Here is a 72,089-nt window from a genome sequence, read left to right as displayed (position 1 = left end):
AACACTGCTCCAGCTCCGAGACCAGGTCGCTGATGCCGCTGCTGCTGCCCCAGCTCCGAGGTCGGGTCGAGCCGAGGCTGCTGTCGAAACACCACAGCTCCGGAGTCGGACCGCTGCCGCAGGAATGGTGCCCCAGCTCCGAGGCCGCCAGCTCCGCTATTAGGCCTTGGCGCAGGCGGAGACGGAGACGGGGGATACAACAAGAGAAGTCGCATCCCCCCCGAAGGAAGAGACCAAAAACATGTTTCTCCCCCCCACCCACACACATACACAGCCTAATAAACCAAAAATTAACTAAAACAGGACAAAAGAACAACAAAAAAAAGAAAAAAACAGACGGACTGTAGGCGAGCCGCAGCTGCTAAGGCAGCGCCGCCATCTTGAAGAGATTAGTATACAAACTTAAAACACACGGTATTGGGGGTTCAGTATTGATGTGGATAGAGAACTGGCTGGCAAACAGGAAGCAAAGAGTAGGAGTAAACGGGTCCGTTTCACAATGGCAGGCAGTGACTAGTGGGGTACCGCAAGGCTCAGTGCTGGGACCCCAGCTATTTACAATATATATTAATGATTTCGATGAGGGAATTGAATGCAACATCTCCAAGTTTGCGGATGACACGAAGCTGGGGGGCAGTGTTGGCTGTGAGGAGGATGCCAGGAGGCTGCAAGATGACTTGGATAGGCTGGGTGAGTGGGCAAATGCATGGCAGATGCAGTGTAATGTGGATAAATGTGAGGTTATCCACTTTGGTGGCAAAAACAGGAAAGTAGTCTATTATCTGAATGGTGGCCGATTAGGAAAAGGGGAGATGCAACGAGACCTGGGTGTCATGGTACACCAGTCATTGAAAGTAGGCATGCAGGTGCAGCAGGCAGTGAAGAAAGCGAATGGTATGTTAGCATTCATAGCAAAAGGATTTGAGTATAGGAACAGGGAGGTTCTACTGCAGTTATACAGGGTCTTGGTAAGTTCACACCTGGAGTATTGCGTACAGTTTTGGTCTCCAAATCTGAGGAAAGACATTCTTGTGATAGAGGGAGTACAGAGAAGGTTCACCATACTGATTCCTGGGATGTCAGGACTTTCATATGAAGAAAGACTGGATAGACTCGGCTTGTACTCGCTAGAATTTAGAAGATTGAGGGGGGATCTTATAGAAACTTACAAAATTCTTAAGGGGTTGGACAGGCTAGATACAGGAAGATTGTTCCCGATGTTGGGGAAGTCCAGAACAAGGGGTCACAGTTTAAGGATAAGGGGGAAATCTTTTAGGACCAAGATGAGAAAAACCTCAGTCTTAAATGGCCTCCCTTTATTCTAAGACTGTGACCCCTGGTTATGGACTCGCCCAACATTGGGAACATTTTTCCTGCTTGTCCAGTCATTTCATAATTTTATATGTTTCTATAAGATGCCCCCTCATCCTTCTAAACTCCAGTGAATACAAGCCTAGTCTTTTCAATCTTTCCTCATATGACAGTCCCGCCATCCCAGGGATCAATCTCGTGAACCTACGCTGCACTGCCTCAATCACAAGGATGTCGTACCTCAAATTAGGAGACCAAAACTGTACACAATACTCCAGATGTGGTCTCACCAGAGCCCTATACAACTGCAGAAGGACCTCTTTACTCCTATACTGAAATCCTCTTGTTATGAAGGCCAGCATTCCATTTTACTTCGGAGTCACATGAGTGACTATGTGAAGAGCCCGTCAGCCCGCATGCGGATCATTACGTCTAACGCATGGCGCGCGACTGGCTGGCAGGTGCGCTGCTCCTCCAGCGGTAACTTTAACCCTGCAGGTACGTTTTTCAACTTATTTCCAGGTTCTGTTTTTTCCTTGCAGGAAAGCTCTTTTACAGAGTTTCCTGCTGTATATAATATACGCCGCGGGGAATCCCGGTCGGACCGCGGAGAACCGGTTATAGACCGCGGGGAATCCCGGTCGGACCGCGGAGAACTGGTTATAGACTGCGGGGAATCCCGGTCACGGAGACCGCGGAAGTGCGGGTAGCCGGCAGCCGTCGGGTTCACTACCCGAGTCGCTGACAGTGCGGTCAGCGACTTCCGAGTGCCTCTTTAATCCACGGTGGTTCCCCAGAAAGGGGGTAAAGCCAAGAGTAAGACGGATAGGCCTGTCGACTCAGATATGGGTGTGTCCTCGGACGTTTAACCCAGATGGAGCCTGGATAGCACCCTCGGGCGTTTATCCCACAAATGTGATGCTCCATCCTGATATGGTCCATGGAACGAGGCCATCTCAGCGCAGGTATTCTCGGGGGTCTGTGGCAGCACCTGTTGCAAGAGTGGTTACATATCTCCCTCTCTGTGGAGGGGAGTGCGAGGGGTCAGTGTGTAACTGACTCCAAACTGGGAAGGATGTCCGTTGAACATACTGGTGTACATGCGTGAGCTTCAAGAAATGTCTGTCATGAGTTGGCTTCCAGCCATTGGCAGAAAACCCGGAGCGGGCCAGAGTTCCCCTCACGTTACAAGCTTTGCAAGCATCAGCTACCCCACGTCACATCATTACAGGAACAGGTGACGGCTGTAATATACCACGCACCTGTAAATTGTTCCTGAAAGTGCCGGCAGTGAACAGCGCTATCTGGGGTGACGATGGAGGAGGCATGAAAATCCAGGAGATGAAACTCCAACAAATTTTTAAAATTACTGCCCTGGTGTTGATGTGCAATGCACACGTCGTAATGAACTGCTTTCAGAAGAACGCCATCAGGCTTGCCTAAAAAACAAATTTACAGGCTCATGTAAGGCCAGCAATGTCCAGTCGCCGAATCTTCTCTTCGGGGAAGACCTATCCAACAGATAAGACCTGGGTGAGGAAGCAAAGCTGTCGGACTAATCAAGGTACCAACGACGAGCAAAGCTTCATCGTTTCGGCGACATCACACCCCACGCCTCCATCGGCAGTAAGCGATTCACTGAAGCTGGTGGCAGCTTCAAAGCTGGGCAAAGGTCTTTCAGGCCAAGGCCCAAGCCGGTCCTCAGTAAATATATGGAATCCACGCACCCCAGCAGCCCTACTCTCCAAATTAAGGACGGAAATAGAACCCGCATCAGGGGCCCTTGGGTTTACCATAAGACCACCGGTGACCATGGAGGTAGGTGGGTCTGGTTCTTTCCGAAACATGGGATATGTGGACCATTTACAAGTTGGTAATATTTACACTTGTTTTTTGTACAAATAACAATGATAATATGAAATTAGTTTATACTGCACAGTACAAGGTTTCCAAGCAGGCTTCCGGGCCAGGATTGCCTTTCGAGACAGCCTCGGAAATATGGCCAGAGTTGTCTTTCGAGACAGGCTCGGAATTATAGCAGGCATGGCCTGAGCTTTGTGAAAGATGGTGGAGGTCGGTTCATCCTTCGTTTACCTCGCATGTGCAGTATAGACATTTCAGCTTAGGAAACTTTGTTACTGTCTAACAACTGATTTCCATAGGATCTTTATGGCATGCACCGTTCTCAAAGATACATACTATTCAGTTCCCATTCACAGGGATCATCGGAGATAATTGAAATTTAGCTGGATGGGGCAATAATACCAGTTAAAGCATTCAGACCCCAAAGACACTTGTTATGGCCTATCTGGATGATATTCTAAATGCTGTATTTTGCTAAAATTAACTGTTTCAGCCGCATACTATATTTGAGAAATTGGGGTTTCTCATCCATCCGGTTAAATTTAAGTTGATACCAACTAGAGTTATTGATTATTGGGATTTACCTTTAACTCTATTTATTTGTCTGTGACTCCGCCCTGGGGCAAGAGATTAGAATTAGCTGAAGCTACCAAAGTCACAATGGTGGACGAGCAGTATTCAGCATTGCTCTAATAACTTTTGGTCAGTAAATCTTCAGTTATATTACAAACTAATGCTAGTGCTCTAAGATGGAATTACTAATACCATCTCTATTTACGGAGGCGGATGCGATTTGCATGAGTTACCAATTCTTCAGTTATATGGTACCAACTACCTACCGGACGTGAGCACACAGTTAGCTGCAGACTCCGCCCAGGACAGGAAGGCTCTGCAGGAACGGAAGGGACGTCACGACCGCGGTGCCACAGGTGCTGTCGCCGAGGGAGGACAGACGGAGCCGCGGCTCGAGAGACTAACAGAGATTAACAGAGGCAAAGAGGTTTGCCACGCACTGTAGATATAAAACAGAGGCAAAGAGGTTGGCAAAGAGGTTTGCCACGCACTGCAAGGGAGCAGTGGACCAGACAGGAAGAGCGGACGGAATTACCACTAGACAGCCAAACCAGTAGGTAATTTACGGCTGGGGTGAGTACTTTCCCATTTATAGGAGGTAGGATTATATAAATAAGGGGTGTATCAATACAGTAGGGGATTCTTAAATAGGACCAGTTAATTACTTATATAAGATGGGCGGTCAGGAGATGTGCCAATACTGCGAGATGTGGGAATTTGTCGACACCATTGATGTAGAAGATCCCTACAGCTGCAGTAAGTGTTTGAGGCTAGAGGAACTCCAGCTCCGCATTGATGAGCTGGAGACCCAACTTCATACGCTGCGGTACATCAGGGAGGGGGAGTATTACCTGGATGTTTTGTGCCAGGGGATGGTCACACCGACCAGTTTAACTAATTCAGTAGGCAGTGAGCAAGGAAAGGAAGGAGTGGCCATAAGCGAGGCAGGTAGGGGGAACCAGGAGGAGATGCGGCAGGAGCCACAGCCCTTGTCCCTGACGAGCATGACCGAGGCTCTTACTCAATGTAAGGACGGGATCAGGGGCTGTGGGAGGGATGAGCAACCTGGCTGCAGCACCGTGGATCAGGAGGCCATTCAAGAGGGGGGAGTTAGAAGAAATGCCGTAGTGATAGGGGATAGTATTATTCGGGGGGTAGATAAGGTTCTCTGCGGCCAGCAGAACATGTCCCGAAGGCTGTGTTGCCTACCCGGTGCTAGGGTTAAGGATATCTCTGCGATGCTGGAGAGAAATTTGCAGAGGGAGGGGGAGGATCCAGTGGTCGTGGTCCATGTGGGGACCAATGACATAGGAAGGACGAGGAAGGAGGATCTGCTGAAGGAGTTTGAGCAGTTAGGGAATAAATTAAAAAGCAGAACCTCGAGGGTACTGATCTCCGGATTGCTACCTGAGCCACGGGCCAAATCGGCGAGGGTACGTAAAATTAAAAAGCTAAATGCGTGGCTCAAAGACTGGTGTGGGAATAATGGGTTTGGTTTCTTGGGCCACTGGCACCAGTACTGGGACAGAGGGGATCTGTTCTGTAAGGACGGACTTCACCTGAACGGTGCTGGGACTGGGGTCCTGGCAAATCATATAACTAGGGCAGTAGAGAGGTCTTTAAACTAAGTAGCGGGGGGGAGGTATCAAGGGGGGTAATAACGGCAGGGGTAGAGGAAATAGAGCAGGGTATCAGTGGGGAAGCGGAAAGTCAAAATGTGACAGGAGACAGAATGTGTGAAGATAAAGCTCTAGATGTAAACGGGGCAAAAACGGAAAGGAAGGGTAGTAAAAATCATCTGAAAATGCTTTATCTAAATGCACGGAGTATTCGTAATAAGATAAATGAATTAACGGTGCAATTAAGTATATATAGTTATGATATCGTGGCCATTACGGAGACATGGCTGCAAGGGGATCAGGACTGGGAGTTAAATATAGAGGGGTACTCGACAATTAGGAAAGATAGACAGGAAAGAAAGGGAGGAGGGGTGGCCCTTTTAATAAGGGAGGGAATAACGGCAATAGAGAGGAAGGATATTGCGTTGAAGGATCAGGATAGTGAAACAGCTTGGGTACAGATAGAGAATAATAAGGGGAAAAAAACACTAGTGGGTGTAATTTATAGACCTCCAAATAGCTGTGACGCTGTTAGTCAGAACATAAATCTGCAAATAGTTGACGCATGTAAAAAGGGAACTGCTGTAATCATGGGGGACTTCAATTTTCATATTAATTGGGCAAACCAAACTGGGCAGGGTAGACTAGAGGAAGAGTTTATAGAATGTATTAGAGACGGGTTCCTAGAACAGTATGTCACAGAACCGACAAGGGGGGAGGCAATCTTGGATCTGGTCCTGTGTAATGAAGCAGGATTAATTAAAAATGTCATAGTTAGGGACTCGTTGGGAACAAGTGACCACAATATGGTCGAATTCCATATTCAAATAGAAGGGGAGCAGGTTGAAACTCAGGCTAGGGTGCTTAGTCTAAATAAGGGGGATTATGAAGGTATGAGGACTGAGCTGATCAAAGTTGACTGGGATAGCAGACTCAAGAATAAGACGGTACATGAGCAGTGGTGTACGTTTAAGGGTATACTGTATAACCTTCAAGAAAAATTTATTCCTATGAAGAAAAAAAGGGGTAAGGGTAAGAACAGTCAGCCATGGCTCAGTAAAACTATAAAGGATAGTATTCGGCTGAAGGCAAGGGCATATAAGGTAGCCAGAGATAGTGGGAGGGTAGAGGATTGGGAAGCATTTAAAGGTCAGCAAAAAATAACTAAGAGATTAATTAAGACGGGGAAAATAGACTATGAAAGGAATTTAGCGAACAACATAAAAACTAATAGTAAGAGTTTTTATAGCTATATAAAAAGAAAAAGGGTGGCTAAGGTGAACGTTGGTCCATTGGAGGGTGAGACTGGAGAGTTGTTGGTGGGGAACATGGAAATGGCAAAGGCATTAAACGAGTATTTTGTATCAGTCTTCACCATAGAAGACACAAAAAATATTCCAACGCTGGATAAACAGGGGGCGGTAGGAATGGAGGAGCTAAATACTATTAAGATCACCAAGGAGGTGGTATTAGGGAAATTAATGAGACTGAAGGAGGATAAATCCCCTGGGCCTGATGGATTACATCCAAGGGTCTTGAGGGAGATAGCGGTGGGGATTGTGGATGCATTGGTGATAATTTTCCAAAACTCCCTGGAGGCAGGAACGGTCCCAGTGGATTGGAAAATGGCCAATGTAACACCTATATTTAAAAAAGGAAGTAAACAGAAGGCGGGTAACTATAGACCGGTTAGTCTAACATCGGTGGTGGGTAAAATGTTAGAGACAATTATTAAAGAAACACTAACGGGGCACTTGGATAAACATGACTTCATCGGACAGAACCAGCATGGTTTTGTGAAGGGGAAGTCCTGTTTAACGAATCTGCTCGAATTCTTTGAGGAAGTAACAACCCGGGTGGATAAAGGGGAACCGGTGGATGTGGTATACTTGGACTTCCAAAAGGCTTTTGACAAGGTGCCACATAAGAGACTATTGCTAAAAATAAAAAATTATGGGATTGGGGGTAATATATTAGCATGGGTAGAGGATTGGCTAACAAATAGGAAGCAGAGAGTGGGGATAAATGGTTCATACTCGGGATGGCAACCGGTAACTAGCGGGGTTCCGCAAGGGTCGGTGCTGGGACCCCAGTTGTTCACAATTTATATAAATGATTTGGAGGAGGGAACCAAGTGTAATATATCAAAATTTGCGGACGATACAAAAATGGGAGGAAAAGTAGGGGATGAGGAGGATAGGAAGAGTCTGCAAAAGGATATAGATAAGCTAGGTGAGTGGGCAACAACTTGGCAGATGAAATTTAATACTAATAAATGTGAAGTCATTCACTTTGGGAAAAAAATGATAGGGCAAGTTATTTTCTAAATGAGGAGGAGCTGCGTTGTAATGCAACGCAAAGGGATCTAGGGGTATTAGTACATGAATCACTAAAAGTTAGTATGCAGGTGCAGCAAGCAATCAGGAAGGCCAATGGAGTTTTGGCCTTTATTGCTAGGGGGATTGAGTATAAAAACACGGAGGTCTTGCTGCAGCTGTACACAGTATTAGTGAGACCACATTTGGAATACTGTGTACAGTTCTGGGGCCATACTTAAGAAAGGATGTACTAGCCCTGGAGGCAGTGCAGCGAAGGTTTACAAGATTAATTCCTGCAATGAGGGGATTGACATATGAGGAAAGGTTAAGTAGGCTGGAACTCTACTCTTTGGAGTTTAGAAGAATGAGAGGCGATCTCATTGAAACATATAAGATCGTGAGGGGCCTTGATCGGGTGGATGCACCGAGGATGTTCCCAATGATCGGGGAAACTAGAACTAGGGGACATAGTTGCAGAATAAGGGGGGGCTCTTTTAAAACTGAGATGAGGAAGAACTTCTTCACCCAGAGGGTGGTTAATTTATGGAATTCACTGCCCCAGGGAGCAGTGGAAGCAGAAACTTTAAATATATTTAAGACTAAAATAGATGGTTTTTTAGCTGCCAAGGGGATAAGGGGCTACGGGGAGAGGGCAGGGATATGGACCTAGGTATGGTTAGTATAGTAAGACCTGAGTGATCTCCTGGACAAGTGTCGATCGCCTGGATTGGGGTCGGAGAGGAATTTCCCGGATTTTTTTCCCGAATTGGACCTGGGTTTTTATCCGTTTTTTTGCCTCCCCCAGGAGATCACGAGGTTCTTGGGGTGGAGAGGGGTGATAGCGGTATAAAGGGGAGGGTAGTGTCTTGTGTTCTGTGTCTTGTGTCTACTGTTTGTGGGTAAGTGTGTCTGTTTAGTGTTCAGCCATGAGCGAATGGCGGTGCGGGCTCGACGGACCTGGTGGTCTACTCTCGCACCTACTTTCTATGTTTCTATGTTTCTATAGACACTAGGTACATTCTATGGGTTAAAGGTTATTGTGCGAATATGCAAAATCTGCATGCTCAACTCCAAGTTGATACACTATGGTGGTGGCATATGTTAATCACATGGGTGCAATCAAGTCAGTATCCTGTGATAATTTACATAACCTCATTTGGCGCTGGTGTATCATCACGTAAAATCAATGATAACACAGAAAGGATGTTGGATCACAAAGTATTTAATGACATTATGGCTCGATGGAACACCGAAGACCGAGATGTTTGCAACCAGGCTCAATCACCAGTTGCAAAAAATATGTGGCATGGCAGTGGCGATAGATGCATTCTCGCTACATTGGGGAGGAATGTTCTTGTATGTCTTTCCTCCATTTTGCCTCATCAGTCGTGTCTTGCAAAAAAATTCAGCAAGTTCCCGCTTCAGGCATTTTTCGTAGTGCCTGACTGGCCTATGCAGCCATGTTTCCCGCTGATGTTGGGAATGATAATAGAACCTTATATGGTTATTTCTAAACACAAAAACAGCCCATGACTCAGGAAACCATCCTCTGCATGATAAAATCAATTCATTGACTTGCAGACTCTGAGAAGACCGTTCCTGCGGCTCGGGTTGTCAGACAGAACCATGGTCGTGCTCACTGCAGATTGCAGGGATAGCACCAAAAAAGCAGTACATTTCCTCATCAGGAGATGAGAAGTATTTTGTTTAAATGCTAATATTACATATAATATACAGAGGAGCGCCCCCTACATTCAGTAGGGGGCGCTCCTCTGTGTGCAGCCATGTCAGCAGCGCGTCAGTTTTTCCAGCTTTTAAAAAAAAAAAATTAGTATATTTTAAAGTGTGTATTTTGTGTTTCTCGGTGTGTTTTGTGTGGGGGGTGGTGTGGGGGGGGTAAGGGGGAAACCGCTTCGGTCGCCTCCTCCATGGAGAGGCGACTTTTTCCAGGTCGCCTCCCCCGTGGCCTAACATCAAGGATCGACGCGGCCTTTCCTGGAGACACGCCCGGGGCTTCAGCGGCGGGCGCAGCGTGGACTCTCGGCGTGGAGCGGGCGACCCTCGCTGGGGCTCGCTGGAGGGGAGCGCTCCGTTTCGCTGGCCCGGGGCGGCCGGCAGCCTGAAGTCGCAGCCTGAAGCCGCGGTCTGCAGAGCTCCAGCTGGTGCGGCGTCAACAGCCCGGGATCTCACGTTGGGGACCCGGGGGAAGAAGAAGCCATCACTGCCGGCCCGCGGCCAACTTCTACCGCGGGTGCGGCATGGACTTACCATCACCCCTGGAGGGGAGCTTCGACCGCCGGCCCTGCAGTCTACGGTGCTTCTGGCTGCGGCGGGGACTTTAAATCTCGACCGCCGGCCTGCGGCCTACAACAATCTAAAGCCGCGGTCTCCGGTGAGGAAGAGCCGATCCTGGACTGACTGGACTCCGGTCCTGTACACGGGGGGGAAATGGAGGAGGACTGGCCAAATTTTTGTGCCTTCCACCACAGTGATGAATGCTGTGGTGGATGTTTGTGTTACAGTTTTATTGTGTGTTCTTTATTATTGTACTGCTGCTGACAACCCAAATTTCCACCAACCCTGGTTGTGTGGCAATAAATTATATCTATCTATCTATCTATCTAATACGGCACGGATGACTGACGTCTTGAAGTTCATTTTCGAATGGCTCTTTGACAAAAATTAAGTTATAGTGCCATTAACTGTGCCAAACGTGCCTTCTCATCATATGGGCTGTGAGGAGTGGGACCCACTCTGTTGGATCTCACGCTCTGATATCCAGATTTATGAAGGGTATTTTCAACTCAAAACCTCCCAGGCCCAGGTACGCAGAGATATGGAATGTTAACATTGTGCTAACGCCGCTTCACCGGTGGGCTCCAGCTACATCCCTGTCCTTGGTCAAACTCAGTGGTTATGCTCATGGCATTGGTTTCAGCGCAATGGGTCCAGTCATTGCATAAGCCGTGACTGGACAGGATGATTACATCTGCAGGCAAAATAACATTTATGTTTATGACTTAGTCAAGCAGAGTAGACCAGGGGCATCAGGTCTCAAACTAGATCTGTTAGCATATCCCATGGACCTTCGGTTGTGTGTGGTCACACATCTACAACAGTATGTTAAGGTCACTAAGAGCCTTAGAGGCTCTAAACTAGCAATGTTTGTTAGTTACATAAAACCTCATAAGAAGGTATCAGTACAGACCATCTCCAGGTGGTTAAAACGGGTTCTGGCTTGTGCAGGAGTGAACACTGACATTTTCAAATCTCACTCCACCAGGACTGCAACAACATCAGCAGCAGGGTTATGGACATTCCGCTGGACCACATCCTAGCTGCTGCAGGATGGTCAAATGAACGATCTTCCAAACATTTTATAACAAACCCATTGCCAGACCAGGGGTATTTGCCAACTCTATTTTAGGTTCTGTTTTATAGTTCCTCCCGGATGAGAGGAATTACTATTATTATTATTTGTTCATTAAAAATCATCAATATGTCTATATCTATGTCATGTCTGAATGCATTATTAATGTTCACTCATCCTTGGTCAACTGATGCAGTGTGTGACGCATGAACTCGTGTCCACGGCATGAAGTCACAGAGCTTTGAAAACTTCACGTAGTCACTCACCTGACTCCGAAGTAAAATAGTAAGATTAAACGAGAATTTACCAGTTTGAAGTTTGATCTTTATTTTATGAGGAGTTACGATGAGGGATTACGTGCCCTCCACTCCCAACCCTCTCTCATAAAGGTCAGCTGGTATTTCTAGTTTCTCGAATCTTACTATGTTCAGTTCAACAACTGTTATCCGTGATTTCACATCGCTGCTTTGAAGATTGACGCGCATGCGGGTTGGCGGGCTCTTCAAGTAATCCCTCATCGTAACTCCTCATAAAATATAGATCAAACTTCAAACTGGTAAGTTCTCATTTAATCTTACTATTAGCTTTCTTCACTGCCTGCTGTACCTGCACGCCAACTTTCAGTGACCGGTGTACAAGGACGTCCAGGTCTCGCTGTACCTCCCCCTTACCTACCCTAACCCCATTGAGATAATAATCTGCCCCCTTGTTTATGCCGCCAAAGTGGATAACCTCACATTTATCTATATTATACTGCATCTGCCACGCATGTGCCCACTCACTCAACCTGTCCAGGTCACCCTGCAACCTCCTAACATCCTCTTCACAGTTCACACTGCCACCCAGCTTTGTGTCATCCGCAAACTTGCTAGTGTTGCTCCTAATTCCCTCTGCCAAATCATTAATATATATGGTAAACAGTTGCGGCCCCAACACCGAGCCTTGCGGCACTCCACTCGCCACTGCCAGCCATTCTGAAAAGGACCCGTTCACTTCTACTCCTTGCTTCCGGTCTGCCAACCAATTTTCTATCCATGTCAACACCCTACCCCCAATACCATGTGCTCTAATTTTAGTCACCAGTCTCCCGTGCGGGACCTTATCAAAGGCAGAGTGGGAGCAACACGTGGGGAATGTGGGGGTACATTTCCATCGAGTTCTCTGCCAGCCTGGGGTCAGGTTGTGTCTCTGGCGGTGAGTGGGAAGTGACCAACACCTCCTCTTTACAGAAGCAATGTCTGTGGAACCGCTCTGACTCTGGGCTACTCGGTGGCAGAGATTGAAACTCTGCAGGAAATGTAACCGGAGACAGAGCTCCCGCCAGTCACACAGTCACGGAGCGGTTCCCAGCACCAGCTCTGTCCCAGCCATGGGCCGCACTCTTCACGTATCCTTCCCCCGCCTCAACTGTTCATCCCCTATAACAGACACAGAGTGATGGAGTAACTCAGCGGGTCAGGCAGCATCTGTGGAGAAAAGGAATAGGTGATGTTTCGGGTCGAGACTCTTCTTCGGACACTTTCCCTTCCGTCTGAAGAAGGGTCTCGACCCTAAACCTATTCAATTTCTCCAGAGATGCTCAGAAGGTCATAAGTGATAGGAGTGGAATTAGGCCATTCAGCCCCACAAGTCTACTCTGCCATTCAAGCATGGCTGGTCCATCTCTCCCTCCTAACCCCATTCCACCGCCTTCTCTCCATATCCCCTGACACCTGTACTGTGTCGGATGCTGCCTGTCCCGCTGAGTTACTCCAGCTTTTTGTGTCTATCTTCGGTTTAAACCAGCATCTGTAGTTTCTTCCCCTATCTTTACTTGTCTGTGTGATTTTGTTTGATAGGTTGGTGTGTTATTCGGAGGAGGTCAGACGTGGATTGGTTAAGTCCAAGTTGTGAGGCTGAATTATCACCAATCATGTGTCCTGGTTCTACAATGTCCAAACGACAGCGGCAAAAGCATCAAAGGTCTACTTGACAGAAGACAAATGAAAGGACCAGTTGCTGCGGAAGTGCCAAAGAGGGAGGCGATGGTTCGCAACTTGCCATGGCAACCACTCTCTGCTCAAGCCTACAAGAAACCACAGCCCATCCATGAGGCAAACCAGCCACCCCCCCATCGAGTCCATCCACACTTGATGCTGCCTCGGGAAAGCAGCCAACTCACACACCAGTCATTCTCTCCCCTCTCCCACCAAGCAGGATCTGAAAGATCACATCACTAGATTCAAGGCGAGAGTCGAGGACAGTTTCTCCTCTGCTGTCATCACAATCTTGAACACACCTTAATTTACTAAGAATGAATTCCTGATATCCCAATGGACCATGTTGCGGCTCTTGGTTCAAGGTGAAGGGGAAAATATTTAATAGAAATCTGAGGGGTAACTTTCTCACACAGTGGGTGGTGGGTGTATGGAACAAGCTGCCAGAGGAGGTAGTTGAGGCTGGGACTATCCCAACATTTAAGAAACAGTTAGACAGGTACATGGATAGGACAGGTTTAGAGGGATATGGGCCAAACACAGGCAGGTGGGACTAGTATAGCTGGGATATGTTGGCCAGTGTGGGCAAGTTGGGCTGAAGGGTCTGTTTCCAGGCTGTATCACTCTATGAATCCATAACTGCAGTTTTTCGAGGGTCAGCCTGGCACAATGGGCTGAAGGGTCTCCTGCCCAGCTCTGTGCTCCATGGGCTGTGTTGGTGTGTTAGCTCTGCTACCTGGATCACATCACTCACGGGTGAACTGACATCCCTCTGCAAGGCACTGATATCAGGGCAGATAAAGGCATTCATTGTGGGCCAGTGAGTCTGTCTGTCTGTGCTGGAGTGCCAGGGCCTGAACAAACGGAACAACATCAACAGCAGATGAATTACATTTCGTATTAAAAAAACATTGGTTTGCATTAATCAGCAGCGCAGATGCAGAGGCCTCTCATATACCAGGCCATCACACAATCTATAGCTCACAACCAGGCCCTCTCGGTACCACTGGGATCGGGCCCTATTCACCACATGTTTGACTCCCACTTCCCTGTTATTGCCATCCTATATCCCACTAATCCCACCTTGTCTTGTATCCCACTATCTCCCACTATTCTTGCTCTAACCCATATTCCACTAGCTCTGTATCCTACTCTTCCCCACTACCCTGCAGATGTAACAAGGGCGTCCCGTGGTCAGAAGGGTCTCGACCCGAAAAATCACCCATTCCTTCTCTCCAGAGATGCTGCCTGTCCCGTTGAGTTACTCCAGCATTTTGTGTCCATCTTCCTTGTCTTTTAGATTGAGACCATCCTGCTGGCTACTGCTGCTCCCCTCACCTTCCCCAGACCATGTCCTCCCTCTCCCCACCACCCACCTCCAGCTCCCCTCACCCTGTCTCCAAACTAATACCATCCCTTCATGCTGGCCATAAACTCAAGCTGGAGCGGGTGCAGAGAAGATTTACGAGGATGTTGCCAGGACTAGAGGGTGTGAGCTACAGGGAGAGGTTGAGTAGGCTGGGCCTCTATTCCATGGAGCGCAGGAGGATGAGAGGTGATCATATGGAGGTGTACAAAATCATGAGAGAAATAGTTCAGGTTGACGCACAGAGTCTCTTGCCCAGAGTAAGGGAATCGAGGACCAGAGGACATAGGTTCACGGTGAAGGGGGAAAGATTTAATAGAAATCTGACGGGTATCTTTTCACACAAAGGGTGGTGGGTGTATGGAACAAGCTGCCAGAGGAGGTAGGTGAGGCTGGGACATTTAAAATACATGGATACATGGATAGGACAGGTTTAGAAGGATATGGACCAAACATGGGCAGTTGGGACTAGTGTAGATGGTGCATGTTGGCCAGTGGGGGCAAGTTGGGCCTGTGATTGTATCTGACTGCACCATCTCCTCTGGCCGCGGGTTCCAGATATTAACCCATTAATAACTGTTTAAAACTCCTTCTCCTCACTTTAAACCAGTGCCTGTTGTGTTTAATTCCCCAACAATGAAATAAAACATTTTGACGATCCATGTGGTCGGCACGGAGCCGGTGGGCCGAAGGGCCTGTTTCCGCACTGTATCTATAAACTACACGAAACTAATAATCACGAGGGAATAGAAAGGGTGAACGACAGAGTATTTTAGCCAGGGCCGGGAAATCAAAAACAAGAGGACATGGGTTTAAAGTGGAGGAACCTGAGAGGCGATGATTGACAGAGAGAGTGGTGGGTGTATGGAACGAGCTGCCAGAGGTAGGCAGGTGGGACTAGTATAGACGGGGCATCTTGGTTAGTATGGCGAGTTGGGCCGAAGGGCCTGTTTCTGTGCTGTGTGACAGGACAGTTCTGTGTGTGGGGACAATCTGGAGAGGCGTGAGAGCCACCGTGTGGCGATAGAGGGGATTACAATAATGTTGAAGATAAGCACAAAAAGCTGAGTAGCTCAGGGGGTGAGGCAGCATCTGTGGAGGGAAGGAAATAGGCAACATTTCGGGTCGAAACCCTTGATGCTGCCTCACCCGCTGAGTTTCTCCAGCATTTTTGTCTACCTTCGATTTTCCAGCATCTGCAGTTCCTTCTTGAACAAGCTGAGTAGCTCAGCGGGACAGGCAGACTGATGAAGGGTCTCGACCCGAAACGTCACCCATTCCTTCTCTCCTGAGATGCTGCCTGTCCCGCTGAGTTACTCCAGCTGGTTTAAAGGAATAGCATCTGCAGCTCCTCCCTGCTGCTCGCAATAATGCTGAATAATGGAGTCCAGGAGCCCTGATCATGTCTGGAAATGTTCAGAAGGTTCTTGGTTTATTGTCCCTGCCCCTTTGAAGCCCACCCTTCACAGCCTTCTTAATTCCTGGCTGTTTGAGTTACCATACCCGGCATTGATGTAACCACTCAACAGGCTCTCTACTAAAGGGGGGTTGCACGTAAGGTCACTGGGTCATAGGGCTTGACGCACGGAGCATCTCAATCCATCTGGAGGACATCCGTAACTTCCGGTATATGTTATTAATGCAAGAAACGCGTACTTTCCTACCTGTTAAAAAACGCCAAAATGTTGAATTTTTGCGCTGAAAAAAATTGTGGAAGTCGGGGTAAGTGTGAGAGACATGTACCCAACTTCAGAATTCCAAAAGTGAAGCGAAATGAAGGTAAAGAGAAGCGAGAGCTGAAGGGACAACAACAGCTAAAGTGCTTGGCGAACATTGGCCGTGCAGATATCAGAATTGAAAATATTGGGAATTATCGCGTTTGCTCACTGCATTTCATCAACAGTAAGGCATTATTTGTGGTTTTTCTTGATTCCTTTGGTATCTAAAAAGTCTCAGAAGTGATAAATCTGGCTGTAAATTTTTCTTCAGATGCGTTTTCATTTTGTATGTAAAAACCCACTTGAGAACCATGGGCGATTTAAAAAATTTACAGCCAGATTTATCACTTCTGAAACTTTTAGATGCCAAAGGAATCAAGAAAAAACACAAATAATGCCTTAGTTGATGAAATGCAGTGAGCAAACGGCCAATGTTCGCCAAGCACTCTGGCTGTTGTTGTCCCTTCAGCTCTCGCTTCTATCTACCGTCATTTCTCCTCACTTTTGGAATTCTGAAGTAGGCTAAATGTCTCTCACGCTTATCCCGATTTCCATAATTATGTACAGCTCAAAAATTGACAATTTCAGCGGGTTTTAATGGGCCCGCTACGCTGGAAACAATGGTAAGTGCTTACCTACAGTTCATCGCGTGTACTCCACTTGGCGTAGCGTAGCAACAGTACGGGTCATGGGTCGTGACCCGACTGCCGTGAAACCTCCCTATAGAAGTTCAATTGAGTAATCAGCGGCAAACCATACTCTTCAAACTTCTTAGAAAAAATCATCGATGATCAAAAAGAAGCAAAGCTTTGTAACAATGAAGGACAACCACGTGCAACCTCATGTTTATTTCCTCACCAGATAGAGAGGGGTCATTCAGCAGACCAGCATCGTGAAGCATTCCACCAGGATTACTCCGCACATTTCCATCAGCCTATTCCCTTCACAGGTCCATCAATTCCCTCCTAATTCTTCCTTCTTCCACCTACACGAGGGGCAAATCACAGTGGACACTTAAAGTCAAAGTCAATTTTTTTGGAAAAGAGAAGAGGCAGAGGGTGAAAGCCTGGCAAGTGATAGGTGGATGTAGGTGAGGGAGTGATTAGCAAATAGGAGGAGTAAATATGGCTCGTGCAATTGACAGAAGAATTGCAGGGATCTGAGGAAACCGTTCTTGCAGAAACTTGGCACTGTCACGTTGTATGGCTCCCTCCTGTCGTTTCACCAGTCTGTGATGGAGGTGGGTCATTTAACCCACTTGGCTTATGTCAGCCACAACAGAGTTACTCCAAATGTTACACCGATGATCTTGGTCTAATGGCCAGTGGTTTTGGTCTTGTGCTCTTAAACATGCTGAAGAATCTGCAGAACAACAGACCCCGTCCCTTCCTCAACACACCTCGAATCCTATTACATATTAGCTTGCACCGTCATTCCAGGGAAACGGATCCTTCCTCTTCAATCTGTCTGCACTTCACCCTTTAGCCCCCTGTCAACGCACCGCCAGCATGCTTGGCCTCTCCTCAGCTGTTATCAGGCAACTGAGCCATCCTACCAACAACCAGAGAGCAGTTCTGAGATACTATTTACCACACTGGAGACCCTTGGACTATCTTTAATCAGACTTTATCTTGCACTAAACGTTATTCCCTTTATTCTGTATCTGTACACCGTGGACGGCTCCATTGGAATCGTGTCTTGTTTATCTGCTGACTGGATAGCAGCAACAAAAGCTTTTCACTGTACCTCAAAACCATAACCGCGTGGGGGATATGTTTCAATATCTTATGGAAACATATAAAATTGTTAAGGGCTTGGACACGCTAGAGGCAGGAAACATGTTCCCGACGTTGGGGGAGTCCAGAACCAGGGGCCACAGTTTAAGAATAAGGAGTAAGCCATTTAGAACGGAGATGAGGAAACACTTTTTCTCACAGAGAGTGGTGAGTCTGTGGAATTCTTTGCCTCAGAGGGCGGTGGAGGCCGGTTCTCCGGATGCTTTTAAGAGAGAGCTAGATAGGGCTCTTAATGATAGTGGAGTCAGGGGATATGGGGAGAAGGCAGGAACGGGGAACTGATTAGGGATGATCAGCCATGATCACAGTGAATGGCGGTGCTGGCTCGAAGGGCCGAATGGCCTACTCCTGCACCTATTGTCTATTGGTCCAGCAACTGGTGATAAACCTTCTCCGCCACTCTTTGGTCTGCTCGCCCTCTTGTGGCTGTCACCTAACTAGTGCAGTAAACAGTTCTCGAATGACCCTCCTCCTAGTCAATGCCTCACCCGTCAAAGACAAGCAGCCCGGGGGTATTTTTGCAACCTTTTACTGTTCTGCTTCCAGGAGGTTTATACTTCAACGTCGACCCGTTGCTTATTGTCCACTTTATATTGTGGATGTCCTCGACTGTGCATTCAGCTTGAAGCAACGTTGCTCTGCAGCTCTCCACATTATTGACGGGGCAGTATACGAGCACTTTTACTCTGTATCTATCCCTACTAAAGCCAACCACCTTTCGCCTAGTTTTCAGTCATCCAGGAAATGGTGAGGCGGGATTGCGTCCCTCCCATTGTGAGTCGTGTCGCAGAGAAGCGAATGTGGCCGCAGGTGGCAGCGGCGAGCAGCAGGTGGCAGCAGCGAGCAGCAGGTGGCAGCAGCGAGCAGCAGGTGGCAGCAGCGAGCAGCAGGTGGCAGCAGCGAGCAGCAGGTGAAGTTGGACACAAAGTGCTGGAGTAACTCAGCGGGACGGGCATGAGCAATGAGTTGTGTAAACCAGCATCTGCGGTTCCTTCCTCCACAACCCATTCATTCTCTCCAGAGATGCTGTCTGTCCCGCTGAGTTATCCCAGCAATTTGTGTTTACCAAAGTCTACAACAGATAGAACAAAGCTGAACACACACACACACACAGGGAATAGTTCCATGGAGATCTGGTTCTACTGCCAGAATATCATGGTGAACATTCATTCTCTATTATTAACATTTAGAACTGTTAGCTGAACTGTTTTGCCGAAAAATCCAAACAGTTTGCCGAGTATGATCTAGAGCATGCAGAGGTGAGGGGTCACGGTGATGGGGTTGAGGTGAGGGGTCACGGTGATGGGGTTGAGGTGAGGGGTCACGGTGATGGGGTTGAGGTGAGGGGTCACGGTGATGGGGTTGAGGTGAGGGGTCACGGTGATGGGGTTGAGGTGAGGGGTCACGGTGATGGGGTTGAGGTGAGGGGTCACGGTGATGGGGTTGAGGTGAGGGGTCACGGTGATGGGGTTGAGGTGAGGGGTCACGGTGATGGGGTTGAGGTGAGGGGTCACGGTGATGGGGTTGAGGTGAGGGGTCACGGTGATGGGGTTGAGGTGAGGGGTCACGGTGATGAGGTTGAGGTGAGGCAGGGCCGGATTTACGTATAAGCTAGACAAGCTTAAGCTTAGGGCCTCGAGATCTAGGGGAGCCTCTACTCGCTGCACCAAGGTCTATAAAACTTTTGAGATAGTGGCGATGTTACCAACCCTACCAGTGGTGGCGCTGTGCTTGCGATTCCGGAGGCTTTGGTGGTGTGGGGGTGGGGGGGGGGAGGGGTTAAAATGCAGGTGAGGTTTATATTCGTTGTGGAGAGGAATTTGCTCCACAGATCCTTGGATCATTGGAAGTGCAGGACAACGGAAAATGTATGTAGTTTATTTAACCCTTTCCCCCGCTGAACCTTGCCGCCGCACTGGGCCCACCCAACATTGCCGCCAGACACGGCCCATCTAACATCGCCGCCAGAACGGGGCTCTTCCAACATGGCCACCGCACCGCGCCCTACTCACCTCATCGCCTTACCGGGCTGGCCAAACCGCGCCGCCCCACCGACCATCCGCCCACCAGAACCTCCCCCGCATCACTCGCCGACCCCGACTCTACTGCCCGCGAACTCCAACCATCGGGTCCGCCGACTCTCGTCACTCCACTGCCCTCCAGCAGCCCACAGCCGTCGCCTTACCTGCTGCCTGGACTCAGCATCGGGCCTGAAGCCTCCACGCTGCTAACTCCCACTCCCCTGGGTTTTACTGCACTAGGTCCTAGTGTCAGTCTCCCCAACCCTGGTAACCTCAGTGGCTGTTCCACTGGGTCTTCCCCATCCCCCTCAAACCATGTGACCTCAGCTCTTCCCCATCCACACTAGTCCTCATACACCCATACCCCCTGACCACCCACCACCCCCCCACCACACACCGCCTCGGTCTCAGTCCACCCACCTGCCTTCCTCCGGCCCCAACCCCCATCCCTGCCGTGTGTTCACCATCACCCCCGCCCTCCCCCTCTCCGACACCGAACGGTCGGTCCTCAGCAGAGGTCTTACCTTTGTCCCCCTCCGTCCCCACCTCAATGAGTTCCGCGCCCACCACGACTTGGAGCTCTTCTACCGTCGCCTCTGCCTCACAGCGTTCTTCCACGGGAAGGAGTCCTCGCCCCCCATTGATGACCCCTTTTCCTGTCTCCAACGCACCCCCTCCTCGTGGAACCCGCCTCGTGGCCATCCGGCTTTAGACCTTTTTGTCCAAAACTGCCGGTGGGGCATCAACCACCTCAACTTCTCCACTCCTCTGTCTCACTCCAATCTCTCCCTCCCTGAACGTACAGCTATCAACTCACTCCGCAACAACCCAGACTGGGTGATCAAACCCGCCGACAAGGGAGGTGCCGTGGTAGTCTGGCGCGTCGATCTTTACAAAGCTGAGGCCACGCGCCAACTCTCGGACACCTCCTCCTACTTACCCCTGGACCATGACCCCACTGACGAGCACCAGGCCACCATCTCCAACTTCATCAACTCACACGCCCTGCCCGACCGAGCCTCCAACCTCATCGTTCCCCAGCCCCGCACGGCCCGATTTTACCTTCTCCCCAAAATCCACAAACCCGGCTCTCCCGGCAGACCCATTGTCTCTGCCTGTTCGTGCCCCACCGAACTCATCTCCACATACCTTGACTCCATCCTATCCCCCCTGGTTAAATCCCTCCCTACCTATGTTCAAGACACCTCAGACACTCTCCGTCGTCTCCGCGCATTCCATTCTCTAGGCCCCCACCCCCTCATCTTCACCATGGACGTCCAGTCACTCTACACCTCCATCCCCCACCAGGATGGTCACAAAGCCCTCCGGTTCTTCCTCGACCAGAGAAGCAACCTATACCCAGCCACCGACACTCTCCTCCGCATAGCGGAGCTGGTCCTTAACCTCAATAACTTCACGTTTGACTCCTCCCATTTCCTCCAAACACAAGGCGTAGCTATGGGCACACGCATGGGCCCCAGCTACGCCTGCCTCTTTGTCGGTAGTTGCCCTTGTTCGATGCGTACCAGGGCCCCATCCCCGACCTCTACCTCCGCTACATCAACGATTGCTTTCGATTCCTTGAACTCACTATCTCCGTCGCAGGTGATAGACTTCTGACCGACATCCACTATAAATCCACTGACTCCCATGGCTATCTGGACTACACTTCTACCCACCATGCTTCCTGTAAGGACTCCATCCCCTACTCCCAATTCCTCCGTCTACGCCGCATCTGCTCCCAGGATGAGGCGTTCCATACCAGGGCATCTGAAATGTCCTCCTTCTTAAGGGAACGGGGGTTCCCCTCCCCTACTATAGATGAGGCTCGCACCAGGGTCTCTTCCATACCCCGTAACACTGCTCTCTCCCCCATCCCCCCACTCGTAACAAGGGCAGAGTCCCCCTGGTCCTCACCTTTCACCCCACTAGCCGTCACATACAACAAATAGTCCTCCATCAGTTTCGCCACCTCCAACGTGACCCCACCACTCGCCACATCTTCCCATCTCCCCCCGTCTGCTTTCCGCAAAGACCGCTCCCTCCGCAACTCCCTTGTCAATTCTTCCCTTCCCTCCAGCACCACCTGAAGTCCACAGGCTGAGCAGGGCGGAGATTCACGCTGGCGGCCGTCGGCAAAGGGATCCCAGGGCTCCACGATATTTAAATCAGCGCGGCCCGAGGCTGGGATCTCCGCAAACCACAGTTCCATGATGTTGAAGCAGCAGGCCCAACACTCCAGAGCTTCAAACGGCGATCCAGGTAAGGCATCGCCCGCTCCGCGGTGAATCCAATATGTATTTTAAAACCAATGTTTAATGACAACATACAGTAGGATCTAAAAGTGTCACATTGTTACTGTCGGGTAGTCATGGTCCTCTAGTCGTGGGGGTGGGGGATTGGGACGAGGGGGCCTCACAAGTGAAATAGCTTAGGGCCTCTCTTCATCTAAATCCGGGCCTGAGGTGAGGGGTCAGTGATGGGGTTGAGGTGAGTGTCACGGTGATGGGGTTGAGGTGAGGGGTCACGGTGATGGGGTTGAGGTGAGGGGTCACGGTGATGGGGTTGAGGTGAGGGGTCAGTGATGGGGCTGGGCTGGAAGTTCGGAGCGGCCCAGCTCGAGGAGGAACGGCACTCACGTGAGGGCGATCCGGCTCGGGGCTGGAATGGTGCTCCGGTGGCTGGGACGGCGTTCTGGCGGTTATGACCTGAGTCTTGGGTTTAACCGCGGGCCAGCGGCTGCGTGTGCTGGACTGGAGGGCGGCAGCTTCGACCACCCCCGGGCCGCGGTGTTTGAACCGGCCCGTTTGCGGGGTTCGGTGAGCCGCGGGACTGTTTGTGCCATCGCCCGGTGGGGAATCGCCTCAGCGCAGAGGGAGAAGAGGAGGGAAGAGACAGTAACCCTAAGATTTTTGCCTCCAGCACAGTGAGGAGGTGCTTGGAGGATACACTGTGGTGGATGTTAATTTGTGTTTATTGTTGTTTTTTATTGTATGTATGACTGCAGGCACGAAATTTCGTTCAGACCGTAAGGTCTGGATGACAATAAAGGTATTCAATCAATTCAAGTTACAGACCATTACAAGCCAACATAGTTTGAGGGGTCACGGGACCCCGTGCTTGCAGCGAGCCACGATGAAGCTCGCTCGATGTGAAGTGTAAGTTCCTTCCTACACATGGAGGCGACTGAACCCCGCTAACCTGCCCTTCCCTCCCAGCCCCTCCCTCTCCACCCGGGCCGGGGGCTCCGGCCTCGCACAAGTGCGGGGCGAGTGGGGCAGGTTTGGCAGCAACAAGCTGCTGCTGGAAACACACAGCGGGTCGGGCAGCGGCGCTAGTGGAGGGAGACAGACAGACAGACAGACAGACAGACAGACAGACAGACAGACAGACAGACAGACAGACAGACAGACAGACAGACGGGGTTGACCCAACACTCGGCCATGCCAGATACAGATGTTGCACAAACCGCTGGTCAGCGGTGGGAGTGAGGAAACAAAGCAATCTCCCCATTCAGGAAACATCTGCTCGATTACAGTAGGTATGTTACAAAACTTACCTTCAGCGGCGCTGCAGTTCTGTCGCTGCCCGTGTGGCGCGACTTTGGCGCCAGTGAGAGGGGGGCAGGTTTAAAATGCGATTTTTCTGCAGCCTATTCACATCGATCTCCGTCAGGCTGTTTAGTTGCCAAAGAAAAATCGCTTCGACTGCCGTTTTATTAAGTTTATTAAAATTAGCGCTGGGTCATTTAATTGTTAGAGTAAAATTTAAATTATCTTCAAAAGCCGTCAACGCCGACAACTGGACGGATCTCACGTAGGGGACAAGGCAAGGGTTGCCATTTATTTTTTCATTTAAACTTGCTTCTTAAGATGCCTTTAATCAAAATTTCAAGTTGTGAAAATGTTATTATGTAACTATACGAACCGGCAGTATTTTTCCTGCCGATATGGGGTTTAAATTCACTGCAACCGCAACGTTCCAAACCAGCGCGTTCCACAAAATCCCACTCGCAAGATGATTTAAATAGCCATTAATTTACGGGAATTAAACACTAAATTCCTTCCATTTGGCCTATAAATTCATGACAATGAGATTTAAAAATCATGTTATATTGTGACTTCTTGTGTGAATGTTATTTGGACACTTAGGCTTTTAAAAAATCTAGTAATTGAATTTTGTAATTAGCTACAATTGGGTAACTAACTAATTATATGCTTTAATTTCAGGTCATCCAAGTAAGATTGTTTCATATTTGTTTCAGAATGCTGCAATCTATAATAACTGAAAATTTCATTCAGTTCTCTTAATTTTTAAGAACGTTATGGGCTTTTGAATGTCCTTGATCACAGCTTTTGTGTTAAGTCAATGGAAAAGCAATAGGGAACAAGATGCTAATTTCCGAGTATGAAAATGGCCGTAACTGTTTTAATACTGAAGATATGAAAGTGAATTAGGTGTCAAATTAAACTTATTTTTATGCTTTATTTGATGGGATAAATTGCAGACTTGGTTTTAAAAATCTCAAAATTTTGTGACATTGCTAATTACAGGCGGGTCATTAGGTTGATGAAGCCACTCGGTGGCGGGGAGAAGGTGAGGGGAATATTGGGGAGCGGCTCCGTGTCACCTGCCGGCCGGCCTGGGACGGTCACACTTCCCCGGCCTCGGCGCGTTGTCAACCCGCAGCGAGGCGGCAGACTAACCCTGGCCGAAGTGGGGGGGGGGGGGGGGGGGGGATGGAGGAGAGATAGAGGGGGATGGGAGAGTGGATGGGAAGGTGGAGGGGAGGGGAGAGGGGGAGAGGGTGCAGACTTCTGAATGCCCCAGAAACAGCTTAGAGCCACTGGCAGCTTTCAATGAATATTCTGCAGTTTAGCAACACAGAGAGTGGTGAGTCTGTGGAATTCTCTGCCTCAGAGGGCGGTGGAGACAGGTTCTCTGGATACTTTCAAGAGAGAGCTAGATAGGGCTCTTAAAAATAGCGGAGTCAGGGGATATGGGGAGAAGGCAGGAACGGGGTACTGATTGGGGATGATCAGCCATGATCACATTGAATGGCGGTGCTGGCTTGAAGGACCGAATGGCCTACTCCTGCACCTATGGTCTATTGTCTATAGGGAGGCTGCACGTAAGGTCATTGGGTCATAGGGCTTGATGCACAGAGCCGCTCAATCCATCTGGAGAACATCGCAGCTTCCGGTATAGGTTGTTAATACAAGAAACGCATACTTTCCTACCTGTTAAAAACCCCCAAAATAGTGATTTTTTGCGCTGTACAAAATTGTGGAAGTCGGGGTAAGTGTGAGAGACATGTACCCAACTTCAGAATTCCAAACGTGAAGCGAAATGAAGGTAAAGAGAAGCGAGAGCTGAAGGGACAACAGCAGCTAAAGTGCTTGGCGAACATTGGCCGTGCAGATATCAGAATTGAAAATATTGGGAATTATGGCGTTTGCTCACTGCAATTCATCAACAGTGAGGCATTATTTGTGGTTTTTCTTGATTCCTTTGGTATCTAAAAAGTCTCAGAAGTGATAAATCTGGCCGTAAATTTTGCTTCAGAGGCATTTTCATTTTGTATGTAAAAACGCACTTGAGAACCATGGCAATTTTAAAATTTCACAGCCAGATTTATCAATTCTTTTTAGATGCCAAAGAAATCAAGAAAAAACACAAATAATGCCTTAGTTGATGAAATGCAGTGAGCAAACGGCCAATGTTCGCCAAGCACTCTGGCTGTTGTTGTCCCTTCAGCTCTCGCTTCTATCTACCGTCATTTCTCCTCACTTTTGGAATTCTGAAGTAGGCTAAATGTCTCTCACGCTTATCCCGATTTCCATAATTATGTACAGCTCAAAAATGGACAATTTCGGCGGGTTTTAATGGGCCCGCTACGCTGGAAACAATGGTAAGTGCCTACCTACAGTTCATCGCGTGTACTCCACTTGGCGTAGCGTAGCAACAGTACGGGTCATGGGTCGTGACCCGACTGCCGTGAAACCTCCCTATTGTCTATTGTGATAGGAAATGGAAAAATGTGAAAGGAATTTATAAAGACTGAAAATATCAGAAGGGCAGAAATAATGAGGCTGGAGCGGATACAGAGATTGACGAGGATGTTGCCAGGTCTCGAGGGCCTGATCGATAGGGAGAGACTGGGACTCGAGTCATAGAGTGATACAGCGTGGAAACAGGCCCCTCGGCCCAACTTGCCCACACCGGCCAACATGTCCCAGCTACACTAGTCCTACCTGCCTGCGTTTGGTCCATATCCCTTCAAACCTGTCCTATCCATGTACCTGTCCAACTGTTTCTTAAACGTTGGGATAGTCCCAGCCTCAACTACCTCCTCTGGCAGCTTGATCCATACACCCACCACCCTTTGTGTGAAAAAGTTACCCTTCAGATTCTTATTAAATCTTTTCCCCTTCACCTTAAACCTATGTCCTCTGGTCCTCGATTCCCCTACTCTGGGCAAGAGACTCTGTGCATCTACCCGATCTATTCCTCGCATGATTTTGTACACCTCTATAAGATCTCCCCTAATGCTCCTGAGCTACAAGGAATAGAGTCCCAGCCTACTCCACCACTCCCTATAGCTCACACCCTCTAGTCCTGGCAACATCCTCGTGAATCTTTTCTGAACCCTTTCCAGCTGGACAACATCTTTCCTATAACATGGTGCCCAGAACTGAACACAAAACTCTAAATGCGGTCTCACCAACGTCTTATACAACTGCAACATGACCTCCCAACTTCTATACTCAATACTCTGACTGATGAAGGCCAATGTGCCAAAAGCCTTTTTGACCACCTTATCCACCTGTGACTCCAGCTTCAAGGAACCATGCACATGTACTCCTAGATCCCTCTGCTCTACAACATTACCCAGAGGCCTACCATTCACTGTGTAGGTCCTGCCCTTGTTAGACCTCCCAAAATGCAACACTAGCATAGCTGGGACATGCTGGCCAGTGTGGTCAAATCGGGCCGAAGGGCCTGTGTCCACACTGTATCATTCTAATCAGTGGGGCAAGAAATGTAAGAGGACTTATAACCGGTCCCTGCCGTGGGCAGGATGGGGAGTGATGAGGTGACCGAAGGGGCAGACATAGATGGACATGTAGGACCAGCCAGGAGTACCAATGGCTGAGCATGTCAAATTAGTATTGGAGGTCTCAACAGTCTGAAGAAGGGTCTCGACCCGAAACGTCACCCATTCCTTCTCTCCATAGATGCTGCCTGGCCCGCTGAGTTTCTCCAGCTTTTTGTCTACCTTCGATTTTTACCAGTTGGAGTTCTCCAGATCATCTAGAGAAACTGCTGACCAATTTAGCAGAACCATGCAACATTTAGAAAGTACTTTTGAAGCTAGTGTGAGTATGAAAATACGAGTGAGTGGCGATCTAAAACCCAAGCCATAGACAATCAGAGATAACGACTGGGTCAGGACCCACAGCCTGTGTCCCCAGCAGATTGTTTATTGATCAATATTGCAGCAACACAGTCTCGCGTCCCGCCACAAGTATTTAACCAATCAGGACATTGAGATTGACGGCTGAAAACATTAATAACTGTGACGGTGGCAAGTACACGAGTCCACCAAGCCTCCTGTGAAAGGCCAGAGGTCAGCCAGGGATCCTCGTTCAGACACAGCCAATGATCACCTGTCGAGGTGAGCGAATTAAGGGAAGCCAAATAAATAAGTTACTGCACTGAACATTCATGATGGTAAATTTAAACATTCTCAACAGGTCTGCAGTCAGAGGGTGGTGAATCTGTGGGATTATTTACACAGACGGCTGTGGAGGTTATATGTGGATATATTTAAGGCAGAGATAGATAGATTTTTGATTAGTGCGGGTGCCGGAGGTTATGGGGGAGAAGGCAGGAGAATGGGGTTAGGAGAGAGGGATAGATCAGCCATGATTTGATGGGCCGAATGGCCTAATTCAGCTCCTATCACTTATGAACATGTTCCGGGACGTCAGCACTGTGACTTGCACCAAAATGGATGCAATCCCTGCAGCTGGCGAGAGATGCTCGCTTAGAGAAGGTATCCATACCCCATAATAATATAATAACTTTATTTATAGAGCACTTTAAAAACAACCACTGTTGCAACAAAGTGCTGTACATGACTAGTCATGGACAAGAAATTATTACACAACAATAAACACATTAAAAGAAAGAATAAAAACAATAAAATTAAAAACATTAAAAGCACTAAAACAGGAGCAAAGTCTCATGCAGGGTCAAAAGCCAAGGAATAGAAAAGGGTTTTAATACTGGTTTTGAAGATGGACAGTGAGGGGGCCTGTCTGATGTGCAACGGCAAGGTGTTCCAGAGTGCCGGAGCAGCAACAGAGAAGGCTCTATCCCCTCTGAGCTTCCGCTTAGACCTCGGTACCTCCAGGAGCAGCTGATCAGCTGACCTGAGGCACCGGGCAGGAGCGTAGGGATGAAGTAGCTCAGAGAGGTAAGGCGGGGCGAGCCCATTTAAAGATTTAAAAACAAATAAAAGAGTCTTAAAATGAACTCGAAAATACACCGGGAGCCAGTGGAGGGAGGGAGGCCAGAATTGGCGTTATGTGCTCCCTCTTTCCAGTTCCAGTTAAAAGGCGAGCAGCAGCATTTTGAACCAACTGGAGACGAGCCAGGGAAGATGGAGTAACTCCAAAATAGAGTGCGTTACAGTAATCCAGCCTAGATGTAATAAAGGCATGGATTACTGTTTCAAAATGCTGCCGCTCAAGAATGGGCTTCACCTTTGCCAGCTGCCTTAAGTGAAAGAAGCTGGACTTTACCACCGCGCCTATTTGATGATCTAATTTAAAATCACTGTCCATCTTAAAACCCAAGTTTAAAACTGTTGGCTTCACATACCGTGCCAGGGGACCCAAGTCAACAAGGGGAGGTTCACGGCAGCCATTGGGACCAAACACTATCACCTCTGTCTTCTTTTCATTAAATGTTAGAAAGTTTAGGGCCATCCAGGACTTAATGTCCTCAAGACATGACAGAAGTGATTTGACAGAAAAAGCATCTTCCTTCCTCAGCGGCATATATAGTTGGCTATCATCAGCATAACAGTGAAAAGAGATGCCATGCTTTCTAAGAATGGAACCCAGAGGAAGCAAGTACAGTGAGAAAAGCAGGGGCCCTAAAGCCCAGTGGAACCCCATATGACAGAGGAGCGTGACATGATGCATCTGTCCAGCCCACACCCCGGCAAGAACAGTTGAAAGTTGTCCAACCAGAATAGCCACTGGAGTTCCAAGCGCAGAACCCAACCCTGTGTGAAACAGTGTGGAGGGAGGTGAAAGGCAACTGCTGAAAGAAAAGGGGAACAGTCTGAAAATCCAGGGAAGGATTTACTTCACACAAGGCCTGCCTACAGTGCACAGCCCAACTTGGGACAATGGGAAAGATTCACACTACTGCCAGGGAAAGAAACCAAGTCCAAGTAAAAGCTAAGGTTCATGCCAGTTCCTCCCTCCCTGCCGCCCGCACAGCAGAGTGGAATCTCTAGCCAATCTCCCTTGGAAAGTGTATGGAGCAACGTTCAATAACCTACTCATTGACGGGACTGCCTGGTGTGATGTTCAACGCAGGCCAGAGCATGTTATGTAATGGCAATAATTCTCCACTTCTTCATCAATCAGCAGAACGCTGACTTCTTTCCAGATTTCTTGCAGTATTCAGGGTAGCCCGCACAAGCTTTCTGCATGTCTTTCAGAAAGGAAGGCACACCGCTCTGTGGACAAACACATCGGTGTTAATGAAGAAGGGTCTCAATCCAAAACGTCACCCATTCCTTCACTCCAGAGGTGCTGCCTGGCCCGCTGAGTTACTCCGGCATTTTGTGGGTAGATAAAAATGCTGGAGAAACTCAGCGGGTGAGGCAGCATCTATGAAGCGAAGGAATAGGTGACGTTTCGGGTGGAGACCCTTCCGGGTCTCCACCCGAAACGTCACCTATTCCTTCAGGGTCTCAACCCAAAACGTCACCTATTCCTTTGCTCCATAGATGCTGCCTCACCCGCTGAGTTTCTCCAGCATTTTGTGTTAATGACCTGAGAGGTTTGTAACAGATTCTGAACCATGATCCTATCAATGAAGAAGCTGCATACTGTACACAGGACTGGAGCTTAACGCTGCCCTCACCAGCATCAACATTGTTCCCATCGGTCAAATGAAGCGCGGTTTTAGATGCAAGTACTCGGAAGCTGCATCTGAAGACAATAGCGAGGAATTAATCTGTACGCGATGAATCAACTCAGGATCAGAACTAGAGTCGGGTTGTGTACAGCCACACACTGTCGCATGTACACATTACACACAGAATAGAGAAAGATGGGAATTTGAGCACAACCTAATGACAAATCTAGAGGCTACAGAATCATAGATCCTGGAATCACGCAACACCTAAAATGGGACCTGTCAGCTCACCGCATCCATGCTAAACATGACACCAGTCTACACTAATCACATTTACCTTCAATAGACCCATAAATCTTTACACATTTCCAATTCAAGTACGTTTCCAAATGCCTATTAAAACAGAGTTGTTCCCTTCCACAGATGCAGCCTGACCTACTGAGTTTCTCCGGCTATTTGGATTTTGCCCTTGAACCATGGATATGTGGCTCCGATCTCTGGGCATCACGGGACAGCAATCAGGAGGCTGACTACTCAGTTTCTCTGACCTATGCATTTCTTGAGTTCAGCCAGATCAGCCAAGGAAGGGCTCTCTTCTCTTCCCCATTCATATGCGCCATGACTTCCCAAAAATACTTGTCCATCTTTCCACCACTGGCTTAAAGTTTTATCACCAAACCCACTGGAAACACTCAACTTGTGAAAGACAGAACATCAAATGCTTCCTTTGACAAACAAAGCCGTTGCAATGTTAATACTCACTCACCTTTGCTGCCCAGTTAATGAGGAATGTTGGGATCATTCCTCCGGGATTATCAAAGTAATGCAGAAACACTGATGAAGAAAAAAAACATCAGGTGTAACGAGGAATAAATGACATTACCATTTATCAAGTCACGTTGAGCTATCAAATTACTGGCCAAATACACAAACGACTTTGCACGTTTCACTAATGGGCCTGTCCCACTTAGGTGATTTTTTGGGCAACTACAGGCGACTACCACAAAATTTTCAACATGTTGACAAGTATTCGGCAACAGTGTGGACAATTTTTGTTGTCGTAGGTTGTCGCCAGGTGTTGTCGCCAGGTGTTGTCGCCAGGTGTTGTCGCCAGGTGTTGTCGCCAGGTGTTGTCGCCAGGTGTTGTCGTCAGGTGTTGTCGCCAGGTGTTGTCGCCAGGTGTTGTCGCCAGGTGTTGTCGCCAGGTGTTGTCGCCAGGTGTTGTCGCCAGGTGTTGTAGGTGAATTCCATTAAAACTAGTCCCTGGCAGTCGCCTAAAGAGTCCCATTTAGAATTTTGAGACAAGACAAGGAAAGGATGAACAACTGGGACTCTGGCTTCAGTTCCCCAACGTTCCTTACAGTGCCACCTAAAACATTGTCTCTTGGGAGGATATCCATCGTTCCATTAGATTTACCTGCCAATTGTGATATCATCTCACGTAACTCACCTAACTCAGAATGATATTTATTGACTGCATACTAGCAAATGCGATCTGCTTTATCTCTACGATCTTTGTTCTGGGACCTCTATCTGCAAATGGCTTCTCGACCGGCAGTTACAATAACATTCTTAATCCACTTTATCAGTTATTCCTTTATTGCATGTTGGTATTTTTTCGTCTGCACTGTGACCTTTGCACCATTCTGCTGTTGAACCTTTTATTATATTTATCTATATGTTTACCGTTTACTCTCTGAGGTAGATACGAACAAGGAATTTCAATGCTCCCTGGTGCTTTAGAGATACAGCATGGAAGCAGGCCCCTCAGCCCACTGGATCCAGGTGTAAGAGGAATAGTTGATGGAAGTTAATAGAGAAATATGACGTGTTGCATTTTGGGAAGTCGAACATGGGCAGGATCTACACAGTGAATGGTAGGCCTCTGGGGAGTGTTGTAGAGCAGAGGGGTGTGAAATGGGTATAGATTGGGTGGTCAAAAAGGCTTTTGGTACATTGGCCTTCATCAGTCAGAGTATTGAGTATAGAAGTTGGGAGGTCATGTTGCAGTTGTATAAGACGTTGGTGAGACCGCATTTAGACCACATTTATTGTGTTCAGTTTTGGGCGCCATGTTATAGGAAAGATATTGTCGAGCTGGAAAGGGTACAGAGAAGATTTACAAGGATATTGCCAGGACTAGAGGGTCTGAGTTTTTAGGGAGAGGTTGAGTAGGCCGGGACTCTATTCCTTGGAGCGCAGGAGGATGAGGGGTGATCTTATAGAGGTGTATAAAATCATGAAACGAATAGATCGGGTAGACGCACAGAGTCTCTTGCCCAGAGTAGGGGAATCGAGGACCAGAGGACATAGGTTTAAGGTGAACAGGAAAAGATTTAATAGGAATCTGAGGGGTACCTTTCTCACACAGGTGGGTGTGTGGAACAAGCTGCCAGAGGAGGTAGTTGAGGCTGGGACTATCCCAACACTTAAGAAACAGTTAGACAGGTACATGTATAGGACAGGTTTGGAGGGATATGGACCAAGCGCATGCAGGTGGGACTTGTGTAGCTGGGACATGTTGGCCGGTGTGGGCAAGTTGGGCCGAAGGGCCTGTTTCCACACTATATCACTCTATGACATTAGCACTATCCTACACACTAGGACGGCACGGTGGCGCAGCGGTAGAGTTGCTGCCTTACAGCACCAAAGACCTGGGTTTGATCCCGACTCCGGCTGCTGTCTGTCCGTTCTCCCCATCACCGTGTGGGTTTTCTCCGAGATCTTTGGTTTCCTCCCACACACCAAAGAATGCAGGTTTGTTGGTTCATTGGCTTGCTATAAATGTAAATGGCCCCTAGTAAATGTTGGTAGTGTTAATGTGCTGGTTGGTGCGGACTCAGTGGGTCGAAGGGCCTGTTTCTGCGCTGTATCTCTAAACTAAACTAAATTAGGGACAATTTACAGGAACCAATTAACAAACCTACGAACCTTTGAAGTGTGGGAGGAAACCAGAGCACCCAGAGAAAACCCACGTGGTCGCAGGAAGAACATACACACTCCATACAAACAGCACCCTTAGTCAGGATCGAACCCGTGTCTCCGCCGCTGTGCTGCCTTGGTCTGTACTGGGGAGGAAATGGCCAGGCAATATTTTGTGTCGGGATCCTTCTTCAGACTGATGGGAGTAAAGTCATGAGGTCATAAGTGATAGGAATAGAATCAGGCCATTCGGTCCATCAAGGCTACTCTGCTGTTCAAACATGGCTGCCACCTAACTCCATTCTCCTTCCTTCTCCCCGTAACCCGAGACCTGCACTAATCATGACTCTACAAGGCCCTCCATAATCTTTGGGACAAAGACCCATCATATATTTATTTGCCTCTGTACACCACAATTTGAGATTTGTAATAGAAAAAAATAACATGTGGTTAAAGTGCACATTGTTAGATTTTTTAAAAGGCAATTTTTATACATTTTGGTTTCATCATGTAGAAATGACAGCTGTGTTTACGCACAGTCCCCCCATTTTAGGGCACCATAATGTTTGGAGTTATTTTCACAGTCATAGCGTGAGGCAGCACAGAAACAGACCATTCAGCACGCCAGGTCCATGCCAACCTTTCTATCCATCAACACAAGACATGGTTCCCACATTAGGACCATATCCTTGCTTAATTGTGTTTGGCTAATTGTTTCTTAAAGTGCTGATTGCTTCTGATTCCAGTACTTCCTTTGGCAATGAGTTCAGGATATCAACCCGACAACCCTGTTCACAAAGATTTAACCCTCAGATCCCCTTTAATGATCCCCCCCCCTCCCCTTAAACCTGTGGCCTTTCGTTTTCCCAAAACCCAATCCAATATTTACACCTACGACCATGCAATCCATGTTCACAATTTAATAGTAAGATTAAACGAGAACTTACCAGTTTGAAGTTTGATCTTTATTTTATGAGGAGTTACAATGAGGGATTACGTGAAGAGCCCATCAGCCTGCATGCGCGTCAATCTTCAAAGCAGCAGTGTGAAGTCACAGATGACGGTTGTTGAACTGAACATAGTAAGATTGGAGAGAACTAGAACTACCAAGTGATCTTTATGAGAGAGGGTTGGGAGTGGAGGTCACGTAATCCCTCATCGTAACTCCTTATAAAATAAAGATCAAACTTCAAACTGGTAAGTTCTCGTTTAATCTTACTACTTTACTTCGGAGTCACGTGAGTGACTACGTGAAGATTTCAAAGCTCTGTGACTTCATGCCGTGGACACGAGTCCATGCGTCACACACTGCATCAGCTGACCAAGGATGAGTGAAATTTAATAAAGCATGACATTGATTTAAACATGCTGATGCTTTTTAATGATGAAATGATAATCATAGTAATCCCACTCATCCAGGAGGAATTATAATACAGAACTTAAAATAGAGTTGGCAAATACCCCCGGTCTGGCAATGGGTTTGTTATAAAACATTTGGAAATGTGCTTGTTTGACCATCCTGCAGCCGCTAGGATGTGGTCCAGCAGAACATGCATAACCCTCGCTGCTGATGTTGTTGCAGCCCTGGTGGAGTGAGATTTGAAAACATCAGTGTTCACTCCAGCATAAGCCAAACCCTGTTTTAATCACCTGGGGATGGTCTATACTGTTACCTACGTATGAGTTTTTTTGTAACTAACAAACATTGCTAGTTCAGAGCCTCTAAGGCTCTAGGTGACCTAATGTACTGTTGTAGATGTGTGACACACACATAACCAAAGGTCCATGGCGTATGCCATGAAACTAGTTTGAGACCTGACGCCCCCGGTCTACTCTGTAAGACTAAGTCATGAACATAAAATGTTATATTATTTGCAGATGTAACCATCGTGTTCAGTCGCAGCTTATGCAAACGACTGGACCCGTTGCGCTGAAAACCAGCGCCATGAGCATAACCACTTTGTAAGTGATTTTGACCGAGGACAGGGATGTAGTTGGAGCCCACCGGCGACGCAGCGTCAGCAGGACATAAACATCCCATATCTCCGAGTACCTGGGCCTGGGGGAATTTGAGTTGAAGATACCCTTCATAAAATCTGGATATCAGAGGTCGCGACCCGACAGCGTGGGGTCCCGACCCCAGAGAGGAATTCCAAGACATCTGTTATACGTACCGTGTCATATGATATATTGGATTGTAAACAGAACACTTCCCATTCCTTGATATAGGAGATGTTCTGTTTCTTGGTACTATCTCTTCAGGCCGCAGTGATTACATCCACCGTACAACCTGACAGTCCATACCCCAGGAAAGGCCTTCTCATAGTCTACAAACCGACAATTTGATTCGCTCATGCAGTGGACGGTTCTTGCCAGTCACGGGGTAAACAGCAGATTTCTGCGTTTGGGAACATCCATAAAAGGTTCTGTTGTCATTCCCAGTATGTGGACCCATGGCTGTGTAGGCCTGTCTGGCACGATCAAAAGCCTGAGGCGGAGTCTTGCTGGATCTTAAGCAAGCACCGACTGATGAGGCAAAATGGAGGAAAGACATAAAGAACATTCCTCCCCAGTGTAGCGAGAATGCATCCATCGCCACTGCCCCTGAGTATGGCCGCCATGCCAGATATTTTTGTAACTGGTGATTGAGACTAGATGCAAACAAATCGATATTTGGTGTTCCATCGAGCCACAATGTCATTAAATACTTTGAGATCCAACATCCATTCTGTGTTGTCATTGATTTACGTGATGATACATCAGCGCCAAATGAGGTTAGGTAAACTATCACAGGATAATGACTTTGCACAATGTAAGTTCTGATAATGCAAAGGCCCCAATTACGCAGCTGAAAAAACAGCCATTATATTGCCAATTACACTGGCCCCTTGATGAATAAACAACACGATTGTTACAAGCTTACATTAATTCTAATCTCTTGCCCCAGGGCGGAGTCACAGACAATTAATAGAGTTAAGATAAATTGCAATCTATAACTCTAGTTGGTATCAACTTAATTTTAACTGGATGGATGATAAACCCCAATTTCTCAAATATTAGTTTTGCGGCTAAAACAGCTAATTTAGCAAGATTCAGCATTTTTAGAATATCATCCAGATAGGCCATATTTTTGAGCTATGAACAGCCCAAGCACTAGCTTGGTAATTTGGTAAATAACCTGGGAGCTGAAGTTAACCCATTTCGCAACGCTTTAACTGCTCTCGTTGCCCATCCAGCTAAATTTCAAATATCTCCAGTGAACCCTGTGAATGGGAACTGAATAGTATGCATCTTTGAGATCGATGCATGCCATGAAGTATCCTATGGAAATAATTTGTTAGACAGTAACAAAGTTTTCCATTCTAAAAGTCTATACTGCACATGTGAATGTGAGTTAATCAAGGGTGATCCAACATCCTCCATCTTTCTTTTATGAAAGTGCAGGGTGTTGTCGTTGAAACGGTGAAGCTATGCCCGTCGTGGGTGCGTTGCTTCTTCAACCAGATCTTCTTGTATACCCAAACCTTTTTGTTTGTAATGAATAAATGTCCAACTTGGTGTATATTGTATAGGTAAATTCAATTTGGAACCCTTGTATACCGTGCAGTATAAACTGATCTGATGTCATCGTGTCAGTTATAAACGGATCTGAAGTTATCCGTTGTAATTCGTGCAAAAACAAGTGTAATCTATACCATCTTGTAACTGGTCCACACACCCCATGTTTCGGAAAGTACCAGACCCACCTACCTCCATGGTTACCGGTGGTAAGCCCAAAGGCCCCTGATGCGGGTTTCATTTCCGTCCTTGATGTGGAGGTTAGGACTGCTGGGGTGCGTGGATTGCACATTTTCCGAGGCCTGGCTTGGGCCTTGGCCTGAAAGACCTCTGGCCAGAGAATCAGCTTACAAGCTGCCACCAGCTTCAGTGAACCGCTTACCGCCGATGGAGGCGTAGGGGTGTTGTCGCAGAAACGGTGAGGCTTTTGCTCATCGTAGGTCTTCCTCATCCAGGTTTTTTACCTGTTTGGCTAGGTCTTTTCCCCAGGAGAAGATTCGGCGGCTGGATATTGCTGGCCTGCAAAATTGGGATTTTTAAGACAGGTCTGATGGCGTTCTTCTGAAAGCAGTTCATTCCGTAGTGTGCATTGCACATCAACGCCAGGGCATCCTGCTGGACGTCTGATAGCCCGCCATCCATAGTCTCCCCAGATAGCGTTGTTCACTGCCGGCACTATGTGACATGAGGTCACTGATGCTTACAAAGCTTGTACCCTTGGTCTGGCAATGTCCACGAACCATATCAGGATGAAGCATCACCTTAGTGGGATGAACGCCCTGTGGACACTATCCATGCTCCATCTGTGAAAAATCGTCCGAGGACGTACCCATGTCGGAGGGAACCCTCCTGGCCTGACTTGTCCCAGTACAGGCCTCTCAGACTCCGTTTTGGCTGCACACCCTCTCGGGGCTGCCGGAGCCTGAAGTCGTTGACCGCACTGCCAGTGACTACCGCCGCTGGCTACCCGCACTTCTGCGGTCCATAGCCGTGTCTTCCCACGGTCCCCGTAGCCGGGATTCCCCCCGGTCCCCGTAGCTGGGATTCCCCCCGGTCCCCGTAGCCGGGTTTCCCCCCGGTCCCCGTAGCTGGGATTCCCCCCGGTCTCCATAGCCGGGTTTTCCCGTCGGGATTTCGATCCCAGACCGTCAGCAGGAACTCTGTAAAAGAGCTTCCTGCGAGTAAAGCACAACCTGAAAATAAGTTTGAAACTTACCTGCAGGGTTTGAAAACTTACCGCTGGAGGAGCTGCGCGCCTGCCAGCAAGTCAGTGCGCCACGTGTTAGATGATATGACACGCATGCGGGCTGGCAGGCTCTTCACGTAGTCACTCACGTGACTCCGAAGTAAAATTCAAACACTAAATGAGAAGTTCCCGTGTGGTCAGTACATGTTTGAAAGATCTGGGGATGGGCAAGACTGAGAATAAGAATGCAGGAATGTACCTCTGGTGCCTCGTTTACCATCGTTCTCTAGAACCACGGTTTGATGATAATCTTCTACTCTGATGATACCAGACTTGGCTGGTAATCCCGGCGCACATTTTGATTTTGAGTTAATCACCCAAATTTTTCGTCCATTGATATCTAAATCCTGACGCTCACGCCCATACACATACTGTGGGAAAGTTAAGGAAAGAACGGTTCGACATAAAAATGACATGTATTGGTCAGCCGTGAGATGTCGGTTCCATGGGCAAGGATAAATATGTCAAACGGATGGCATAAAAAAAATCTGATGCTCTTTCATCTGGCAATGTTTATATTATTGCCCATTTTGTAACAATTTAACGTATAAACAAATAGCTTACTGCGCACAGTTCAATGCGGAGGCCAGGACTGAGCCACACGTGACCTGGTCAGTTCATGCAGCAGCTTTTCGCCAGCTCATTCTGACCGGTGGCAATATGCAACAATCTCACTGCTGAATGATTATGCACTGCAGATTTTAAGTGGATTGTCAACATATTGTAGGTACACAAAAATGCTGGAGAAACTCTGCGGGTGCAGCAGCATCTATGGAGCGAAGGAGATAGGTAACGTTTCGGGCCGAAACCCTTCTTCAGTTCTCCTCCTGTCAACATATTGTGTTGTTTTGTCATGTATTGTCTTTCTACTGACTGGTTAGCATGCAACTAAAGCTTTGCACTGTATCTCGGTACACGGGACAATAAACTAAACTGAACCGATTTGAACTTGTTCCCTAGACAATGAATGAATGAATGAATGAATACGTTTATTGTGCAAGTATTCACATACGAGGAATTTGCCTTGATCACTCGTTCACTGTTACAGGCCCTTCGGCCCGCCCTGTCTATGCTGACCATCAAGTACCCATCTAGACTAGTAGCATCTGATCCATAGCTTGTGGATATTTATTGGCATAACCATTACACCCCGATATCATACTCACTAAAAGCAGCGACAATTAATGAACAAACATTCTCTTTCCCAAGATGGGATGGACAGTTTTTAGCCACAGCTGCCCGAGCCACAGGCCAGATTGGGAATGTTGAAATAGGAAGTCAGGGTCAGCTCGTGGCCTCTCTTATGGGGAGGCCAGATGCTTGCAGCGTGGTGATCTGTCCAAACCCACACAGTAACTCCTTGAAGGTCAAACAAAACGACAGAAGCTGTAAAGACAGAAGCTGCAAGAAGCACTCAATTTGTTCTGTGCACCATCTATATCTCTTCTATTTCTTTCCCCTGACTCTCTGTCTGAAGAAGAGTCGCAACCCGAAATGTCACCTATTCCTTTTCTCCAGAGATACTGCCTGACGCGTGGAGTTACTCTTTCTGTGTCTACCTTCAGTTTAAACCAGCATCTACGGTCCCTTCCTCCACATATTAGATGTTACGAGGCATAAAGCATTTTGGAGGTGATCAAGGCTGTACAATGTCAGTATTTTATTGGCAACAAGCCAATTAGGAAAATAATTACAAGCAGCATGTTCCAGCTGTGAAGGATACATCTCGGTTGGACAAGAGGAATGGGTATTTCACCTCCCAGTAAATCAGTTTCTGCCCCTCATGCTCCAGCTCGTACAGCTCTGCAGGGTAAACAAAAAGACTTCATGTTGATTCATTGATATTAGACTGGTTGAGCATCAGAACCTGGTTACACCTTGAATATGTATCTGTCCATTAACTTATACACTGTCCTTCCGGTTCTCAGGAAGAGACTCACATTCCAGGGTGCGGCTCTACAAACCGCAGGCTATGCAAACCATCAGAGGCAACACTGACAATCCCAAGGCTCACTTGCCTCCTCCAGGTCCTTCTGCAAGGCAGGGATAGAATGTGGATGTACACGTATAATTCGGAACTCAGGAGCAACGTTCTAGACAAATAGTCGTCTATATGAGGAGATGAAATCAACAAAAAGCTGGAGAAACATGAAGGACCAGGAAATAAAGTCACGTGGCTTGGGTTGGGATTACGTAACGTGGTGAACACAAACCCTAACATGGACCTGCTGGGAACACTCAGCATTCAATACACAGTCACTGTTTAGAAAGTTTCAACATTACATATCACCTACTCTAGCATTTATAATTATTACAAACACATTAGCTACTCTAGTGACAAGCAGACATGACGCTAGGTAGAAATGAACATTACCTGTTCAAAGATGCTGAGGGAAGCCAGTACTGTAAATAGCCCAGAGAACAAACATTAAAACAGAAGAGAAAGTGCACAGCAAACAGTTTTTCTGACATTGGATAAAATTTAACAACGTGAAAGATTCAATAAATGATCGACTGTAAACATTTGTTGGACAAAATGCTGGAGAAACTCAGCGGGTGAGGAAGCATCTATGGAGCGAAGGAATAGGTGACGCTGCCTATTCCTTCGCTCCATAGATGTTTCCGGGTCTCGACCCGAAACGTCACCTATTTCTTCGCTCCATAGATGCTTCCGGGTCTCGACCTGAAACGTCACCTATTTCCTTTGTTCCATAGATGCTGCCTCACCCGCTGAGTTTCTCCAGCTTTTTGTCTACCTTTGATTTTTCCAGCATCTGCAGTTCTTTCTTAAACAAACTGTAAATCAAAGATCCTATAGCGGAGCAAGATAGACCACTCCTTCTAAATGCAATGGGCTGACGTGCAGTACGCAACGGAGCGGAACGTGGGCCTTTTTTTCATCCATTTCAGTAACCCGACCCGACTCGCAGTGTAATTAACGTTGCGGGGGAACAGTTTGTGTTAATAAATTATAATTCTGAAAATGAGAAGATTTTTTATCAAAGGACTTTTATTTTTACGAGGATGTTTCCGTAACCGCCTTCCGTCTCCGCACTAGTATCTTTGCTCCGCTATGGGATCGTTGGTGCGGAGACGGAAGCCGGTTACGGAAACGGGGCCGAAAATTACCCATGAATCTGCCCATGACCATACTACGTCTTTTTCGTCGAGTGATCTATCTTGCTTGCTGTGGGATGTTTGGTGTAAACCTTGTTTCTTAAACCGCTGTATGGGAGGAAGCTGTATCCCAACATGTTTTATTTCCTGTGGAGAGATGGTGAGAGCTCGGCACGACGGGAGGATTTAACAATGCATGTACAAGTATAACAGCAACAGTGGGCCAGACAGAGGAAAGATGCCTCTTAGGTGACTAGTTACGCAGACATCTGCTGTAAGGGCCAGGTGGGTGGGCTGCCCAGATGAAGGCTACTAATCTGAACACTTCACTCCGTATAATTAAGAGAACTGAACATGCAAAAAAACAGTTAACAAAGAGAGAATGATTGGACACAGAATGCTCAGGGTGGAACTTCCCATCAGTTTCCTGGCTGGTTATTTTAAAACACATAAATTGTGTATCACATAAAAAAGACGAGCAATCTGGCCCCTCCCCACCACACATCAGAGGTCTCTTTAGTTTCACACAGGGCAAGTGGAAAGAAAAGGACTGTATAAAGACTACTTAACCTATAGTTCAGCAAAGCTCACAGATGTAGGGCAGCTGTTCAAACAAAGCAATGCATCAAAGCATTGCTGCCGGGAATGTCTCCGCCGCCACTGCTCCCATGCGACACATTCCCAACAATCCAACGGGGCAAACAAGGTCCATCTAAATTGCCAAACTAAGTCATTCACACAATGTGGTTGGGTAACCTTTAAAGGGCAACAGAAGATAACTAAAAAGACAATCCGGGGAGAAAAGATGAGGTACGAGGGTAAGCTAGCCAAGAATATAAAGGAGGATAGTAAAAGCTTCTTTAGGAATGTGAAGAGGAAAAAAATAGTTAAGACCAAAGTTGGACCCTTGAAGACTGAAAAAGGTGAATTTATTATGGGGAACAAGGAAATGGCAGTTGAACAGGTACTTTGGATCTGTCTTCACTAAGGAGGACACAAACAATCTCCTGATATAGTCGTTGCCAGAGGATCTGGGGTGACAGAGGAACTGAAGGAAATCCACATTAGGCAGGAAATGGTATTGGGTAGACTGATGGGACTGAAGGCTGATAAATCCCCAGTGCCTGATGGTCTGCATCCCAGGGTACTTAAGGAAGTGGCTCTAGAAATCGTGGACGCATTAGTGATAATTTTCCAATGTTCTATAGATTCAGGATCAGTTCCTGTAGATTGGAGGGTAGCTAATGTTATCCCACTTTTTATGAAAGGCGGGAGAGAGAAAACAGGGAATTATAGACCAGTTAGCCTGACATCGGTGGTGGGGAAGTTGCTGAAGTCAATTATAAAATATGAAATAGCGGCACATTTGGATAGCAGTAACAGGATATGTCCGAGTCAGCATGGATTTACAAAGGGGAAATAATGCTTGACTAATCTTCTGGAATTCTTTGAGGATATAACTAGGAAAATGGACAAGGGAGAGCCAGTGGATGTAGTGTACCTGGACTTTCAGAAAGCATTTGATAAGGTCCCACATAGACTAGTGGGCAAAATTAGGGCACATGGTATTGGGGGTAGAGTGCTGACATGGATAGAGAAGTGGTTGGCAGACAGGAAACAAAGAGTAGGGATTAACGGTTCCCCTTTCAGAATGGCAGGCAGTGACTAGTGGGGTACCGCAAGGCTCGGTGCTGGGACCGCAGCTATTTACAATATACATTAATGATTTAGATGAAGGGATTAAAAGTAACATTAGCAAATTTGCAGATGACACAAAGCTAGGTGGCAGTGTGAACTGTGAAGAGGATGCTATGAGGATGCAGGGTGACATGGACAGGTTGGGTGAGTGGGCAGACGCATGGCAGATGAAGTTTAATGTGGATAAATGTGAGGTTATTCACTTTGGTAGCAAAAACAGGAAGGCAGATTATTATCTGAATAGTGTCAAGTTGGGAAAAGGGGAAGTACAACGGGATCTGGGGGGTCCTTGTTCATCAGTCAATTAAAGTAAGCATGCAGGTACAGCAGGCAGTGAAGAAAGTGAAAGGCATGTTGGACTTCATAACAAGAAGAGTTGAGTATAGGAGCAAAGAGGTCCTCCTGCAGTTGTACAGTGCCCTAGTGAGACCACACCTGGAGTATTGTGTGCAGTTTTGTTCCCCTAATTTGAGGAAGGACATTCTGGCTATTGAGGGAGTGCAGCGTAGATTCACAAGGTTAATTACCGGGATGGCGGGACTGTCATATGTTGATGGAATGGAGCGGCTGGGCTTGTATACACTGGAATTTAGAAGGATGAGCAGGGATCTTATTGAAACAAATAAGATTATTCAGTGTTTCGACACGCTAGAGGCAGGAAACATTCTTCGCAAGTCAAGTCAAGTCTAGTCAAGTTTATTTGTCACATTCGCATACGAGATGTGCAGTGAAATGAAAAGTGGCAATGCTCGCGGATTGTGCAAAAAAACAAACAAACTACAAAACAAAACGGAACAGAATCAGTAATTACATATTTGTGAGAAAAAAAGAGCAATTTTATAAAGACACCACACAACAGTAACTGGCACAGTAAGTTAGTCCCTGGTGAGGTAGGAGTTTACGTTCCTATTGGCCTGTGGGAAGAAACTCCTTCTCATCCTCTCTGTTTTCACAGCATGACAGCAGAGGTGCTTGCCTGACCGTTGCAGCTGGAACAGTCCGTTGCTGGGGTGGTAGGGGTCCCCCATAATGTTGCTGGCTCTGGATCTGCACCTCCTGGTGTATAGGTCCTGCAGGGGGGTGAGTGTAGTTCCCATAGTGTGTTCGGCCGAACGCACTACTCTCTGCAGAGCCTTCCTGTCCTGGGCAGAGCTGTTCCCAAACCAGATTGAGATGTTGCGGGACAAGATGCTTTCCACAGCCCCAGAGTAGAAGCACTGAAGGATCCTCAGAGAGACTCTGAATTTCCTCAGCTGCCTGAGGTGGTAAAGGCGCTGCCTTGCCTTACTCACCAGTGCGGCAGTGTGTGTTGTCCATGTCAGATCCTCTGTAATGTGGACGCTCAGGTATTTAAAGCTGCTCACCCCATCCACAGTAGCCCCATTTATCTCCAGTGGTGTGTACGTCCTCAGATGGTGAGCCCTTCTAAAGTCCACAATCATCTCCTTAGTTTTTTTGACACTCAAGAGGAGGCTGTTGTTCTGACACCAGAGTGGCACTGAAGGGAGATGTTGGGAGAGTCCAGAACCAGGGGTCACAGTTTAAGAATAAGGGGTAAGCCATTTAGAATGGAGATGAGGAAAAACGTTTTCACACTGAGAGTGGTGAGTCTGTGGAATTCTCTGTCTCAGAGGGTGGCGGAGGCCGGTTCTCTGGATACTTTCAAGAGAGAGCTAGATAGGGCTCTTAAAGATAGCGGAGTCAGGGGATATGGGGAGGAGGCAGGAACGGGGATGATCAGCCATAATCACATTGAATGGCGGTGCTGGCTCGAAGGGCCGAATGGCCTCCTCCTGCACCTATTGTCTATTGTCATAATGTGCAACTTGCAGATGGGTGCAGGCTGCATCGTCCACCTGCACACCTCTTGCCAATCCTCCCAACAGCATATAGCAACCTGCGCCCCTCCCCTCCCCTCCGTAGATATGCTCTACCAAATACTAACACATATATGTGATACACCACTCGGATCTATAATCCAGTCCGGGTCTTACTTGCAGTAACCATATATTACTAACATTTTCAGCCACTAGTCCATTAATTGGGATGTAGTCACAGTGGTAGTAGTACTCTAGTACTCTATTGTATGCTGACAAACCTGTTGGACCGTTACTTGGAGTGTTCTTTATTAGCTTTACACCCTCCACTCCCCCCCCACACAGTCCACCCACAACTCTCCCATTCCTCTCACTTGCTCAAAATATTGTATCAGTCTGAAGGAAGGTCCCCACCCTAAACGGCAGATGTCTATTTCCCTCCACAGATGCTGCCTGACCCACTGAGTTCCTCCAGCACTTTGTGCTTTGCTCCTGATTCCAGCCCCCTGCTGTATTTTGTCCCCCCGTCTTCTGTTCCCCTCTCACTGGCATATACATTAGTCCTGAAACTCTCATTATTAGATGTACCCCAAACTCTACACAACTGAACCAGAATAATATCCCACATCTTCTCGTCCAAAGCCTTTTCTTTTCTATCCCATTCCCATTATTTTACTATCAAGGCATGGATGCTCGTCTTGAGGACGGCTCTTCAAACAGCAAGCACCCAGGCATGTTTGTGCTTGGTTTCTCCTGGCAACCTAGACATGAATGTTTGAGGAATTATATTGGTTCTTGCAAGCATGACGTCCCAAAGCAATGTTTTCCTCCGTGCAATGTCCAACAGAGATTAATGCTGTAGCAATTAGGTGCTGAACTCTGACATTACTCGTCAATGGCTGAGGAGCCTGCAGTTTGAAGAAATGTGGCTGCTTTCAGGTCTATATCGACGACAAATGTTTCAAAAATAAGTTGTTAAGAAAGTATTCGGCAGCAACTTCTCCAAGTAAGTACACCAAGCTGCCACAGAAATATACACAACAGACATCAGTAACCACCAACCTTTCACATAATTATCCCATTGCTTCCTGTACTCCAGGTCCATGTACACCTCCACAAACAACTCTGGCCCAAAATCTGAAAAGGTTCCACAGATCTTATATTCATAAAGGCATGATTCCTGCAAAATACAGAAACAAATGGTTGGAAAAAGGCTTTAGTTAGTTGTCACGTGTGCCGAGGTGCAGTGAAAAGCTTTTGTTGCGTGCTGTCCAGTCAGCAGAAAGTCAATAGGCGATTACAATCGAGCCATTTGCAGTGGACAGATACATGATAATGGATTAGCGGCCACGCCAAGAACGCGCTGAATCCTGAAACTAATGCATGCCAGCCGCTGGAACTGGCACCACGGAAATGAGAATGAAATGGCTGTTAAATAACCTGAAATCAGTCAATATCACCTTAAACCTGACCCTAAAGTGCCATTCAGAACACGAGATATCCTGGGCCACAGTTAATTGCTCCAGTTTTGTACAATGCCAATTTAGCGTTCTCCTCTTGCAGTTTCACAATCCTCACACAGGCAGCAGGAGCGGAAATTATTCACTGTCAAAAAACCTCCCCCTGACCTGCATCGGAGCTCGTCTTGTTTGATGGGCTGAGCTTTTCTTCTATCTACAGGGTACATCCTCACCAAGACTAACACCTTCACTGTAACGTCCAGGTTCAGGAACCGCTTCTTCCCTGCAACCATCAGGCTATTTATTACACACTACAACCTCCAATAAGCTCTGGACTACATGGACTTGGGGGCATTGGGTTTGTCTTTTTGCACCTTTATTGTTTGTTTTTTATGTGTACGCGTGGGCGTGGTGTATATATGTGTGGTGTGTATATATATATATATATATATGTGTGTGTGTGTGTGTGTGTGTGCAGTTCGCTTACCGCCACAACAGATCAAGGGTGAATGCGATCTCGCTGGCTCTCCACTCTGCTCTGGACCACTTGGACAACAAAAACTCATATGTCAGGCTGTTATTCATTGACTACAGCTCGGCATTTAACACAATCATCCCCTCCAAGCTGATTACCAAGCTCTCAGAACTGGGTCTCTGCGCATCCCTCTGCAATTGGATCCTCGACTTCCTCATCCACAGACCACAGTCTGTTCGTATTGGTGGAAATGTGTCAGCCTCGATAACAATCAGCACGGGAGCACCTCAAGGCTGCGTGCTTAGCCCCCTGCTGTACTCATGACTGCGTAGCCGGTCATAGGGCAAACTCCATCATCAGGTTTGCTGACAACACCACTGTTGTGGGACGTATCACTGATGGGGATGAGTCAGAGTATAGAAGTGAGATCGACCGACTGACCAAATGGTGCCAGCACAATAACCTGGCTCTCAACACCAGCAAAACCAAGGAACTGATTGTGGACTTTGGAAGGGGTAGGATAGGGACCCACAATCCCGTTTATATCAACGGGTCGATGATGGAGAGGGTCAAGAGCTTCAAATTCCTGGGCGTGCACATCTCTGAAGATCTTTCCTGGTCCGTGAACACTGATGAAATGATAAAGGAAGCAAATCAGCGCCTCTACTTCCTGAGAAGATTACGGAGAGTCGGATTGTCAAGGAGGACTCTCTCGAACTTCTACAGGTGCACAGTAGAGAGCATGCTGACCGGTTGCATCGTGGCTTGGTTCGGCAACTTGAGCGCCCAGGAGTGGAAAAGACTGCAAAAAGTTGTAAGCACTGCCCAGTCCATCATCGGCTCTGACCTCCCTACCATCGAGGGGATTTATCGCAGTCGCTGCCTCAAAAAGGCTGCCAGCATAATCAAGGACCCACACCATCCTGGCCACACACTCATCTCTCCGCTGCCTTCAGGTTGAAGGTACAGGAGCCTCAAGACTCAGCACGGGAGCACCTCAAGGCTGCGTGCTCAGCCCCCTGCTGTACTCACTCTATACTCATGACTGCGTAGCCAGTCACAGTGCGAACTCCATCATCAAGTTTGCCGACGACACCACTGTTGTGGGACGTATCACTGATGGAGATGAGTCAGAGTATAGAAGTGAGATCGACCGATTGCCCAAATGGTGCCAGCACAATAACCTGACTCTCAAAACCAAGGAACTGATTGTGGACTTTGGAAGAGGTAGGATAGGGACCCACAGCCCCATTTATATCAACGGGTCGATGGTGGAAAGGGTTCAAATTCCTGGGCGTGCATATTTCCAAAGATCTCTCCTGGTCCGTGAACACTGATGAAATGATAAAGGAAGCAAATCAGCACCTCTACTTCCTGAGAAGATTACGGAGAGTCGGTATGTCAAGGAGGACTCTCGAACTTCTACAGGTGCACAGTAGAGAGCATGCTGACTGGTTGCATCGTGGCTTGGTTCGGCAACTTGAGCGCAAAGGAGCGGGAAAGACTGTAAAAAGTAGTAAACACTGCCCAGTCCATCATCGGCTCCGACCTCCCTACCATCGAGGGGATCTATCGCAGTCGCTGCCTCAAAAAGGCTGCCAGCGTCATCAAGGACCCACACCATCCTGGCCACGCACTCATCTCCCCGCTACCTTCAGGTTGAAGGTACAGGAGCCTGAAATCTGCAACATCCAAGTTCAGGAACAGCTACTTCCCCACAGCCATCAGGCTATTAAACTCAACTCAAACAAAACTCTGATCATTAATAGCCCATTGCACATTATCTGTTTATTTATGTGTGTGTATATATATATATTCATTGGTATATGGCCACACTGATCTGTTCTGTTCTGTATTTACTTTTTTTTCTGTGCTGAAGCAAAGCAAGAAATTCATTGTCCTAAACTCTCTTGGATCTTGAATATGTATGTGTGTGGGGCGTATATGTGTGTGTGTGTGTATATACGTGTGTGTGTGTGTGTGTGTGTGTGTGTGTGTGTGTGTGTCGGTGTGTGTGTGTGTGTGTATGTATGTGTAGATACACACTACACTTTTTTCTCATTTATTATATTGTTTACAATGTTCTTTGTTTACAGATTCAGTTGTGCTGTATTTCATTGTTCTATCTGGGATACTCTTGACTCTTGCTGTTTCAACTGATGCCACCAATATCTTCCCTCTTTTACCAGACAAGATGAATTAGTGTATCTCTGCCCCTGGATTGTCAAAGTCAATGCCTCTACACGTAATACCTCCACATTTTTATTTTTATTCCTATCACCAGGGCAAAACAGTGAACTCTTCAAAATTCCACATTTTTCTAGTTAAACTGCAGAAATGGATAGGATGTGTTGAGTGCAGCTGGGACAGATGCAGAACGCAGTGCGCCATATCCATACTGGCTTCTCCTTGGTTTCCCAATGAGATTGTGAACACAACACAGGTTACTGTCTCTGGACCATTGTCTGGCAACCCTGTCTGTAATGCAGTAGACTTACATTAAGGCAGGGGGGAAATTGTATCAGTCTGAAGAAAGGTCCCCACCCTAAACGTCAGATGTCCATTTCCCTCCACAGATGCTGCCTGACCCACTGAGTTCCTCCAGCACTTTGTGCTTAGCTCCAGATTCCAGTCCCTGCTGTATGTTGTTCCCCACTATTTCCTGTTTCCCCCTCACTGGCACCCCTGGGTGGTGAATCTGTGCAATCCTTTGCCACAGACGGCTGTGGAGGCCAAGTCAGTGGATATATTTAAGGCAGAGATAGATTCTTGATTAGTACGGTTGTCAGATTTGGAGAGAAGGCAGGAGAATGGAGATAGATCAGCCATGATTGAAAGGCATAGTATACTTGATGGGCCGAATGGCCTAATTCTACTCCCATTATTTATGACCTTATGGTTACTCCCAAAACTCTCTGCACCATGACGGAACCAGAAATATCCCAGACCTCCTCTCGCCTAAAGCCTTTACATTTTTGTCCCATCCTCAAAGTTTTACTATCAAGGCAAGGAAGCTCAAGGCGATGCTGCCTGTCCCACTGAGTTACTCCAGCACTTTGTGTCTATTTTGGTTTCAACCAGCATCTGCAGTTCCTTCCTGCACAGAGGAGGGGGGGGGGGGGGGGGGGGGGGTTGTTATTTATTTCAGTAAATAAGCAACGTGAATGCGGCCCCACATGGGAGTTATAGTCCACTTTGTTCCCCACCCCCCCCCCCTTGTCGCTCTCTGTCTCTCTCTCTTCCTTCCTCTCTTCCTCTCCCCTCCCCCTCCCTCTCACTTTCTTTCTTTCTCTTTCTCTTTCTGCCCCTCTCCCCCCCCCCCACCCCCCCCCGTCCTCCCCCTCTCTCCCACCCCCCTGGCCCGCTCCCCCCGCCCGGAGCCCGGCCCGTGGTCCCGCCGTCTCTGTCCGGCCCGGCCCGGCCCGGCCCTACCTCGCGGTAGAGGCGGTGAATGTGAATGCCAGCGATGTCCAGGAAGAGTTCCCAGCCTCCGCCCAGCTCCGGCTCGTCCAGCTCCCGCCAGACGGGCTCCACGCAGCCCTGAGCCATGTCGGTGTGTGCGGTCAGTCCCGGCCCGCAGTGGAGGCGGGCACAGGGTGCAGGAAGGAACTGCAGGTGCTGCTTTACACAAACGATAAACACAAAGTGCAGGAGTAACTCAGCGGGACAGGCAGCGTCTGTGGAGAGAAGGAGTGGGTGACGTTTCGGGCCGAGACCCTTCTTCAGACTGAGAGACAGGGGAGAGAGACAGAGATAAGGAAGTGTCCAAAATACAGGTCAAAGGGCCAATGGTCAAGGATAATCCATGCGGAATTGGTCATTGGTAGCCGAGGGAAAGGTGACAATAATATGAATCAGAAGGCCAGTTAAACTAGTCGGAGAACTAGGGTGGGGGAGAGAAAGCAAGGGTCACTTGGAGTTAGAGAAGTCAATATTTATACCGTTGGGTTGTAAACTGCCTGAGTGAAATGTGAAGTCCACAGTCACATCAACGCCCTCTGCATGGAATAATATTCTCACCTCCCACTAATCCTCATATCAGTTTAAATCCCTGTCGTGGGATTTGACTGTAACTGCACATATTACAGGCCAGAGAAGTCCAAAGGATTTCTTCTGCTTATCGAGCCCACACACAAGTTTAGAAGTTGTTCAGCCATAGCTGAACACACGTCTGGCATCTGCATACAATGGTGTCTGTCAATAGACAATAGGCGCAGGAGTAGGCCATTCGGCCCTTCGAGCCAGCACCGCCATTCAATGTGATCATGGCTGATCATCCCCAATCAGTACCCCGTTCCTGCCTTCTCCCCATATCCCCTGACTCCGCTATCTTTAAGAGCCCTATCCAGCTCTCTTTTGAAAGCATCCAGAGAACCTGAGGCAGAGAATTCCACAGACTCACAACTCTTTGTGAGAAAAAGTGTTTCCTCGTCTCCGTTCTAAATGGCTTACCCCTTATTCTTAAACTGTGGCCCCTGGTTCTGGACTCCCCCAACATCGGGAACATGTTTCCTGCCTCTAGCGTGTCCAAACCCTTAACAATCTAATATGTTTCAATAAATTCCCTCTCATCCTTCTAAACTCCAGAGTGTACAAGCCCAGCTGCTCCATTCTCTCAGCATATGACAGTCCCACCATCCCGGGAATTAACCTTGTAAACCTAGGCTGCACTCCCTCAATAGCAAGAATGTCCTTCCTCAAATTAGGGGACCAAAACTGCACACAATACTCCAAGTGTGGTCTCACTAGGGCTCTGTACAACTGCAGAATGACCTCTTTGCTCCTATACTCAACTCCTCTTGTTATGAAGACTAACATGCCATTCGCTTTCTTCACTGCCTGCTGTACCTGCATGCTTACTGTCTTGTCGCTTCTTGTGCGTGGTGGCGGAAACAGGGCCACGACGTGACCGCTCTTCCCTTGACCCAAATTCCAAAGGATCACAATGGCTGAAGACAATTCTCCCAATTACAAGCCCTTACTTTGCTCCTGGGCCTAGATTGGTCATCCAAGGGAAACATCCTCCCTACATCCTGCCCGACAAGCACTTGGGGAATTCTGAATGTTTCAATGACATCTCTCATTCTCATACACTCTGGAGAATATTCTCCCAGTCACACCAACCAGTGCAGCCCTGCCATCTGTGTAAGGTTTCGTTGCACCCTCTCCATGGTAAACACATGCTTTCTTACAATAGTCCAAAGCACTCACCAAGGCCCCACATAACTGCAATAAGACTTCCTTACTCCTGCATCCTCATGTAGCTCAGCGTAATATATATCACAGATAGACACAAAATGCTGGTGTAACTCAGCGGGTGAGGCAGCATCTCTGGAGAGAAGGAATGGGTGACGTTTCGGGTTGAGTCCACGGGTCCACACCACATCCACTGGCTCTCCCTTATCCATTCAACTTGTTACATCCTCAAAAAATTCCAGAAGATTAGTCAAGTATAATTTCCCCTTCATAAATCCATCCTGTCACTGCTTTCCAAATGTGCTGCTATAACATCTTTAATAATTGACAAGCAATTATTCCCTACTACTGATGTAAGGCTAACTGGCCTATAATTGGCTACCCTTAAAAAATCCAAGGGTCTTGACCCGAAACATCACCCATTCCTTCTCTCCAGAGATGCTGCCTCACCCACTGAGTTACTCCAGCATTTTGTGTCTACCTTTGATTTAAACCAGCATCTGCAGTTCTTTCTTACACATTTAATATATATATATTTCTGCTGTTGTAGTCACATTGCACCTGCAGGTTCCTCAATGACTTATGTACAAGCATGTCAGGGGCTCATTAAATAGCAATGCTACCCAGCCTCACACTGCATTTATGTTTAAACATTGAGTATATTCAAAACTGAATTTTTTAAGGTTAGCCAATGTAACTCCACTTTTTAAGAAAGGAGAGAGAGAGAAAACTGGGAATTATAGACCAGTTAGCCTTACATCGGTAATGGGGAAGATGCTTGAGTCAATTATAAAACACTAATCTTCTGGAATTTTTTGAGGATGTAACAAGTAGAATGGATAAGGGAGAGCCAGTGGATGTGGTGTATCTGGACTTTCAAAAAGCCTTTGACAAGGTCCCACACAAGAGATTAGTGTGCAAAATTAGAGCACATGGTATTGGGGGTAGGGTATTGACATGGATAGAGAACTGGTTGGCAGACAGGAAGCAAAGAGTAGGAATTAACGGGTCCTTTTCAGAATGGCAGGCAGTGACTAGTGGGGTGCCGCAAGGCTCGGTGCTGGGACCCCAGTTATTTACAATGTATATTAACGATATAGGTAAAGGAATTAAATGTGACATCTCCAAGTTTGTGGATGACACAAAGCTGGGTGGCAGTGTGAGTTGCGAGAAGGATGCTATGAGAATGCAGGGTGACTTGGATAGGTAGGGTGGGTGGGCAGATGCATGGCAGAAGCAGTATAATGTGGATAAATGTGCGGTTAACCACTTTGGTGGCAAAAACAGGAAGGCAGATTATTATCTGAATGGTAGATAGACACAAAAAGCTGAATAACTCAGCGGGACAGGCAGCATCTCTGAGAAGGAATGGGTGACATTTCGGGTTGAGGGTCTCGACTCGAAACGTCACCCATTCCTTCTCTCCAAAGATACTGCCTGTCCCACTGAGTTACTCCAGCTTTTTGTGTCTATCTTCGGTTTAAACCAGTAGCTGCACTTCCTTCTTACACATTATCTGAATGGTGTCAGGTTAGGAAATGGGGAGGTGCAACGAGACCTAGATGCGCTTGTCCATCAGTCACCGAAAGTAAACACGCAGGTACAGCAGACAGTGAAGAAATCTGATGGCATGTTGGCCTTCATTGTGAGAGGATTTGAGTTTAGGAGCAAAGAGGTCCTACTGCAGTTGTACAGGGCCCTGGTGAGACCACATCTGGAGTAGTGTGTGCAATTTTGGTCTCCTAATTTGCTATTGAGGGAGTGCGGCGTAGGTTCACCAGGTTAATTCCCGGGATGGTGGGACTGTCATATGATGAAAGAATGGGCCGACTGGGCTTGTATTCACTGGAATTTAGGATGAGAGGAGATCTCATAGAAACATAAAATTCTTAAAGGGTTGGACAGGATGGATGCAGAAACATGTTCCTGACGTTGGGGGAGTCCAGAACCAGGGGTCACAGTTTAGGAATAAGGGGCAGTCCGTTTAGAAATGAGATGAGGAAAAACCTTTTCAACCTGAGAGTTGTGAATCTGTGGAATCCTCTGGCACAGAAGGCACCTCACTGAATGTTTACAAGAGAGAGTTAGATTTAGCTCTTGGGGCTAAAGAAATCAAGGGATATGGGGAGAAAGAAGGAACGGGGTACTGGTTTTAGATGATCAGCCATGATCACATTGAATGACGGTGCTGGCTTGAAGGGTCGAATGGCCTACGCCTGCACCTATTTTTCTATGTTTCTATGACAGATTTTTGGATATTAAGATAATCGAGTGTCACGGGCTTAATGCAGGAGGTGGGGTGGAGGTAAAAGATTAGCCATGACCTTGTTGAATGAAAGAATAGTTCCAACAAACCAAATGGCCCATTCCTGTTTCTATTTCTTCACTTCCTGAATGACGCTGATTATGGAAAGGGTGGATACAAATAAGAACAACTTTCCTTATTCACAGAGTAACAGATTCACTTGCAAACATGTTAGCAAAACAACTCCCGATGTGCAAATTTAACATTACAGGGTTATGAAACGCCCCGTACATACGATGTAGCATTAGGGAGACCAGCAGGATGGATTTGCCAGCTGCTGCTGGGCTGCCGACATCGTCTGCTGCCCAAAACTCGGCTGATGGTCACATTTCCAACCAGCGACCTGTCCCGGTTATGAACAGTTCACTTCCGTAGCCTGGGGAAGTTCTGTAGTTTGCAATGTAAACATGAAATAATCCACCTTGATCTGCATGAATTATGTATAATTATGCATACATGTGGTATGAATTGATTGTTTTAGATATAGATATATAAGCAACATCATTCATTAACACGACTGCGGCCAAATTCTCCAAGTCCATGTGTATGTTTGCAGTTGACACCGCCGTATAGACTGGATCTGAAATAATGACAAAATGGAGTACAGGAAGGAAATAAAGAGCTTAGTAAAATGGTGTCGAGATAACAACTTCTCCAATGTCAGCAAATACAAGGAGCTGGTGATAGACTTCAGGAAGTGGGATAGAGTACAGTCTGCAGTGTGCATCAAAGGTGTTGATGTGGAGATGGTTGAGTGATTCAAGTTCCAAGTAACAAACATCACCATTAGTTTGACCTTGTCTAACCACAGCAATGCCTCGGCCAAGAAAAATACCAACGCCATTACTCCCTCAAAAGATGAACAAAATCCGACACATGTGCAATAATTGTCACAGACAATTTTCTACAGACGCCTCAAGGAAAACATCCAATCCAGATGCATCGCATCTTGGTACGGCAACTATTCCTCAGTCTGGGTTGGCTTGGATAGGCCAAGATGGAACACTCATTCCTTGCAGGTTAACTTTGATTCAATCGTGCAAAGCCTAACTAAAAATGTCCTGTCCTAATAGTCACTGAGCTGAGGGCCGTGGCAGGCAGTTCACAGTAAATCACAGTGCCATGTCTAGGACATCATGCAGACCAGCTGGGCAGGAATGGCCGATTCCCTTCCACAACTTGACTTAAAAAGACATTTTGGACCAGATGAGCTTTTACAACATATTGTGTTTTAACTATTATTTTTAAACTTTTGATTACCATGGTGGAATTCAAGTTTAATATTCTACAGTTCCCAACTCAATCATCCCAAACAATAGATAGTAAGACCAAGGATACTGCCTGAAGATCTCCGCAGACTGAAATGATTGATTTCCAAAAATTACAATGTTCCTTCTTTGTGGTGATAATGATATCAGCTTGTAAAATGTTTCTTAATTCTGCAACAGTTCCCTGATCCCACGCATGATGCCTTGTTATCAAAGGGAGTCTTTCCTCTGTCTTTGTATCAAGGCCGTAATGTGTTCTGTTGCCAAGCATCCAAGGGAAAACTCACATGAGCGACATTGAGTAAATTATTCTTTGTTGCCTCAGGCAGTCTCTCAGTGATGAGATGAGATACTCCCTACTCTAGATCTATGCATTCCGAGGTGGGTGATGAAGCCAATGCAGGAGCCATTAACTTCCACACATGAAGCAAGAGGTGTTTGAAGGGGCATGTGTGCAGATAGTTGTGAGGCCCTTCTGTTGCCCAGTTTTCCAATGCATGGAGTCTAGGTTCTGATATGCACAATGTCCCTGTTAACCACAGACAGCACTGAGAACCATGACTCCGTGCATTGGGAAGCAGTGGGCAACAGAAGGGCACGGCCTCACAGCTATACGCCCACATGCCCCTTCAAACACATCTTCCTCCATGTGTGGAAGTTAGTGGCTCCTGCATTGGCTTCACCTCAGGATACGCTGAACTAGATTGGGGAGCAACTCGTCTCAATCCTGAGAGACTGCCTGAGCAGAATACAAGAGGCAATAATGCTGCCCCAGCCAACATAATGACAGATCATTTACACTCCAGTCAAATCCACTTCTCCACTCTCCCATCGGGTACAAGGTACAGAATGGGGAAAGCACATTCACCCTATTCAAGAACAGCTTCCCCCCCACTGTTATCAGACTCTTGAAGGGACCTCTCATAAGCTGTGGGTATGGCTCCAATCTCTTCACGATAATATACCAAAACCAATTATCTTTTCATAGTGTACAAATCTCTTGTGAGCTACAAGAAATAGCTTGTATTTCTGCCTGTGTTTTTATGTCTCTGAGTGAGTGATGACTAGAGAAAGCGAGTGTGATCTCAGTTCTGTGATTTAACCCATTCTCCCGGCCACTTCAATCACCTCTATTTGTGAAATTTCCAGATGAGTGACAGAGGGTGTTGGAGCGCGAATCCCACCTGGCTCCACACGAGTGTCGGAGAGTGAATCCCACCTCTCTCCCATGCTCAGCGTCCACAGATGTAGATTTCCAAGGACCAGCACATTGACTGTGGAGCAAAGAGTTAAAGCCTCGCAGCAAACACAACAGCCGTGTTCCTCCAAACTTACAAGGATTGCAGTTTGTAAAGGGCGTATGCAACCCTTTGACAAGCTGCAATACATTAGCAAATGTGTCAGTGGGTTTCACAGCATAACCCCAGAGTCAAGAACATGTGGCTCGACTGGAGAAGATTACTTATGTTGATAGCTTGGCTCAGTTGCAGTTGTTTTCTCTGAAGCTGAGAGGCAACGTTGTCAGTATATATAATTGTGAGGGGCCTGGATAGGTTGAAAGGAGGGCTCAATTTCTACTAACAGAGAGATCATAATGGGAAGAGATCTAGCGACAGTCAGCATGCTGGAATTCACAGCATGGTGACGCTAGATGCCCTCAGCACACTTAAAATGTATAGTGACCTAGCAGGGAGGAACCAAGAGATCCAAAATGGGAAAAAATCAAAACACCGAAAGAACTCTGGGTCATGAAACATCTGAGGAGACAAAAGATGTCAGTCAGCGTTGTTGAGACTGAATCATTACTGAGTGGGAAGAGAATGATTGCCAGATACAGAAGTACAAGCGGGGTTGGGATAGTGGCCGCTAGGTGATAGGTGAAGCCAGAAGCCACTGTCGGCAAATGGATCCCGATACAAGGAGGAAGTCAAAGAGATTATCCACGATCCTGTCTGCCTCAAACACAGCGCATTCATCACCCTCCATGTATAAGACTTGCCCTGCAAAACTACAAAGTACAAACTTTGTATGTTACCGTCTGAAGAAGGGTTTCGGCCCGAAACGTCGCCTATTTCCTTCGCTCCATAGATGCTGCTGCACCCGCTGAGTTTCCCCCGCAATTTTGTGTAACTTTGTATGTTAAACTGTTTGTGAAAATGACTGAGTGAAGACTTAATGTGTGTGAGATAGTGTGTTTGACTATGGAAATGAGACGGGGTGAGAGATAGTGTGTGAGAGAGTTTTTGTTTGAAATTGTGGGGGGGTTGAGTATGTGTGTGTGAGTGAGTGTGAGCCTGGAATGACACTGAGTGTATGTGAGCCTGTATGTGTGAGTGTGGATATGATTGATGGAGTGACTGAGTCCGTGTACTGTAATCTAGGCACCATTTATTGTCTGCATTTATTGCTCTTGCAGCAATGCTACTTGGAAGGTGACGAGGAGCCATTTTCTGAATGGCTGCAGTCCTTCTGATGAAGGCAGTACCACCACGTTGTTGAGGAGACTGTTCCAGGATTGTAGACCCAGCAAAGATGAAGGAAGGACAATATAATTCCAAGTGCAAGTGGTGCATGATTTGGAGGCATTGCTGCGGGACGTGCTGTTTATCTGCACTCTTGCCCTTGTCCTTCCTGGAGATGAAAGTAGCAGTTTAAGGGGTGACCACAATGTAGATGGAACGACATGCTGCATGGTAGGTACATGCAGAATGAACATTCAGCGAGGTAGACTGGGTGTCTGTCAGTCTAACATTGTCCTCAGTGTTTAAAGCTTCTTCACTTGAAGTCGCACTTTTCAACATTTCATGACTTCCCAGAGGGCCTCAACTTGAAACATCCATTGTCCATTTACCACTGTCTGGCCTGCTGAGTGTTTAACAGTTGGTTTTTTAGCATTCCCTTCAGCTTTATTGAACCAGGGTCGATCCCTGGCCTGGTAGTAATGGTCACCCTGGCCTTATGAAACCAACCTTCCTTCCATTGAAGATAGACACAAAAAGCTGGAGTAACTCAGCGGGACAGGCAGCATCTCTGGAGAGAAGGAACGGGCGACGTTTCAGGTCGAGACCCTTCATCTTCCTTCCATTGACTCCATCTGCACCTCACGCTGCCTCGGCAAGGCCAGCAGCATCATCAAGGATGAGACACCCTGGACACGCCATCTTCTCCCCGCTCCCATCAGGCAAAATGTATAGAAGTGTGAAAACGCACACCTCCAGATTCAGGGACAGTTAATTCCCAGCTGTTATTAGGCAACTGAACCATCCTACCACAACGAGAGAGCAGTCCTGAACTACTATCTACCTCACTGGTGACCCTCGGACTATCTTTGGCATGTATCTGTACACTGTGAATGGCTCGATTGTAATCATGTATTGTCACGTGACAATAAATTAAACGGACATGTCTTCCTCTCATGGATTAGTGAGAAGTAGGGAAATTAAGTTTATACCTTGAGTTAGTTCCCTCGTCACCGATGGCAGACCCAGGGTGGCCTGGAGAATGTACCAGGAGGCTCCTGTTATAACACAATAGACAATAGGTGCAGGAGTAGGCCATTCGGCCCTTCGAGCCAGCACCGCCATTCAATGTGATCATGGCTGATCATCCCCAATCAGTACCCCGTTCCTGCCTTCTCCCCATATCCCCTGACTCCGCTATCTTTAAGAGCACCTATCTAGCTCTCTCTTGAAAGCATCCAGAGAACCGGCCTCCACCGCCCTCTGAGGCAGAGAATTCCACAGAATTCCACATAAGGTCATAATGTCATAAGCGATAGAAGTATAATTAGGCCACTCGGCCCATCAAGTTCACTCTGCCATTCAATCATTGCTGATCTATCTCTTCCCCCCATAACCCCATTCTCCTGCCTTTCCCCCATAACCCCTGACACCTGAACTAATGAAGAAAGTGTCAGTGACTGAGTGAGTGTGAATGAATGGAGACGAGGTTGTTGGTACTAGTGCGAGATGGCAGTGGTGACAGACCGAGCCTGTCTGACCCTCCCCCCCTCCCACGCTCAGTCCCACTCAAAGCGCTAACGGAATGGGCGGCAACATCCAGACTCGACTCTACTCGACCCTCCCATCTGTTGTCACATATCTGTAGATGGGGATCTTGCCTTTGCCCAGAGGCGAGCAGTAATAAGCTCGACTTTTAATCATTTCATGTTTTGGACTAAAATTGTGAGCTGCTCTTTGCAATTGGTGGGATGTTTCTGCTGAACGATGAATATTTTATTTAAGTAGCGGTTTTAAAAAAGGCAACTTTCTTGTGCCAAGGTTGAACGTCAAGACCGTGGGATCAATACTGAGCGAGAGAGGGAGAGAGAGACTGGTGTGCAGGCACCCCGTCCGGACAGCATTGCCCCCGCTCGGCGGCTGCGAGAGGGAGAGGGAGGGGGGTGGGGGCAGCTCACAGCCGGAGATCACAGCTGCCTGCTCGGCGCTGCTTGTACCTGAGTTACGTCTGGTTCGGAGCGACGACTGCCAGCAGCATTGAAGGTGAGTGAGTGAGTGGGTGGGTGGGTGGGTGGGTGAGTGAGTGAGTGAGTGAGTGAGTGAGTGAGTGAGTGAGTGAGTGAGTGAGTGAGTGAGTGGGTGAGTGAGTGAGTGAGTGAGTGAGTGAGTGAGTGAGTGGGTGGGTGAGTGGGCGGGTGAGTGAGCGAGTGAGTGGGTGAGTGAGTGAGTGAGTGAGTGAGTGAGTGAGTGGGTGAGTTGGTGGGTGGGTGGGTGGGTGAGTGAGTGGGTGAGTGGGTGAGTGGGTGAGTGAGTGAGTGAGTGAGTGAGTGAGTGAGTGAGTGAGTGAGTGAGTGAGTGAGTGAGTGATCGGGGGGCTGCCCGTTGCAGCCATAAAGCAGCGGCGCTCAGGATAGAAGGTGGATAGATGCGATGAGTTGGGCGAGTCTGAAGTAATTTAGTTTCGAGCTACAGCATGGAAACAAGACCCTTCGGCCCACCGAGTCCATGCTGACAGTCGATCACCCGAGTTCCATGTTATCCCACTCCCTCCACACGGTCAGTTAACTTACAAACCCGCGCGTATTTGGGATGTGCGAGGAAAGCAACACCGTCACGGGGAGAACGTGCAAACTCCGCACAGACAGAGCCCGAGGTCAGGACCGAACCCAGGTCTCTGCCGCCCAGTCAATGCATGTTTGAGGTGGTTTGTGCGAGGCTCTGGGGAATGTGCCGGGGATCGGGAGTAATTTGAGCGCAGCACGGGCACGATGGGCCGAATGGCCCACGCTGGACCATTCCATGAATCTGACAGTAATCGTGAACCACTCGAGTTAACGGTGCCGGTGTGGCAGAGTGCCCGGGTTCGTCTTGTGTCTCTCCAGCCGACCGTGTTATGTAATATGGTCAGTTTAGTTTATGGTCCCGTGTATCGAGGTCCAGTGAGTGAAAAGCTTCTGTTGTGTGCTAACCAGTCAGCTAAAGACAATATGTGATTACAATCGACCCATTCACAGTGTACACATACATGATAAGGGTTTAGTGAAAGGTAAAGTCCCATCAAAGATAGTCGGAGATACTTGGCGCTTCAGTAGACACAATATGCTGGAGTAACTCAGTGGGACAGGCAGAAGGAATGGTGGCGTTTCGGGTGGAGACCCTTCTTCAGGCTGTTACTTGGTGCCTTGTTCTCAACTATCAACTGTGTGTTGACCCTAGGTCCCGAGCGTTGCCAACTGGATGTTATGGCCGAGTGAAGGGAGAAAGGAACGGAGATCGCAAGGAGCAAGATGATAGCGGAGCCGGTGAAGGAGATGCCGGGGCTAGCGGTAGTGCCGGGGTTCCCAGAGAAGGGGTCCGAATGCCCGGCCGCCACTGCCCGGCTCCTGAGTCGCCAGGCACAACTGATGGAGGCCACGGGCGGAACCGAGCTCTCCTGCTCCAGGTGTACCTTTCCCTTTGGCCTGGTGGTCGTCATCGTTGGCTTGGTGGTCACCGCTGTCGCCTATGGCTTCAACTCGCATGGGTCAGTCATCTCGGTGTTCGGCCTGGTCGTACTGACCCTGGGCTTCCTCCTGGTCATCTCCAGCGCCGTGTGTTGGAGAGTGAGACAGTGCAGAAAGCAAGCCAAGAGAAGAGAAAGTCAGACTGCACTCGTGGCCAACAGGGAACTGTTCGTCTAGGCACCACTCTTCACCCCGTGGACTTCACGTCGCTAATGTAGGTGGGACAACATCCGCCTTCATAATACTTCAAAAAGTTGACCCCTGGCAAGAACTCGTGTAACTAAAACTCTTCATTGTCTCTATTTGGGGTGCTGTCCTTGTCAGCGTGGTCAGTGTTAAAGCAACAGAAATGGAAATGCTCTCAGAACTAAGACAACTAACTATCCGCATCTCAGTGTGTGAGTCGCAGCGGCCAGCGCCGAGCTGTAGCTCCCGCTGTGTGGATTAGTATTGTCAATGAGGAGAGGTCCCAGTTACACATATGCAGCTTACCAAGGACATGTCTATAGGGGGAAGCCATTCTAACACCTAGTCTGCACACACTCTATCTCTCCAACTTTCCACCAATATGCAGCAGCTCGAGGTTCCCAAGGTCACAAGTGATAGGAGCAGAATTAGGCCATTCGGCCCATCAAGTCCACTCCGCCATTCAATCATGGCTGATCTATCTCTCTCCCTCCTAACCCCATTCTCCTGCCGTCTCCCAAATAACCCCTGACACCCGTACTGATCAAGAATCCATCTATCTCTGCCTTAAAATATCCACTATCTTGGCCTCCAGAGCCGTCTGTGGCAATGAATTCCACACATTCACCACCCTCTGACTAAAGAAATTCCTCCTCATCTCCTATGTAAAGGTACGTCCTTTAATTCTGAGGCTGTGGGCTCTGGTCATAGACTCTCCCACTAGTGGAAACATCCTCTCCACATCCACTCCATCCAGGTCTTTCACTATTCTGTACGTTTTCCCCCTCATCCTTCTAAACTCCAGCGAGTACAGGCCCAGTGCCGCCAAATGTTCATCATATGTTAACCCACTCATTCCTGGGATCATTCTCGTAAACCGCTCTGACATCAGTCCCCCAACCCCCACCTTTACATAATGAATCCATCTCATTCCTTCGCTCCATAGATGATGCTGCATCCGCTGAGTTCCTCCAGCATTTTTGTCGACCTTCATTTCTATTTAACATATGTTATTCATTGGGATGGGGAATGGAGTGGTTTGATATCCCAGTAGGAACAGTCTCCGTGGACCCCGCATCAGTAAACTCTCACCCCTGTCTCTATCGCGAGTCTTCTCATTGAATCATCTTTCTTGGCTTTAACCATTGTCTCCCGTCCACAGATCTCTGGTTACTTTGATGATACCAGTGTCTGTTTCAAGCGCCTACGTGCGCGCAGCAGGTTTGCTAGTCCGCGTATTCGGTTTTCACGAGGCACTTCTAAATTTCCAACAGGTTCTACCTGAACGGCACAGGATGTCGCCAAATAAAAGTATTCTTTCACTGCTGGCCTCAGCTTCATTACTTCAAGTTCTAGACTTTTTTTCGGATGGGGTTGCAGGTAGCACCGTGAGGCAGTGAACACAATGACAGGCGCTCAAAGATGCGGTGGTGATCTCCAGACCCACCACCAACCTCTCTCCCCAATTTCTGAATGAGTCACAGCACTGTACATAGAAACAGGCTCTTCGGCCCACTACGGCCATGCAAGCTCTTTGCCCATCTACAATCCCATTACCTCCTTAAAAACATTGGTGAGACGGGATTTTCTCCACACAAAGTCATGCAATGAAGTCGCCATCAGCCACGTGAGGGTCACCGCGTGCCGACATTTATCTGCCTCATCTGTGCCCTTCTTAAATAACCAAACAACATTCGCTATTTTCCAGCCTTCTAGAGTCTGATCTGCAGATACAGAAATCTCAGGCAACACCCCGGCCATCTCTCCCTCGCTTCTTACAGCAATCTGGGAATCCTGCAGCCTGGGAATGTAGCAATCTCCTCTTTCTTAATGTTTAAGAAAGAACTGCAGATGCTGGAAAAAAAATCGATGGTAGACAAAAATGCTGGAGGAACTCAGCGGGCGAGGCAGCATCTATGGAGCGAAAGAATAGTTCGGGTCGAGACCCTTCTTCAGTCTGAAACGCCACCTATTCCTTCGCTCCATAGATGCTGTCTCATCCGCTGAGTTACTCCAGCATTGTTGGCTGCCTTCCTCTTTCTTAATGGTGTTCGGCTCCAGATTATCCGAGCTATCTTCCATGTCCTCTTCCTTTGTGAATACAGATGGGAGTAATTATTTAGAACTTCCTCCATATTGCCTGACTCCACACCCAGATTGCACCTTTGATTATTTCCTTGTTCCTGATATTATTACGTCTTGGGATTCTCCTTAATTCACTTTTCCAATTCCATGGCACCTTTTTGCACTCCTGATTTATTTCTTCGATTCTCCTCTCCACATTTTACATCCCTCATTCCCAGTTGCGTCTACCTGCCATATGTTTACTTTTATTCCCTAATCACACCTTCAATACCCTTGGTAACGCAAGGTTCCCTAATCTTGCCATCTTTCACTATTTTATCCTTACCAACACATACTGGGCCTGTGTTCCTCACTTACATGATTTAGTTCCTTCATTTAGAATATTCACTTGAGGACCAACCCTATCCCTGTCCACAACTAGCTTGAAATTTACACAATTATGAGCTTTGCTCTCACTGACACTTTCACCACCTATCTTGTTATATTTGCTAAGATAAGGCCAAGTACTGCCCCATCTGTAGTAGGACACTCTGCATGTAGACTTCACTACACTTAACACATTACACCCATATGGCCTGTTGCACTAAAGTAATCCCAGACAACATTGAGAACATTAACATTGGGAGCATTCTAACACTAGTTCCCAACCCCATCAATAACTAACTGTCTCAAAATATACTCCATGGCTTCTTCCCCCATTTTCAAACACATTCAAACTCCAACTGGTCCAGAACGCAGCCACCCGACTCATCACCCACACCAAATCCTGGCATCACATCACTCCAGTCCTCAAAAAACTTCACTGGCTTCCCATCTCCCACCGGATCACCTACAAAATCCTGGTCCTCACCTACAAAGCCCTCCCCACCATCTGGCCCCCCCCATATCTCACTGACCTCCTCTCCTCCTACCAACCCTCACGGTCCCTCAGATCCACATCAGCCGGTCTCCTCTCCATCCACAAGTCCAACCTCCGCAGTTTTGGGGACAGAGCCTTCTCCAGGGCAGCTCCCAGGCTCTGGAACTCCCTCCCCCAACTGATCCGCAATTCCGTGTCCCTCACCAGCTTCCAGTCCCGCCTCAAGACCCAACTCTTCACCTCTGCCTATCCTTAGCCCCACGTCCCCGTCCCTTTTCATCTGTGCATTAATTGCCTCATACTGTGTTTTGTATTGAATTCTGTCTTTACTTTGTGTACTAGTCATGTCTCTACTATTTATTTCATTCCCCTTACATGTTTTTCCTCTACATGCTCAATTTTTGTAAGGTGTCCTTGAGACTCTTGAAAGGCGCCCATAAATAAAATTTATTATTATTATTATTATTAAACATGATCTCCATTCTATCTGTAAAATCAATGCAGTGACTATATTATCTCTGATTATTATCTCTCTATTATTTCTGATTGTTATCTCTGATCTATTATCTCTGATTGTACCTTCATGGATTAAACAAGCATGTGGTTTCTGTTTTAAAGACATCAACAAATCATGCATTAGTCCATTCTTGGGAGCTTTCTATATATTTTATTTTCAGATAGGTGTACAATAAATAGAGTTAGAACACTACTTAACAAAGTGTCACACACTCAAATATCATTAGTTTGCCGTGGCACAGAATCTGTAACAATGAAAACTTCCAGGGGAGCCAGAGATGTTATTCCAAAAGTACGGGAGAGGAGGGGAGGGGTTTTCCTGGCATGCCAATAAAAAAAGGAAATTGTGGAGATATTCAGTTATGGTCAACCTACGGTGTCTGTTTTTATTGCAGATTTCCAGCTTCAAAGCCTTTTTGCTTTCTTCAACACATTGCGAGTTTTCTTCCCTGAAAATTCATCTTGAAGAAGCCTTGCTCCTCCCCCCAACGGGATTTCCATTTGTCTCTTTTAGCTTGCACACCCTCAAGGATTTCTCTCTCCATTCTGCTCTGATGAGGTATTCACCAATACTCATTTCTGCAGCAACATCTCTTAGCAAATGTCTCTGGCTCCAACCTATTCCACATTTATTCCGACTAAAAATCTCTCCTTCACAGTTTGGACACATTCATGATTCCAGCTATGTTCAAGTCATTCCTGAGATCCATGCTTAATGCGTGTGTCGACACAGAGTCCTGTTGCCCTCTTTGCAACAACACCGATTTACTCGATCTGAAAGATGTTCTGGTCCACAATCCCACTTCATTCCTAGCTGCACATGATATTTCAGCAAAAGACTACTGTTTCCTTCTCAACATCAAAGATCACAAACTCATTAGCTCTTGAACCTAATACTCATTCATATCTTTCACCCTGGTAATTTCCTCCACATTCTTGCCAGTCACACCCCTTACTGTAATTTCACTGTTTCATCTCTCTGACAATGAATGATCTGCCCTCTGTAGAAAACTCAATAGATTGCATTGGTGGAATCTGGACCAAACAGCATACCGCTGAAGAAATTCACTGGGTCAGATAACATCAATATTTCGGGTCTCTTCCATTACTCTCCACAGATTAGTTTTTGGTCAAGATTGCCTATTTAGGTACACGATACCGACAATGACTTGTGTTACAATAAACTGGTTTAATTGCAAGATTTGCTACCATAAGTCACTGAACTGCATCTTCATTCCCATTCCATCCTGGTTGTGATTCATTCCATGTATCTATCTTGGACTGAGAGCATTTCACAAACAAAATGATTATTGTATGTCAGTCTAACTATCTCTGTCTGCAATGGAGTGTCTCTCCTTTACCCAAATACAGAGGTGTTTAATTGATCAATACTGCATTGATAGAGATTTAGAAAGTATCGATTTCAGAATAGGTCAAAAATGAACTTATTTTGATTATTCTATCCATGAAGTTCTTCTAATCATGAATAAATTTATAGACATAAAATTAACTTTGCACCTTGAATTGATTACAGAATATTGCACCTGTTGAACACACACCTGTTGGACACACACCTGTTGGACACACACCTGTTGAACACACGCCTGTTGGACACACGCCTGTTGAACACACACCTGTTGAACACACACCTGTTGGACACACACCTGTTGGACACACACCTGTTGGACACACACCTGTTGGACACACACCTGTTGGACACACACCTGTTGAACACACGCCTGTTGAACACACGCCTGTTGAACACACACCTGTTGGACACACACCTGTTGAACACACACCTGTTGAACAGCTCAGAACTGTTCACTGCGACTGAAAGTTTCAAAAAGTGTTTGTACTTCTGTCAAAACAAGGACAGGAACATGTTCAATTATTATAAAGTACATTCTCAACACATTTCTAAACCTCTTGATTTTGTCAAAAATGAAAGTCTCAATCTGATGGTATAAAACTATGATGTTACTTACCGCTGAATATCGTTTGAAATACAGTCAAGAAACAATTGGAATCTGAACTTGAAATTGAGGAATATGGTCTGAAGGTAGGTATGAGTAAAGTCTAGGTGATAGGGAATATTATGAGGGACGAGAAGCCCCATGGATGTGGTGTTATAAGATCTGGGGAAGCAGTAAATCAAAGATACAGTAAATAATTGGGAAAGTTGGCCAAAGAATAATCGCCATTTCTGAAATGTTCTTATTTCATCACTTAACAGAAAGCACCAAATTCTTCAGGTAATTTGCATTTATTTTGTCAATTGGTTGCATGTGTCTACACATAGTTGTAAACATGATCACATTTTGCAGATAATGGTGTGAAATCATCTTTTGCCTTGCAAGACTGGATATACCAAAAGGCTTTACAATAAATTGCAGGCCCAGCTGAGTCTAGAAGTTAGAAAGATGGGCATGCACGTGTGTGATTGAATCAGAGTCTACACTGAAACTGATCCTTTGGTCCAATTCATCTATGCTAGCCAAGATGCCATCCAAACATAGAGCCTGAAGAAGGGTCTCGACCCAAATCCTCACGCATTCCTTATCTCCACAGATGCTGCCTGTCCCGCTGAGTTACTCCAGCATTGTGTGTCCACCTCCAATCCAAACTAGTCCCATTTGCCTGCATTTGACTCATATTCCTCTCAACCTTTTCTATCCATGTCGGTGAATTTTAAATGTTGTTATTGTGCCTGCTCCAATCTCTTCCTCTGGCAGCTTGTTCCATACATGCACCATGATCTCCCACTCACAAAGCCCTGCTGACTATCCTGAACCAATCTCTGTCTTTCCAAATGCATGTATATCTACTCCGTCAAAATCCCTCCAGTAATTTCCTTACCACAGATGTTACCCTTGTAGACAATATAGACTTATGGTCTATAGTTTCCACCTTTTGTTTAAAGCCCATTTTAAATAAAAGGTAAGGCTGTGGCTAGGCCTTTCTTTAGCCTCCATATGTTGTTAATGTTCTGGGGTGAAGGTGTGCATATATATACATGATAGGAATGGGCAGGTGGGGCAGGTGGGGCATGCCCTTGTTGAGCCCACTGTGTGCTTGCTCCTGATAGCATGGGATGAGCAGTTTAGAAACATCAGGTGTCGGCTACATTCAAACTTTAAAAGATGCAGAGTAGCCAATGTTGTTCCTTTGTTTAACAAGGAAAGTAGAGATAATCTAAGATATCATAGGTCGGCGAGACTCGGGTAAATGGCTGGGGAGATATTGGGGAAGATTCTTCAGGGTAGGATTTAGACTCATTTGGAATAGAATGGGCTAACGAGACACAGTTACCATGCGATTCTGGACAGCAGGTCATGTTTTACGAACTTGATTGTGTCATTTCACAAGATGACAGAAGTGATTGATGAGAGTAGGTGGTCTATGTGGATTGTAGTAAAGCATTTGATAAAGTCCCCTATAGTTGGCTGATTCCGAATGTGAAGTCACACTGCATCCACAGTGACGTGGGCATATGGATTCAGAACTGGCTCACTTATAGAAGGCAGAGGGCTGTGGTGGAAGGATGTTATTCTGGCTATCGGTCTGTGACCATTGGAGGTACACGTGGATCTGTATTGCTCATAACTGATAGGAGCAGAATGAGGCCACTCAGCCCATCAAGTCTATTCCGCCATTCAATCATGGCTGATCTATCTCTCCGTCCTAACCCCATTCTCCATCCTTCTCCCCACAGCCCTGACCCCCGTACTGATCAACAATCTTGATGGCACCTATGTTGTTCGTGATAAATATAAATGACTTGGACATAAATGTAGATGGATTGGTTTGCAAGTTTGCAGGCAACAGCAACATTGCAGACAATGAAGAAGGTTGTCAAAGAATACAGCAGGATTTAGATCAGCTATTAAAATGGGTGAAGAAATGGCAGATAAAGTTTAATCTGAGCAAGTGTTAAGTGTTGCACTTTGGGAGGTCAAGTGTAGTGGGGGGGAATATATAGTTGTCAGTATTGATATACAGAGGGATAGGGTCCAAGTTTATAGTTCCCTGAAAGTGGTAACACAAGTAAGTTGAATGGTAAAGAGGCTTATGGTATGCTTGCCATCATCGGTCAGGGTGTAATGAGCCTGTCCCACTTAGGTGATTTTTCAGCGGAATGCTGGTGACTGTCAGAGTGGAACACACGCACACACATCGCTTCCTTCACCTGCCTGTTATGCAGGCGGGGGACAGGGCAAGCTGGGGGGAGGGGGGGGGGGGGGGGGGGGGGGGGGGGGGGGGGGCAGCGCTGTCTAAAAAATTCACACGGTGCAAAGTATAAGAATCAGGAAGTCATGTTGTAGCTTTATATGACTGGTTTTACAGAGGGTGCAGAAGAGGTTTACTAGAATGCTGCCTCGATTAGAAGGTGTTACCAATAAGGAGAGGTTAGACAAACTAGGATTGCAGTGTCAATAGACAGTATACAATAGGTGCAGGAGTAGGCCATTCGGCCGTTCGAGCCAGCACCGCCATTCAATGTGATCATGGCTGTCAGAGGCTGAGGGAAGACCTGATAGAGGTATCTAACATTTTGAGAGGCATAGATGGTGTAGTTAGTCAGGCCAGTGTCACAGGGTGGGAACTTAAAGAAAGGTAACTTTGAGGGTATGAGACGTGAATTGGCCAAGATAGACTGGCAATTGATTCTTAAAGGGTTGACGGTGGATATGCAATGGAAGGCATTTAAAGACTGCATGGATGAACTACAACAATTGTTCACCCCAGTTTCGCAAAAGAATAAATCAAGGAAGATAGTGCATCCGTGGATAACAAGGGAAATCAGGGATAGTATCAAAACAAAAGATGAAGCATACAAATTAGCCAGAAAAAGCAGCCTACCAGAGGACTGGGAGAAATTCAGCAGAGGAGGACAAAGGGCTTAATTAGGAAAGGGAAAATAGATTATGAAAGAAAACTGGTAGGGAACATAAAAGCTGACTGCAAAAGGTTTTCTAGATCTGTGAAGAGAAAAAGATTAGTTAAAACAAATGTAGGTCCCTTGCAGTCAGAAACAGGTGAATTGATCATGGGGAACAAGGACATGGCAGACCAATTGAATAACTACTTTGGTTCTGTCTTCACTAAGGAAGACATAAATAATCTGCCGGAAATAGCAGGGAACCGGGGGTCAAATGAGATGGAGGAACTGAGTGAAATCCAGGTTAGCCGGGAAGTGGTGTTAGGTAAATTGAATGGTAACCCCACTTTTTAAAAAGGGAGGGAGCGAAAAAACGGGGAATTACAGACCAGTTAGTCAAACATCGGTAGTGGGGAAAATGCTAGAGTCAGTTATTAAAGATGGGATAGCAGCACATTTGGAAAGTGGTGAAATCATTGGACAAAGTCAGCATGGATTTACGAAAGGTAAATCATGTCTGACGAATCTTAGAGAATTTTTCGAGGATGTAACTAGTAGAGTGGATAAGGGAGAACCAGTGGATGTGTTATATCTGGACTTTCAGAAGGCTTTCGACAAGGTCCCACATAAGAGATTTGTATGCAAACTTAAAGCACACGGTATTGGGGGTTCAGTATTGATGTGGATAGAGAACTGGCTGGCAGACAGGAAGCAAAGAGTAGGAGTAAACGGGTCCTTTTCAGAATGGCGGGCAGTGACTAGTGGGGTACCGCAAGGCTCAGTGCTGGGACCCCAGCTATTTACAATATATTAATGATTTGGACGAGGGAATTGAATGCAACACCTCCAAGTTTGCGGATGACACGAAGCTGGGGGGGAGTGTTAGCTGTGAGGAGGATGCTAGGAGGCTAGGATTGAGGGGGGATCTTATAGAAACGTACTAAATTCTTAAGGGGTTGGACAGGCTAGATGCAGGAAGATTGTTCCTGATGTTGGGGAAGTCCAGAACAAGGGGTCACAGTTTAAGGATAAGGGGGAAATCTTTTAGGACCGAGATGAGAAAAACATTTTTCACACAAAGAGTGGTGAATCTGTGGAATTCTCTGCCACAGAAGGTAGTCGAGGCCAGTTCATTGGCTATATTTAAGAGGGAGTTAGATGTGGCCCTTGTGGCTAAAGGGATCAGGGGGTATGTAGAGAAGGCAGGTACAGGATACTGAGTTGGATGATCAGCCATGATCATATTGAATGGCGGTGCAGGCTCGAAGGGCCGAATGGCCTACTCCTGCACCTATTTTCTATGTTTCTATGAAAGACTAGCAGGCATAGCTTTAAGTTTAGAGATATGCAAGGCAAGTTTTGTTTTTCACAGAGAAAGTGGTGGGTGCCTGGAATGTGCTGTCAACAGTGGTGGTGGAGGCAGATGTGATAGTGGCATTGAGGCTTTCAGCTAGGTATATTGATATGCAGGGAATGGAGGGATATAGTGGATGCAGAGATGAATGTGTCGTGGACATTGTGAGCTGAAGGGCCAGCTCTTGCATTGTACCACAGTATGTTTTATTGGAACGAGCTGCTCCAGAATTCTCATCAGTTGATCTTTAAACAACGGAACTTGCCCATTAACAGCTGTTCGCTATTTACTCTTCCAGCTCCTGCCTAGTCATCTAATCTGCCTTACCCCAGGATTCAGACATCTGTATTGACAACTATCTGAAAACATATAAGACTTGTACAATCCACTGTAAGGTGCCTGAGAATGAGGATTTGGGGAATAATTCCGATTCAACAAGAGGGTAAGCTCCCAGATCCTCTCACAGTGAGATTCTCAACCAGAAGAAACTACTGAGGCAGTGTTTACTTTTCACATTTGGACTGTGCTTGACATAACTCAAACTCCTTCTCTCATTGCTAAAATATGCCAATTAGATTATGAGATAAATCCCAGAGAGGGTTTTGTAATTGCAACATTCTAAATCATCGTTGTGAAAGTGAACAAGCTCTAGAATCAGTCTGGAGAAGGGTCTCAACCCAAATCATCACCTATCCATGTTCTCCAGAGGTGCGACATGACCCGCAGAGTTACTCCAACACATTGTGTCTTCTTTTATAAACTAGCATCTGCAGTTCCTTGTTTCTACAGGAAGTTACAGTATTATTTATTAGTGAAGTGTTGAAAGTCATCTGGGCTTACTGGGAATGCAGGAGTCAGAGCTGACTGACAAACTGAGTTTCTTGGCTGGGCTTTGGTTGCTCACAATTCCCACAGACGTTCCACGTGTCACGAGGGAACAGGCACAGCTATGAATGACGTATATCTCTGCATTGTGCTTGCCTGAAGCATACTGCCTGACGTAATGTATCAAATCAAATCCAATTACTTTCACAAAGGAGAGAAGGAAATGAAAAGATGTTGGACCTTTCCGAAAACATTTAAAGGCCATT

General features: G+C 47.0%; 2 protein-coding genes and 1 long non-coding RNA gene across 5 annotated transcripts; 1 reads left to right on the top strand and 2 right to left on the bottom strand.

Annotated features, from left to right (window-relative positions):
• Nucleotides 1-13,784: 13,784 nt before the first annotated feature.
• On the bottom strand, nucleotides 13,785-18,794 carry LOC116987785. The gene is made up of 3 exons (XR_004415795.1): nucleotides 18,399-18,794; nucleotides 16,973-17,099; nucleotides 13,785-13,884 (listed from the first exon to the last, which is right to left on the bottom strand). It is a non-coding gene; the product is annotated as an uncharacterized LOC116987785 (long non-coding RNA).
• Nucleotides 18,795-29,139: 10,345 nt separating this feature from the next.
• LOC116988161 (phosphatidylcholine transfer protein) lies at nucleotides 29,140-49,962 on the bottom strand. The gene is made up of 6 exons (XM_033044726.1): nucleotides 49,821-49,962; nucleotides 45,516-45,633; nucleotides 39,545-39,624; nucleotides 38,021-38,192; nucleotides 30,862-30,929; nucleotides 29,140-29,691 (listed from the first exon to the last, which is right to left on the bottom strand). Exons 1-6 carry the CDS (start codon nucleotides 49,935-49,937, stop codon nucleotides 29,596-29,598), a joined length of 651 nt encoding a protein of 216 aa, XP_032900617.1. The 5' UTR covers nucleotides 49,938-49,962; the 3' UTR covers nucleotides 29,140-29,595.
• tmem100 (transmembrane protein 100) lies at nucleotides 49,898-61,643 on the top strand. 3 transcript variants are annotated; one of them, XM_033044728.1, is made up of 2 exons: nucleotides 49,898-50,003; nucleotides 60,833-61,348. In XM_033044728.1, the coding sequence occupies exon 2, from the start codon at nucleotides 60,904-60,906 to the stop codon at nucleotides 61,294-61,296; it is 393 nt and encodes a 130-aa protein (XP_032900619.1). In that variant the 5' UTR covers nucleotides 49,898-50,003; nucleotides 60,833-60,903; the 3' UTR covers nucleotides 61,297-61,348. The 3 variants fall into 3 exon arrangements, with proteins under 3 accessions (XP_032900619.1, XP_032900618.1, XP_032900620.1); XM_033044727.1 differs by lacking the exon at nucleotides 49,898-50,003 and adding an exon at nucleotides 59,237-59,659 and having other exon boundaries at nucleotides 60,833-61,643; XM_033044729.1 differs by lacking the exon at nucleotides 49,898-50,003 and adding an exon at nucleotides 59,256-59,341.
• The last annotated feature ends 10,446 nt before the right edge of the window (nucleotides 61,644-72,089 follow it).

Source organism: Amblyraja radiata, chromosome 26 (assembly GCF_010909765.2).
Source record: "Amblyraja radiata isolate CabotCenter1 chromosome 26, sAmbRad1.1.pri, whole genome shotgun sequence".
Lineage (NCBI taxonomy): Eukaryota > Metazoa > Chordata > Chondrichthyes > Rajiformes > Rajidae > Amblyraja > Amblyraja radiata.
This window is presented reverse-complemented; position numbering and strand designations above follow the sequence as displayed.

Coding starts and splice junctions, on each gene's coding strand:
- LOC116988161 (XM_033044726.1), bottom strand. CDS start 49,937: ATGGCTCAGGGCTGCGTGGAGCCCGTCTGGCGGGAGCTGGACGAGCCG. Junction 39,625..45,515: donor ATGGGATAATTATGTGAAAG/GTTGGTGGTTAC, acceptor TTTACCCTGCAG/AGCTGTACGAGCTGGAGCAT. Junction 30,930..38,020: donor TGGTAAACGAGGCACCAGAG/GTACATTCCTGC, acceptor TTTCTTCATCAG/TGTTTCTGCATTACTTTGAT.
- tmem100 (XM_033044727.1), top strand. CDS start 60,904: ATGATAGCGGAGCCGGTGAAGGAGATGCCGGGGCTAGCGGTAGTGCCG.